The sequence below is a fragment of the Mytilus californianus genome, unplaced genomic scaffold (genome assembly GCF_021869535.1).
Source record: "Mytilus californianus isolate M0D057914Y unplaced genomic scaffold, xbMytCali1.0.p SCAF_1, whole genome shotgun sequence".
Taxonomy (NCBI): domain Eukaryota; kingdom Metazoa; phylum Mollusca; class Bivalvia; order Mytilida; family Mytilidae; genus Mytilus; species Mytilus californianus.
In genome coordinates this window covers 46058867-46130955 of record NW_026262581.1, presented here as the reverse complement: position 1 = coordinate 46130955, position 72089 = coordinate 46058867, and the positions used below count along the sequence as shown (strand labels likewise).

The window sequence follows — 72089 nt, the reverse complement described above, 5'->3', positions numbered from 1 at the left end:
AGAAGTATGGTAAGCATTAATAGTAGTTGTATGAGAATCAAACATAATGTGGAAAAAAAAATCAACAAAATTAGTGTTGCGTTTTTAAAGTCAGTCAGTATAGTTGTGTGTCTTCCCATATAATATAAAAATAAGAAGATGTGGTATAATTGCCAGTGACACAACTCTCCATCAGAGACCAAATGACACAGAATTAAAGGTAACAACTTTAGGTAACCGAACGGCCTTCAACAATGAGCAAAACCTATACCGCATAGTCAGCTATAAAAGGCCCCGAAATGACAAATGTAAAACAATTCAAACGAGAAAACTAACGGCCTGATTTATTTCAAATACAATATACGAAATAAAGATATGATATACAACAGCAAACGACAACTAATGAATTACAGGCTTCTGACTTGGGACAGGCACATACAGAATATGGCGGGTTTAATCATTTTAGCGCCCCCTCCCCCCAGCCCAGGCCAGGCCAGCCCAGCCCAACCCAACCCAACCCACCTATTCCTTGGACAGTGATGCAACAGAACAACGCAAAACAATAAACTAGCAAAAAACATATTCAACAGCAACAAACAACAACTACTCAATTACTCAAAAGTATATATAAAATAGGAAAATTATGTTGACTCGTACATGTAGCTGAAATATATACTGTTTATCATATGTTTTGGAGGTTTGATCGTTATAGTTACATTTCTGAATTGGGTGCAAAATATATCTGGGATAGTTTCAGTTATGATCTACCATAATAATAATCTTCTCTTAATGTGCAAAAATCTTGTCAACACTGATGTTGTCAGTTCGAACCCCACTTCGTCAATGTGCGATTGACTCCGATCTTAATTTACTATAGCTAGAATGCCAAATTTCCTGCCGAAATTCGGTGTTTTATTTTTTTTGGAGAACTCTGGCTTCCTCCACCATCATGAACTGGCCATGGCAGCCATAAAAAAAACAAGTCTGCTGAAGTGGCATAAAACTCCACCAATTAATCAAAACGGTTTCATTGGCAGACTGTTAATCTGGACTAACTTGCCCAAAGTTTATGTTTCCTTTTTTATTATAGCTGAAGAAACTACAAAACTCCTATATACAATCCAGACCAGCATACGGCTACTTGATGAAAATAGTAGTATTAAGATAGAAATAGCTAACACTTCAAATGCACTGGATATTGATTATCACGAAACAAAAGGCTTTGTGTACTGGACGGAATTGGAATCAGCAAAAATTTCAAGGTAAGTATTCAAGAGCAATTAACAAAAAAAACCAAATGAATCACTTTTGCCATGACTTTGCGTTCGTCCTTCTTCAACTTTTTCATAGATCATCTCCTCTGAAACTGCTGAACCAATTTCAACCGAACTTTAAGTGACTAATTCTAAGGGTACTTATTTTAACGTTTGTGTTTTTGTTTGAAGTCATGTTGTTCAATAGACATGTCCTTCATGGCTACAAAAGCAAAATTAAGGTAAAATGCATTAGGTGTTTAATGGAGTTATTGCCATCAAAGGCGACTTTCAGGTCATTTTCAAATTTTTGCTCCAAAAACAATTATAATAGAAAATTAAGTAGAAACTTAAATTGACAAAAAATATCAGCTATACAAGATCTACAAAATGCTATAAGATCGAAACCATTGGATGACTCAGTAAGGTATTATTTCCCGTGAATTAAGGAATTTTGTGGGTCTTGTTTTTAAATTTTTGTGAATTTTTTATTACATGTCTTCTTGCAAAAATTTTAATATCTACAGAAAGTTTACTAAAAGTGTTTATGACGAATGAAATAAAAGTAGTCAAGCATAAACCTTGATAAAACTAAATATAAGAGTTTGCTTGTGACAGTTTGCACATAAGCTTTAAATGTTTTTCCGTTATTCTTTTGAGTGGAACAACATCAGTCTTCATATGATAGCGCAATTTATTGATTGGTATTCATAATAAATATTCTTGTAACAAAATTATTTCATATACATTTTCAGAACTCGTTATCCGCCAACCAGCAGTGAAAGGATTGTAGAAGTTATTGTTTCAGACAGTAAAGGCATTCCTGATAGTATTGCAGTTGATTCTGATAATGATCACATCTATTGGACAGACAGAGGACTTGACAGAATAATGAGATCAAATTTAGATGGTTCAAATAAAATTCTAATTTTAGATACTGGTCTCAAAATGCCCAGAGCAATAGAACTAGATACAACCGATCGGTAAGTTCCTGACTGTAATGACTGTAAAAAAGGCTATAAGAAATTTAAAGGGACACTAGCTACGAGATATAAATTTAAAATAAGATTTTTTATTTTTAATCTTGAATGAAAGTGAAATAATGAAATAATAATTCGCTTTTAGTAGGCAGAATGGTTCAATTTTGTCAAAATAAGCTAAGAAACATCGATGATGAATTATTCATTTGCAAGTGAATAATTCAACCTCATTGAATCCGTATTCATGTGACCTTTAATTTAACCCCTTAGCTAGAGATGGAGCACGCATGAATCAACATTGAAAGTGAGACAAAAGTAAATCATTGATTGATCGATTCGATCTACAAAATCTCATTCTTATACAGGTAAAATAGATGATTACCATATATTTTAACCTATAATATGAAATTAAACAGACCTAAAAAAAAAATCCAATTGCACGAGTTCGCTATCTATTCATATCTATATTTATGTTTATATCGCTTATATGGCCGTCGGCAGTCTTCGGATGTCAACTCGATATTTAATTAAATGGCGTCTAGACTAAAATACACTCGAAACGATGACATATATTATCGAGCCCGTGCCTTGTGTATTGTTTATTTAATACTTTTTATAATTTGGATATACATTTTAGTATGTTGATAATCAAAAATTAGAATTTGAGTCAAATTGGTGATCATGAATTTGACAGCTAATGCCCCTTTAACGGAGAATATCCAATTAACATCGGTTAGATTCACTTAATAAAGCACATGTCAAATAAACACACATTTATAAAAACAAATTATGTTTCTTTAAAGCAAAAAAAAAATGGACATGCTCACTTTTTAAAATAAGAAAATATGGTATGAAACAAAGTGCAATGAAGAAACTATAGCTATAGACCAAAGCACAAAAATGTGAACAATTACACGTCACCATAAGTATGGCCTTCAACAATTGTCTGTAGCTAACTGTATAGAAAGCTATAAAGGCCCCAGCACGACAAAATTTATAACATTACAAACACTTGGTCCCCATGTTCTCATGGAAGTGTATTCGTCTTGATCGCAGGTGGTCATTGGTTAAATCATCTACTGGGTAAAACCAGACTTTTGTTATTCTTCGCAAAAGGACATAGGATTAAGAGACTAATCGGCTGGTAGTAAGAATAGTGTATACGGGTAGAGTGGCATGTCTTCCAATTTTGCGACTTGTTTCTTTTTGAACTAGGAAGTTATAATATTCGACTCAGCATTTCGGTCTAGTACAAAACAAGGTTCAAATCATCTCGCATCAACATGTTGTCGTCCTGATATTCATGTGATATTTGGCCCTGGAGGTAAAATATAAATACAGAAATTCTAACGTAGTGAACTGTCATATTTATTCAAACTTAGAAGTATATAATAGTTTAATCAAAGGCAAAACTGCTTATATGAATATCATAGAGATGTACAACTTTTTCAAAAATTTCATGACATTTAAATTTAAAAGAAATACTAAGTCATTACTATTTCATTGGTAAAGTAATTTGAGACTGTGTTTAAGAATGCATTAACTTGCCTGTTCATTCGAAACATTTGCGCACTAGACACCATCCGTAAACTGTTTTAAAAATCACTCAAAACAACATGTGTTCTGTACAAAAATGTACCACAGGGAAAAGAAACCAACCTAAGCTAAATTTGAAAAAAAACTTTTAGAACTTTTGGTTGTCAATACTCCTACTAATTCGTCATTGATTTAGGCTGATAACTTCCAAATTTTTATCTGCGCTTAAATTATTTACACGAACAGCTCTATATTTTTACAGATGGATATATTTTAGTGACTGGGGCTCTACACCGAAAATTGAAAAGTGTATGTTTGATGGAAGTAGTAGGCAGACAATCATCACGACTGATGTTAAATGGCCGAATGGCATTGCATTAGGTAAGCATTTAAAGTAAAATTATCCATTAATATTTTACCGCAAAAAGTCAAAGATTCTATGCCCATTTAAATATGTATAACGACATACGCTGATGGAGACTAAGAATGTATACATGACACATATACAAGATTCAGAAAGAAAGGTCGTGAGGTGAATTTGAAGTGGTCTCATATGTAAAGTTCACACTTGCAAAAACTCTTGGTGGGGTTAGTAGATGAACCTTTGCAATGCAACCTTTCTTTTCCTTTTTTTTTCAAATGGAAGTTCAAATTTCTCATCTTTCAATTCTCTCAATTCTACCTTTCTTTAAACCTCGTAATCCCATTCATATGTATAGCGCATGAATATATCACAGTGAAATTGACAAAGTGTTTACATAAGTCACGAAAGTAGTTTCAGCAACATGATCAGTCGAAGTGTATACCAAAGGTTCTAACGGTCCAATCGCATTCAAGTTTTTGTAGATATGCAAGTCATATAAAAATTAACATTTTAACGATATTTTATTTAACATGAATGTGGTTACTGCAGTTGGCATGATATTTGTCTGTTTCCTTCTTTTTAAGATTTCTTTCAAAAACGGCTATACTGGTGTGACGCAGGACTGAACCAGATCAAATCTGCCAAATTCGATGGTTCTGATGTACAAGTCATATTAAAAAGTTCTCTTTTAGTGCCAAAACCCTTTAATATTGACATTGATGACGATAACATATACTTTACAGACTTCGATAATCAAGCAATTTTTAAATTGTCAAAATCATCATTAACACTAGAAACCGTACAAAAAGGAAATGGCCATCCATTGGGTTTGAAAGTTTATAGAGTAAGTCTTGGTAAGGTAAGGTTTTATATTCCATGGAATAGACACAAAATCAAATTGAAAGGTGTATATCATTAATTAAAAAAAAATGATGTGTAATGGAAATTCCGCTTTTATATATTTTGGTTTTAGATTGTAAGCAAAAAATCTATTTTCAATCTGGAGAAGGCGTTCCCTAAAAAAGCGAATATTCCCGAAATAATATGAATGTGAAATAATCGAAATGTTTGATAGATACAACGATATGTCTTATCAGAACTCAATGTATAGCAACAAAAGTAACAAAATAAAAAGAATAAAAACTCTTTATAACACTTTACGATCATGTTCAAATCAAAATCGTTTTAGATAAATATCATTTGAAAGTTGATGGGAACTTTTACTGCTTATTAATTTATACAGTGATAATCATTTTTACGGGATAACAATAATCGCATTCATGGATTAATTGCCAGTGCTCTGGATGTGGCATGACTTCTGTGACATTTTGTAATTGTAAATTATTCAAATGTTCTTAAAAGGTTACAATAACCCTAAGTAAAGTTGACTGAGATGAAATAGAAAGCAAAAAAATATTTTATGCACTTGTCCAAAATGTGTAATCTGGGACGTATCTGATGTATATTGTTTCAGAACCATGTGTCGCACACTAAATTTGATATCGAAACTATCTACTGCTACTACTGAATCGGCACTGCTACTGGTGGGCTGTCTGTCTCCTAGAGTATCAGTGATTTACAACAGGCATAACTGTACATTTTGTAGTGTACATTTTTTAGTATATAAATTTTGCATTTGTACTTAAAAGAGAGGCGAAAGATACCAAAGGACATTCAAACTGATATGTCGAAAATAAACTGACAACGCCATGGCTAAAAAAGGAAAATGACAAACAGACAAACAACGGTATGCAAAACATAACATAGAAAACTAAAGACTAAGAAACACGAACCACAGCAAAAATTGCTCCGAAAGGGTAAGCAGATCCTGTTTCACATGTCGCACCCGGGGATTGCGCATGTGAGTAAAAAACCGATGGTAAGTCTAATTGGATACGTCACATTCGGGGAAAAGGGGACGGGACATAAGTTAAGACAATCAAAACATATCCGTCGCATCTGTGAAACATATATTCTATAACGGTCAACCAACTCGTGATGGCGTGCGTAAAATTTACGAAGGGATGATTTCAACTTCGCCACTTTGAACTCTTGGTTTAATAGCTTCCTTGTGAGCAGTAACCCTGTATCAAGGAAATCATGATAGGAAATGCAAGCCCTGCAATATCGTATCAGCTGGGAGATATATACTCCGTATGCAGGCGCTGCTGGAATGTTGCTTCATAGAAAGTGATAGTTCACAATTGGGAAGCTGAAATAATCTCAATGAGGTTTTCAAGCGACCCTAATCGTCACTTTCTAGATATAAATCAAGATATGAGGCAGAATCATATGTATCTATTGTATCCTTTATCTCAAGTTCGATGGGATAGATGTGTTCAATATAGTCACCAAATTTATATAGCGGAAAGTGAAGTTAAAGGATACTGCTTACTTCTTTTCTTTCTTCCTAAGAAGTTCGTGTATGAAGTCAGCCTCATATGAATAAAGAAACAAGTCGGCAAGAAGTGGAACACAGTTGGTTCACATGGAAATGCCGAGTGTTTGCTGAAAAACACGTCCTCCCCTCCAAACGTAACAAATATGTTGTCAATCAAGAAATCAAACATCTAGATAATTTCAGTTTCAGAGAATTTTTTATTTGAATCAGAGTGATTTTTACAAAGTACGATTTATTCCTCCATATATATATTATTGACTTGCCAGTTAATAATCCAACCTCATGTGACCTTTAATTTAACTCCTTGGCTGGAAATGGGCTACGCTTGTACTAGGCGTGTTTAGCTATGAAAAGGAAACGAATGTCAACATTGAAAGTGAAACAATGGGTGAACCATTTCGTTGACTGATTCGATTCACACATAATAATTCTTATACAGGTAAAAACGATGATCAACATATCTTTTAAATTTTTTTATGAAATCCAATTGCACGAGCTCGCTATCTACATTGTATTTATATTTATATTCATTCTTATGTTTATATCGGATTATATGACCGTCGGCAGTCTTCGGATATCATCGCGATGGTTAATTAGTTAACGTCTAGACTAACATACACACGAAATGCTGCAATCTAACTTTGAGTTCATGCATTGTTAATTTTTATTTTATACTTTTTGTTATTTGGATATACGTTTTAGTATGTTATAAATCAAATATGAGAGTTTGTGTCAAATCGGTCAACATAAATTTGACAACTAATGCCCCTTAAAAGTATGTTTACATTTCTCTCAGACAAAGCTGACCTTATCAATTGTTGGCATTTCTTTTTAGTTCTTTTGGTTAAGATACTCCCAAGTATTTTATATATTTAACATCCAATTGATGTGATTTCGTGTCTTAATTCTATGTTACAGGATAAGATACATCAACATCAACTGCAGAACAAGAAACAACATTAGGAACTACCTCAAAAGATTCAATAACGATAAAAACAGAACTTCAAACAACAGCAGTAACTAGCGAGCAAGAAACAACATGAATTTTTTATACATGAGGGAATGTATCCACCTTAGTTTGCATTTCCTCATAAAGCTAACTTGGTTTACATTCCTAGATAAATTCATCTTAGTTTACATTTCTGCATAAATCTACCTTAGTTTATCTTTCTACATAAATCGACCTCAGTTTACATTTCTACATAAATCTACCTTAGTTTACATTTCTGCATAAATCTACCTTATAGTTGACATTTCTGCTTTTAATCAGTTTCTGCATAAATTTACTTTAGTTTATGTACTGCATAAATCTACCTCAGTTTACATTTCTGCATAAATCTTCCTTAGTTTACATTTGTACATAAATCTACCTTAAGTTAGTTTACATTTGTACATAAATCTACCTTAGTTTACATTTGTACATAAATCTACCTTAGTTTACATTTGTACATAAACCTTCCTTAGTTTACATTTGTACATAAATCTACCTTAGTTTACATTTGTACATAAATCTACCTTAGTTTACATTTGTACATAAATCTATCTTAGTTTACATTTGTACATAAATCTTCCTTGGTTTACATTTGTACATAAATCTACCTTAGTTTACATTTGTACATAAATCTTCCTTAGTTTACATTTGTACATAAATCTACCTTAGTTTACATTTGTACATAAATCTACCTTAGTTAACATTTCTACATAAATCTACCTTAGTTTACATTTCTGCATAAATCTACCTTAAAGTTGACATTTCTGCTTTTAATCAGTTTCTGCATAAATTTACTTTAGTTTATGTACTGCATAAATCTACCTCAGTTTACATATCTGCATAAATCTTCCTTAGTTTACATTTGTACATAAAACTACCTTAGTTTACATTTGTACATAAATCTTCCTTAGTTTACATTTGTACATAAATCTACCTTAGTTTACATTTGTACATAAATCTTCCTTAGTTTACATTTGTACATAAATCTACCTTAGTTTACATTTGTACATAAATCTACCTTAGTTTACATTTGTACATAAATCTACCTTAGTTTACATCTCTACATAAATCACCTTAGTTTACATTTGTACATAAATCTACCTTAGTTTACATTTGTACATAAATCACCTTAGTTTACATTTCTACATTTGAATAAACGTATAATAACAATACGTGCTGCTTTTTATTTTAAAAGTATCTGATAGTTTGTCTGTTCTTTTTTATTTAAACGGTGGAAACGATGGCAATACCATTATATATAAACGTTTAACAAAATTCAACATGTCTGTTGTATTTTAAACTGTAAAATCAATTTCCCTATGATTCCCAGTTCTAATTTGTTGTCCGAGTGTTTATTATACTGAGTATCAATAGAAACACAACACCTACGTGTTTTTTTTCTATTCATTCAAATCACACCAACATATCTTTAATTAAACTCGACCATACATTTCAACTTTTGAATTCTCCCTCGCCTGCCCGAATTTAAAGTATTTCTTTACAAAATTCCTTCGTATACAAAAGACAAAACTCTATAGGTTTAGTTGTTCGCAGTAACTTGTTCTTTTCTCGTGCAAACAATGTTTAATTACATAAGAATTTAATACATAATTTAATAACAATATTCAAATTGATATTTGCATACAACAAATTTGTCAAACACATCATTATATGTAAATGAACTTAAACTCTATATGATTCATATTCATAAATATGAGAATAAATGGTAAACTGTACGTTGTATTTACTGTGAGCACCTTCGATAAAATGACAGCTCAATAATGTATTTATATAATATAACAGAACCCCACCCTTTAAAAGGATTTCACGTGCATATATAACCAATATATCTAAATCCAAAATAACGATAACCCGTTTTACAACTTCTCTAACCAGTTTTAAATATTATTTAACTTTATTTAACGCACTGAAATCACTATAGTCAAACGAAATGAAATATATTTAAATTGTCCTTTCATAAATTTATAAATTATTAAGAAACTAAAGTTTTAAGCCGTCGGGCAAAGCTGACTTTAGATGGATTTGGCTAGTACTTTTAAGGTCCTTTTCGGTCATAAAGCTCTTCAAAAGTTTCGGTTCTCATACATCTTTGGCTTTCAAATAATCGGCTTTGAGCGTTTCTGATGACGGTAAATCCAGAAAAGCGCTTCGGATACATGCTATTTGTTAATTGTTGTTTTCATTTTTTTGTTTAATGAATCCCTGTAGCAAAGGAGGTTATCAAAAATGATGCAGTTAAACAAATATCCTTTGCATTTAGTTCAATGTGAGTTCGTCTGGATGAAAACCAATGAGTTTTGCTTTTGACCCTATGAGACTTATCGACATTTTAAAAACTGAAAAATATCGATGCGAGACCAAAGTATCAAGTATCGATGCGAGACCAAACTATCAAGTATCGTGTGGCTATATCTGAAGGAATTCCAAAAAAGAACTGTTTCGTATAGTCATTTTAAAAGAGGCAAAGGGCGTCAGATAATGATGTGCTGCATTTGAATTGCCTAAATATATTTTGCTTAATCTTATGTGAAAAAATCCCTTTCAACACATAATATTGATGGCTAATACATATTTTTTGTGTAATACAGAAAAAATCAATAGGAATGCAGAAAGTGCATCATTGATACATCGAACACTCTCGCAATATATTATAGGATTTCCTTCAAATTTTTATCTTGCATCCGATTTCTGTTTCAATTCATGTTGCGTAACATACACTTCAAAAGTCAAAACGTCTGAAAAGACCAGTTTTTGTCTGAATTTGCATGAATTTTTACTCGACATTCTTAATTTGTCTGAATAATTTTTAAAAATTCTTGACATAGTATGAATTTGTCTAATAAGGTTCTTGATTTTTCTTGACAAGTGTCTTGACAGAATGAACATTGTCTTAAAATTTCTCGACACTTCCTGTATCATCTGATAAGAGTCTGGATTAGTCTCGACCAATTCTTGACTGTCTTAAATTTGTCTTGACATATTCTTGACATTCTTAATAATGTCTGAATATGTCTCGACATATTCTTGACATTCTAAATAATGTCTGAATATGTCTCGACACATTCTTGACAGTCTTAAATATGTCTTGACACTATCTCAACAGTATAAAATTCGCCTGAAATGTGAACAGACTTATTCTGCACTGTTTATGAAATTCTATTGCTGTTGTATATTCCTTTTTATTATGGCTAAACTAAACTTTGAAGAATCAAGGATTAATTTGGTATAGTAAGATACCCTTTTGGTGCAACTAAGTTGGAATACCCTGAATAATCCCCCATGTAGTTTAATTTTGATTTATTTTTATTAAACATTTAAGTAATTGTTTTCACTTGGAATATAAGTCGAAGGTATTGACAAACAGCATTTAGATTTTTGCCGTTCGCAAAACTGTCAGTCAAATTTGCTTTACTAAAATAGGTGTCTTGTATCTCTTTTGGACCCCACAATTCATCTTTTGGGTGTGTGTGGCTAAAAAAAGAGGGGGGCTTTCGTTTAGGTCAAAGAATTTGTTCCGATCTTGATTCAAAAACCTTATTCATTTTTTAGAACAACCCAAAAACATTTTTTATTCAAATTTGAGTGTTGAATTTTATAATTTTTTATCAAAAATAAATATTTGTGATAACTCCTTCCTGAAAAAAAAATGTTTAGATCTATATTATGCATGTCTGTTTGAGAACCATTTCATAAGACCGATGATTTCTATAGAAATCATTGATGGGACCCATTATAAATACATTTTTTTTATTATTCCTGGAGTAGATAATAATTTTCTTTTAATCTTTGGGAATTATTCAATTTGTTTTTATGTTAAGATAATTAACTTCATAATTTTGATGAAGAAAATCCATTTCAATTCAATTTTTTTTCATCAAAATGATGATTGTCATTTTCATCGATCAACAAACTTTTTAAATTGTAGTGGCATGGTCGGTCAACTGATAAGTTGTATGGCTGATTACAGCTAAAGCAATAACTTCTATTTGACAGTTGCGTGTACTCTGGGGTGTGGAATACCTTAATTTTATGGGGAACATCCTGTCCATGTGTAATACTTAATATATTCCAACAGATGACATTACACAAATTTTTCTTCTGTTAAATGAATGATTTGTATATCATCATAATTTGCTATTTATATAAACCACATTTTGGTATAATAATTATTTACCATATCAACATTGAATATTATGAATGTAGAATGAAATATGTCTACAGTATGATTGGTTTGAATCATTTAATTTATAAGATTTAGGAATCAAAATTTGTAATTATTTAAAAACCGACATTGAAATTGTTTTATATCAACACACCCACATTTGAATTATTTTATACTTTAGATTTCATAGCCATATTTGCATTTGTAAAAATATTTATATACCCAAATTTTCAATTATTTTACATGCCCAACTTTAATTTTTGTTGTAAAGAAGTGTAACTTGAAACAACATTACATCATATAAAGAGAAATAAAGATTAAAGTTATGTCATGAATATTGGTCATGATTTGTAAAACTCAGAACTGTCAAGTAAATTTCAGACACGATTCAAAATGTTCAGAATATGTCAAGCCATATACTGAGAAAAAATAAGAATGTCGAGAATATGTCGAGAAATTTCAAGACAGTATTCAAATGTCAAGAATTTGTCAAGAAATTTTAAGACCATATTCAGAATGTCGAGAATATGTCGAGTAAATTTCATACAAATTTAATATAAATGAGAATTTGTCAAGAAAAATTAAGACACAAGTCATACTTTTGGAGAATGTCGAGTAAAAGTTCATGCAAATTAAGACAAAAACTGGTCTTTTCAGACTTTTAGACTTTTGTAGTGATAGGCTGTCCTACTGTCCACTATATACATTTATTCGGTAAACGGACAGAAAGTCACAAATTTGATAGGACAAAAAGTCACAGGACAAAAAGTCACAAATAATTTGTTGACAATTGTTTGAATATATAAGAGAAAGATCTTCGAATAATTTCTTTTTTTACATTTATTCATTTTTAAGTTTAGGAAATTGTTCATAAGCCTTGATAAATGAAAAATTATTAAATTTTAATCATGCAAATGATATATTTATTGGCACCATGAAGCCATTTAAGTGCAAAACCACTTTGACATTTTGTTATCATAACAACTATTTGATCATCATTGATATTTATTGAATAAATTTTAATTATAAAGTTGCTTGATATATTATAGTTCAAGAAAAAATCAAAAAATTATTTTTAAACTTAGTGTTTTCTTGTTCACAGAAAAATAATCTCAAAACTGAATTGTGACTTTTAGTCCTGTGACTTTTCGTCCGTGACTTTTTGTCCGTGACTTTTTGTCCTGTGACTTTCTGTCCTACATTCATTTATTCATAGTCCCATTACTATCGATGTTAAATTTGGCAATTTCGGGCATTCATAACTGCTTTGTCTTAAGGTTAGAAGAAGAGTTATAACTATACCTTATCCTAGCTTGTGTTGGAAAAAAAATTAAGCTTGCCTCTAATTTATATAAAATCGCACTGGTTCCTAGGATTTTGGTACCTCAAAAACAGATACTTCTGATCTGTGCAACAGGGAAAACAAACCCTCCTATTTCAATTTCATATTTTTTTAAATAGTATTCAACAAAAACTTTCAACAAGGGTTCTACAATGATAACCAAAAAAAATGTTCCAAAGTGATTTATAATTATAGTCTTATTACATTTTTAATTACGCAGGTTACTGAAGAGGCATTAATTCGAAATGCGCATCTGGTGTAGTACAATTGGTACTGTTTATGTTATTAATTCTTCAACTTCGATTATGTAATGAGGGGCCTGATGGGTTATTTTCGTTCTTCGTGATCGGCGCATTTTCGCTATCGTGATCCGTTTTTCTACAGATTTTTTTTTTTTTTTATATTTTCGTGATCCGTGATCATGGAAATTTATTTTCTGTGAATCGTGATTGACAAAAAAAATCAACTCGTGAATCGTGGTGAGACCCCCCCCCCCCACATCAGGCCCCTCTGTAATGTTAATTCCGATCTCAGAAACGGAGCCTATCAATACTTCTTTTTTCAATTATCGGATACTAGACAACAAATGCAACTGCTGAAATACGAATTAAAAATATTATGGCACATGAACACGATACGATTTTCTCTATCTTCCAGAACCATTTTGTTACTACATAAACTACAAAAGGACTTACATCGGGTGCGTCGACATGGTAACCGTCTCCTGTTGTGTACATGTATGCATAATGCTATTCCTGGAGATAAAAATCGAATTACTGTGAAAAGTAGCCAAAATCAAGTGGGATGTCATTATTTTGGTGGTCACTACGTCAATGGTATACGCTCTATGCATTTACTATTATCCTAAATACATGCATACATTAGGTAGTTCATGAATACATTGAGGTATTATTCGGCTTGACATTAATAATTCCCGAGCAAGAAAATGGGGTCAAACTTATTCCAAGCAGCATAGGTGGGTTGCTGGAACTACAATGTAATAATTGAATGACAAATTGTCAACTGTATATGCTTCAACGGCTACAGATGTTTGCTCGGTCATACGTATTGCGAATTCAGCTTTGGAATAACTGCAAGGGTGTCTGATGGTGCATGATTTAAAGCATAAACGGTGATACATTATTTTGTATTCATCACTCCGAATGGGATTAAGGTCAGAAACTTTATGCTAGACCCTATCATAGATATGATCTAGCCGGGATTTCATTTAAATGAGCACATTTATAAGATTTTAACTGATAATAACCATTTTTGTCAATTTAAATAGTGTGAGCAACAAAACAATTAAAGGCACAAAAAATTCCGTGTTGAATAAAATGAATGCAAAAATGTTGACTTAATTTGTGTTATAAAACGCTAATTTCTTCACATCGATTTATATAATAGAAAAACATAGGATATTTTGGTTAACTATCTATCCATGACACAAAATCAGTACATGTGCAGCAAAAAAAAACCACTTGTATAATTTATTACACACTTGAAAGCTGGCACATACATGACTATGTCTTCATGCTTAAATCAGAATAAAACTCTCTAGAAAGTAACAAGTACTAATTTTACTCTCGATGAAAATGTGGAAAATTTCGGGTAAAATTTTAGTCTTACTGATTAGCTGAAATCGTTTTACTAAAATTACTTAAATATTTTTTCGCTTTCCTTATATGATATATCTAGTATATAAACTATATTCTAAGTACTATTTCAACCTCCAACTAGGAGAGCAATATCTCTATTTTCATGTTCAATATTCCTCGGTCAATATGGTATCCGGGTGTACCATTTAAAAACACCAAATTTATAAATCGTAACCACGAGAGCTTACGACGATAATTATGATTTTAAAATTTAAAGATTTTCGTACAATTTGCAAATAAATTTAGCCGTATGTTATTCCATTTACTTAAACTCGATAACATTGTGCCTTATTTTACACTTGGCACCGTACTTCAACTGAATTATTTAGATGGTTTTACAAAATTTATTTACCAAGTATTGATAACTTTTGATCAGGTTCAAATTATAATTTGTTGCACCACCGCTAAGGACGCGACATTCAGGAATAAGACTGAAGAGCAAAGACTTGATGGACTACATGTATGAGTTAGAATAATTTGTTCGGAATCGTGACATGTATTCCTGTGCATTGTAACCTTAATAATTGGCACGTGATAAATATGGTTCAGTGTGTTGGTCTAGTTCAAATCAGGGTTCGTATTAATAATTTAATGGCATGTTCTCGTCCTGATATATATTGTAATATTTTCCTCTGGATGCTGAACACCAATACATCTTCATCCGTACATGACATACTTTGACGATAATTTACAAATATCAATGAATGTGTAAGAGACGTCTGGACCATCATTTGCCTTCCTGAAGGCGTTGACTTTTTATTCATCGTTGAAAATGAAAAAAGCATTTCATAAATTTCGTGCGTCCCCTTTATTTGTTTGGTTTTTTTTTTGTGTTTTTTTTTTTGTTGTTTTTGTTTTTTGTTTTTTATCAGAACCGCTCATATCTGATAAAATGATAGTCAAGGGTGTACAAATATGTATAATACTTATATGATCATAGGAAACCTAAAGAGAAAGCCAAATTCATCTGAGGTCAAATTTGCATTAGGGAGTTGGTTATTGTATGAAAGGAGAATTTAAAAAAAGAATGTAATAAATCATATCAGTACCGAAATACTGACTACTGAGCTGATGATATCACTGGGGCCTAACTGTCCACCAGCAGTGGTATCAATTAGACTTAGTGCTAGTAAGTGAATTAAAATAAAACACTTTTGAATATTCCTAACCAATACATTTGTTAATTTAAAAAAAAAAGAAAGATTTCACCAAAATTAGTTTTCTTGTTTTCACAAAATTATAATATTCACATGATTTTGGCTATGGAAAAAAATGGAATAGTGCGCTATACATGTACCTATATACTATATATCAGCTTTCTTCAAATCAAATTAATTTAACAGTACAAAAAGACGTTTCTTAAAATTTTACTTCAAACGTAATTTTGTTTTTGAATTATAACCCCCCAAAAATGCATAAACCAATGAAGCACAATAACTGTACAAAAAGATTTTCCAATCCACATATTCCAATACCTTTGGAGATTTTTGCGTTTTTTCAAAATTTTGATTTAATTTTTATCGAGTAAAACCTATTTATCCAAATTGAAAGAAATAGAATAACACATCTACATAGTCTTATTCTGTATCTTATCTATACTTTTGGAGTTTTTATGTTCTGAACAAAAAGTTGACGGATAGAAAGAAGGACAGACGTTAATTCTATAGGACTTTTGCATCCTCGATACGTGCTCTATAAACAAAATCTTCCGATATATATATCCACCCTTCAGACCACTGAGAAAACTCATTCAGAGTCCAAAAATAAGTAGTGCGTAAGCACACCATGTAAATTATTCATAAATAAAGAATACTATAGATGTAGATTTAATGTATTGTTACATGTAGATCTCGTATTGTTAAATTGTTTGCAATATGAGTGAAATTCTTTACATAGTTGAATATGACATAAACACCTTGAATATAAAATAAAATGTATGCATACTTCGGTGAACCTTACCAATTAACTATAAAAGCGAATGTAAAATTTTATGATGTAAAATTTATTTATAACTTTTGTGTTTTTTTTTTTTGAAAAGTACGTAAAGGACAATGTGTGGTATAACGTCAATGAGACAACATCTCAACGACAGAATTTAAACAAAAAGACATCTATTGGTCAATTTAAAGTTCTCAACAATAGACAGATCTAAATAATATGTAAAGGTTCCGAGTCCATAAAAAAATGAGAACAAATTTATCAGAAGCCATCATATTAACGCAAATTCTCCATATAAAAAATAAAACATGTACAAGTAAAGAGCATGTACATTGTATATGTCTCTGGTTACATGTATACCATATTTAGGTTTGAAAAAATATAGGTATAAAACATATCGGTATAACAATAAGCCCTAATATAGAATATTTTTGGATTCCTTGACGTTTCTATCTCAAATATATGAAGCAAAAAAAAAACAACCCTGTAAATCCAGAGTTACAGGACGTAAAAACGCCACTAATACTATAAATATATCACTGGATACGCGAGATGTAAGACTTGCTTGCTTGTATTAAAGATGCAAATTAATGTTTTGGGTGAAAATGTTAATGCATTATAAAAATTTGTATATGGCTATCATATAACACGGTAATTTTCTTTTTCACCACTATGACAGGACTTTTAAGTTTATTTATGTAATAGATGTAATAACGGGTGACTTCCTAGTTCGTTATAACAATGTCCGGATTAACATGTAGATTGATTTTAGTGGCATACATGTATATGATCCAAGTTCATTATATATATGGTAAGTATTTTAAACTTTTTTTTGTTTCATCGGATAATTTGACATTTATTAAGTTATAATTATTTATCATTTTTAATGTTGTTGAGTATTATGATTTCAGCTTACATGTATCTGATCAATAAAGAACCTTGTAGGATTTTTTGTTACTGCGCCAATCATTTTGTGTCAATCTTCTGGCGCAACTTATATGAATTGTAACACTTTTGAACATTATGTAAACACATTGTGGTTAGAAATAGTTTCATTGTTTGGATTTATGTCATGACGATATTGTATTCTTGGCAAGCATAATATTTTCGCAAGTTTAATTAAAAGAATTCCACCAGAGGTTCATAGTCTATCGTTAATACAAATTTTAAAAGGCACAAAAATAGTCCTTTATGAAGACTGCAATCTTTTCTGCACGAAAACTTTTACACAAAACAAAATGTGATTCGGTCAATGCTTTTACACCCCAATAAAATCATAAAAAGAAGCATTCAATACTTAATTGAAAATGAAAAGTTCTTTGTGTTATCCGATGCAGCTCTAAGTATATAATCCTCAAAGAATGTAGAAACAAGTAATATGATCTGTATATGCATGTAATCATGCGATTGTTGTGTGACACTTTTAATAGTTTTACATTAATTACTTATTCGAGGCAGGTTTAGCCACAGAATGAAAATCAAGGGTGATAGAGAAAAGTCGTCAAATCAGAGATGGTGTGTTGCGTTGCTGAATCGTTCCTTGCGCACAAATTGTTTCTTAATTGTTGCTAATTTTATGCTTTACATGTTGTTGTCATATAAAGATAATTTGGAAAGGGGGTCTCACCAGGGAGCATAGTTGGAATAGTAATTGTTCTCTTTTTTTTTTTTATTATCACAAGTAACTAAATGTCTTGCCATTTACTGATGAAAACTTTCCCTCTCATGCAAAATATATTTAATTTTGTAGAACATCCTCTAGACTAAACTGTCGAGTTTTCATTCTCGTCTTTAAAAAGGCGTGTAGCCCAACCAAAACGGGCACCTGTCCTTCAAATAGCGGTTAACATAGTGGTGTTTGTGATAGTCAAGCTGCAGAAATCATTATTTTAGTTGATCAGTTATGGAATATCTATTTCACGGATAACCAAATATATCCAAATTTTTATGTAGCCACAACCCTGTTGCCCTTTCCTTTCGTTCATTGTAACACCAAACTAGACTTGTCACTGATTGTTTTCTAATTCTGGGATTGGGACACATGGAGCTCGGGAGGGGGGGGGGCAAAAAACCTGGATACTCCATTCACAAAATGATGAATTTTATAAAAATGCTGAATTCTGATTGTTGTTATACAGGAAAGATTGATATCGTAGACTACCTACCTGTAAATAAACAAAGACGTTAGTCCTATGACTTCAATCACTATCAATATAACATCCATATCAACCCTCAACCAATATATTCCCTTGAGCAGTTGATGCGGTGTGTGATATTGAATAAGCCATATCATAAACACTTTATTGTATACTTCGAGTACATGTTTTTTAACGTTACATGTTGTAATTAAAATTAGGGGTTTGATAAACCTCATGCAACCTTTAACCATATCGATGACGTGATGTCATACAGATTAGGGGTTTGTTAAAGACTTTGCATTCGTGACTTATATCAATATTATAACGGATAACTGATACAGCAAGATTGCCATTGATTGTATTACATATTCAATTACTTATTTTTGTTATTTTAACTTTTCAATTGAGAAAACTAACGGCCTATTATATATTTCATTACAAAACAATTTACGAAAAACAAATATAACAGAAATGAACTAACAACAACAACTGATCTACAGACTCCTGACTTGGGACAGCAACATAAAGAATGTGGCGGGGTTGAACATGTTTGTGCGCGCTCAACTCTAACCTAACCTAACCTGGGACAATGGTGTTACAGCACAATATAAGAACCAACCATAAAAATCAGTTGAAATTGGCTTAACTCATCAGATCGATACAAAGCAGAAAAAACATGTAACAAAAACACAGACCGGACGTTGTAGGGTATTTATACACCCCTAACAACAAGACACAACGTGCAGATCCAAGAGTACTCGCAGTTACTGGCAGCTAGTTGAAAGCCAATAACAACAAATAAAATAATCATGTATTTAAGACTAAACTATCAATATGTACACATCCAACATCCAATGGATTTAGTATAAGGACGTCATCAACAGAGTGAAAAAAACACAACCTTATGCAAACCAAAAATATAGGTATCGTCAAATTATAGTACCTTTAATGTGTATATGTGTATAACAAAGTTATTTATTATGGTTTTAATTTTCTGATAACAAAATCAATATGTATACCAATAAAAACAATATTCATAGATCTAATTACAGTGTTGAATTGGTAACCTTTTAGAATTAATTTATTTAAAGGATTGATAAGTTTACCAGGATTGTATCTAAATTTCCGGGCTCGGTAAACAACATCACCGTAAAAATTGGGATGTGCTATTCCGCTTGAGATAAGTTTTTTTTTGGCAGATACAGCCAAACTTAGAAACAAGATCTTTGTATCTATGGAAGAATGTAGTTAAGGTTTTTAAATGCATTTTGTGCTAACGAAATCCCTGACTTGATAATTTACAAGTAATACATACGCTAATTGAAAGCCAAAACTGCATTTTGATTTATGGCATAACAAATTTTAGTGGGGTAGAAAACCGAAAAATCGAAACATAACGGAAGTTCGCGACCTGGTGACATTTTTCAAAAATGCAAGTTAATTACCTTGTGTTATATTAAGGTATATAGGATTTTTTTCAGAGACATGTGCCCGTGTGTAAAAATAAAGTATCTAATTCTAGGAAAAGACAGTTATTGCTGTTAATATTTGATTTATTCCTTTGGGAAAATTTTGGCAGTATATTTAGAAAATTCTTGATTATTTAACGAAAAAATATCATCAACATAATGGTAAGCGTTGTTGTTTTTTCAATTAAATGGAATTTAGACGGGTCTTTACTGAGTTTGGCCATAAACTGTAAATCATAACAGTTTAAAAGTAACTGTGTTAAAGGGCGCAATTGGTGCCTAAAAGAATGACTACAACCTGTCGATAAAATTTATTGCCGAAATGTACATAAATATTATCGAGGAGAAAATTTACGGCTTTAATCATCTCATCACACCTCGAACGACCATTTAATTAGATAGTAAAAATATCAATTCACCTTTAATTTGAAAGAAGCGAATACACTTATAATCGGGCGGAATGTTGTTCTGAACTAACTTCTCCGAAAATTTAACTTTCCTTCTTTTATTAATTATAGCTGAAGAAACTACAAAACTCCTTTATTCAAGCAGAACCAGCATTTGGCTACTTGATGTAAAAAGCGGAAATAAAATAGAAATAGCTAGAACCTCTAATGCAGTTGCTATTGATTATCACAAAAGAAAAGGCTATGTGTACTGGACGGACGTAGGCACAGCCAAGATTTCAAGGCAAGTATTCAAACAGAATTGACAAAAACAATTCATCTTTTCTTGTATCAAACCTTGCAAAACTTTAGATTATTAAGGAGCCCCTTTAGTGGCAAGATGAAATGTATAATATTTTTGCGTGCGACTTTAAATCTTGTGCACACAACTTTAAAACTTGTGCTCAAAACCTTTAAACGTGTGTGCACACGATTAAAAGTTACGAGCAAAAAATTTATACATTTCATCTTTTGCACTAAAGGGCCCCCGTAGATTATCATGTCGCCCACCTATCAACTTTAACTATCTGCAGCCGGTTGTACGAACGTGGCATTAGCCTAATGGGTCATTAAGTCTTCGTTAAGCCTTTATGATGCATTAGGCTAATGAAGACTTAATGACTCATTAGACTAATGACACATTCGTACACCCGGCTGCTGCTAAATATCTACACAAATTGTACTTACGGAATTTATGACAAATGTAACAAATTCAGCCACATACAATAGAACTTACGTATAAAAGTTAACGACACATAATTAAACAGCATAAAAATAAATTTTTAACACAGAGATTTAACAAAATTTATTTCTAATCTTTAATTTGGAGCAACTTAAATATATTTATAGAGTTGTGTACTTTGTTTAAATTTTTCTATAATTATCAGCGATTCCGGGCTGCCCCAACCCGATATTTTCCTGTAAGATGTTGATTTATATATATATATAACGTCTTAATAATAGTCAACGATCTTTACCACGAGTGCGCTGGATCGTTACGAGTAACGATACATGTAAACAATAAATTATATAAACGCCTGAAAAGTGTACAAAACAACACCAATAACAAAAAAAAAAAACTATAAATGTACATATTTATAAATATTTCGGAAAACAGATACCCTTCATCAGTATGATTATGATCATGGATGTCAAATGAATCATATCAATCTACTTTGATTAAACCATAACAATCTTGAAATTTATACAATAAAACAGTTAAACCGAACATCATAGTTTAGACGCTTGTACAATTCTAAAAATTTTAAAACATGACATAGGTTATATAGTTATTTACAACAGAGACTGCAAAGATATGCTTCAAATAAAAATAATAATGTGCGATATGAACTGGCACAATTCTTAAATTTAAAAGGTGACGACAGTTACGATAACGATTGCGTGAATAAACATTCCAAATATACAGCACCGACCGATCTAAGTTTGTAAATAATTCAAATTTGACAACGGTAGAGTAATTACAACAGAGGCTGCGTATTTAAACATCCCAAATAAATAGCAATTAAAAAATATAATAATAAATTTCGACTAAGGTTAAATAGTTGAACGTGACTGGGTACTTTTACATCCCTCCAAAATGAATAGAACCAAGCAATTGAAGGTAAAGAAATAGAAGCAGAGACTGTAGTAATATGTAATATAACCCAATTGTAAAGCACTGCGCGAATTCGAACTACATCTTTTCATTTATCCCATTTGGTGCCAAAGTTCTTAATTTTCTTATCCAAAATCTTTCCCGAGTGAGTCTATTCTCCTTAGACCAAGCAGTGTTGTGGTCAATGATTGTAATGGTCAGTCGATTGAGATCTGCCTGAGTGTGGCCAGGGGATCTCAAATGTCGACTTAGGGGAGGTCTGGCTTGCATTGGTAGTCGCTACGATGGCCATTGCACCAAGAGCATTCCCTACAGCCAGGCCATACGAATAAAACGGATTTGCTCCACCAACGATACTGCAAAAAGACGACTGCAAGAACTTCGCGGTCACCTAAAACATCGGGGCTACAAAAGAAAAGACATTGATAAAGGCTTCTCTCGTGCTAACAACATCAGCCGAGATGAACTTTTACAATATAAAGACAAAAAGGCCAACAAGAGGGTGCCTTTTGTGTTGACTTACCATCCCAAATTTGACAACTTATCACACCTAATCCGCGAAAATTGAAAAGAAATCGAAAAACATCCTAAACTATCCAAGATCTTTCCCGAGCCACCTGTACTAGCTTTCCGTACGCCCAAAAGCCTTAAAGACTTGCTGGTGAGAGCTGATTTATCCTCTAAAGCAGGCTCTTCTTCTGTGGGCACCTTGCAATGGTTGCGGAAACAAACGATGTCTGACTTGCAAACAAATACTGTATACCCAGACTTTTAACAGTCACTCCACCGATACAGAAAACACCATATTTTGCAATGTTAATTGCAAGACAACAGATGCTGTGTATTTTCAACAGTGTAAACGTAGTAAACAGTATGTTGTCGAGTCAGAACAGCCATTTCACAAACGAATGAACGGCCATCGTAGCGACTACCAATGCAAGCCAGACCTCCCCTAAGTCGACATTTGAGATCCCCTGGCCACGCTTAGGCAGATCTCAATCGACTGACCATTACAATCATCGACCACAACACTGCTTGGTCTAGGGAGGATAGACTCACTCGGGAAAGATTTTGGATAAGAAAATTAAAAACTTTGGCACCAAATGGGATAAATGAAAAGATGTAGTTCGAATTCGCACAGTGCTTTACATTTGGATTATTGATTTTTACTACAATCTCTGCTTCTATTTCTTTACCTTACTCAACTCTAAAATATTTTGTAATTATATCAGTTTAAATTGCTTGGTTCTATTCATTTTGGAGGGATGTAAAAGTACCCAGTCACGTTCAACTATTTAACCTTAGTCGAAATTTATTATGATATTTTTTAACTGTTATCGTAACATCGTAACTGTCGTCACCTTTTAAATTTTACAATTGTGTCAGTTCATATCGCACATAACTATTTTTATTTGAAGCATATCTTTGCAGTCTCTATTGTAAATAGCTATATAACAAATGATGTCCGGAAAATGAGTCACTCATTCTATGTTTTTTTCATTTATGCCCTCTGGGGAAACTGTCCTTAGCTTTCTTATCCAAAACCTTTCCCGAGCAAGTCGAAAAAAACATAGAACGAGTCACTCATTTTCCTGACATCATTTGTTTCCAGTTACTCCGGCTTCCTAACTCGACTCTTACAGTTTTAAGGATTCTTTTGGATTTTTTTGAATTTTACTAGTTTAAATACCAGGGTTCTTTTCATTTGGTAGGGATGTACAAGTACGCATCCACGTCCAATTATTTAACCTTAGCCCAAATTTACTATTATTTTTTCTTTTCATTATAACACTGCTATTTATTTGGAATGATAAATACGCAGCCTCTGTTTGACATATTTTACCAGCTTATATCGATCAGTGCTATTTTTTTTTTGGGGAATGTATTTACACGCAGTTGTTGTAACATCTTGACTGACGTCATTTTGGAATTTTAGAGTAGTGCCAGTTCATATCTCTAATTACTATTATCATTTTAGGCATGTCTTTGAGCCGTTTTTTGGAAATTTTAAAAAATTATTAGCGTCTCTACATATGATGTTCGGGTGAAACTGTTTCACTTTTTTTATTGTATAGAATTCAAGATTGCTATAGTTTAATAATCAGAATAGATTGATCTGATTCATTTTACATCGTGCTCATACTGATGAAGGATATCTGTTATCCGAAATATTTATAGTTACATTTGTTTGTTTATTGTCATTTTTTGTTGATGTTGTACCCTTTTAAACTGGTTATATATATATAATTATATATATCTTTTAAATTCACTTATTATACGTTAATGAAAGTATTAATTGAATTGCATAAGGAAATGATAAAAATTGTCAACTTTCATTGAAAGACCGTACCTCCTAAATAACAAAAAAGTGAAAATTATTAAAAGGTAACTTAACTCAAATTTTGCTACAAGAAACAGTGTATTCTTATACTATTGTTTCAGAAAAGGGAGAATGTTTGGTACCATTAAAACGTTTATCCCGCTGCAAATGTTTGCACCTGTCCTAAGTCAGGAATCTGATTACAGTAGATGTCGTCTGTTTATGTAGTTTATACGTGTTTCTCGTTTCTCGTTTTTATATAGATTAGACCGTTGGTTTTTCCGTTTGAATGGTTTTACACTAGTAATTTTTTTGGGGCCCTTTATAGCTTGCTGTTCGGTGTGAGCCAATGCTCCTTGTTGAAGGCCGTACCTTGACCTATAATGGTTTACTTTTATAAATTGTAACTTGGATGGAGAGTTGTCTCATTGGCACTCATACCACATCTTCCTATATCTATTCAAATTCTTAACATACTTGTTAAATGTTTTTTAAGACATAACAGGAGTTTTGATTAGATTCTGGTCTTAATTTCATAAACGTCAAAGAGTGAAAATCATCAACATTGAACGTGATGTCCATTTTGTCGATAAAATAAGATATTTAAATATGAAAATGATCAACAAATCCTTTCTGTCTTATATCTCCATTTTAATAACCGGAATCCTCCCTTGGAACACTGGGTTGTATATTAGATTAATTGATTGTTGTTTGCTTTACGTCCGGTGGCAAATATTTCACTTATATTCGAGACGAGAACAAATTAACAATTAGTGCAATAGGACAATCCTTTAATAGCGGGTCGACCGAGATGAAAGGTAGAAAATTCGGAATGCCACTGAAAAATGACGGTATATTGGATAGAGACAGATATTTAGCCTTGCAACAGGCCACCTATGAACCCCTTTAAAAGAAATGAAAAAAAAAGATGATCCTTTATTCTTATGTAGCAGATTACATACATGATTTTCTCAGGAGAAAAAAGATAATCACTGGAATTGTCCTTTTAACTTCACTTTTGAATATCTATATATATATATATATTAGGTGATGTCCTTTTCCTGAATAATTCAACTTTCGTCGACAAGGTTATAACTACGTCTATTGTCAATGAACGTGTAACAACGATAACACCGGTGCAGTTAATTCTGACTTTATCTGGAAATTAAAAATGAGGATCGGTTGACATCTAAAACTTTACAACAAAGCGACGATTTCAATTTTACCATTGTGAACTTTTCAGTGAAGCGACATTCCAACAGCCTTTGCATATCGATTATGTATACGAAACGATATTCCAGGGCTTGCGTTGTCTATTGCATTTTCCTCTTAAGGGATTCTGTCTACAGGGAAGCTGCTGTATCAAGATGTTTCGAAGTGTCAAGTTGAAGTCACCCCTTTTACGGACCCATCACCTTGTTTAAAAGGGGTTCTTGTTCTAAATAAAACTTATATTATAGAAAATCTTTTGGGCAGGTATAGTTTCAAAGAGTACTCTTCATCGGCTTTCGTCAGCGCGGGGAAACATATACTATATATATATGTCATATTGTAGGATTTCTGAATTTTGAATTTTGAATTTCGAATTCTGAAATATAAATTATCCTTCTTGACTTTCGTATTCTATAGTGTTAGATTGATTTGTGTAGTCTAAAAAAAACAGGTCTTTAGATCATTTAGCAAAACTTGTTTTTTGTCTTGAATTTTGTTTTGATTTTTGTTACAATTAAAATGTGCGTAATTAAAGTAATTCATGTACATTTCAGAATTCGCTATCCCTCGACCAGCAATGTTACAATTATAGAAAATGTTGTGTCAGACGATATTGGCCATCCCGATGGTATTGCAGTTGATTCCGTTAATGATCACATCTATTGGACAGACACAGGACTTGACAGAATAATGAGATCAAATTTAGATGGTTCAAATAAAACTGTCATTGTAGATACTGGCCTTGAAGAGCCGAGAGCAATTGAATTAGATACAACTGACCGGTAACTCTCTTTCTGTAATGTATAAAGGCTACTCAAAACATGAGATATAAACAATCTATTTATTCTTTAAAAAAGCTAGAGATGTATAAATACCCTGCATCGTCCGGTCTGTGTTCTGTGTTCTGCTTTGTAACGATCTGTTGAGTGAAGCCCTTTTCAATTGATTTTTTATAATTTTTTTCTTATGTTGTGCTGTAACACCATTGTCCAAGGTTAGGGGAGGGTTGAGCGCTCACAAACATGTTTAGTCCACATTCTTTATGTGTCTGTCTCAAGTCAGGAGCCTGTAGTTCAGAGGTTGTCGTTGGTTCGTGTCTGCCATATTTGTTTTTCGTAATATTTTGTTACAAATTAGACCGTTAGTTTTCATAATTGAATTGTTTCATATTTTTTATGTCGTGGCCTTTCATAGCCGACTATACGGTATGGGTTTTCTTGTTGTTGAAGGCCGTACGGTTGCCTATAATTCAATGAACTTTGTGGATAGTTGCCTCATTTGTAATCATACAACATCTCCTTATTTTTATAAAATTTTGTTTACTATTAAACGACTATAAGCATATTTAAAAAAATATATTGATTCATTGCTATAATTTCCATTGTTATTACTACAAAAAAAAGTAATTTAAGACTGTCTTCAAGAATTTGTCTTCATGCTTGTTTGTATTGCATAGTGTATACAGGATGAAAAAAATATTGAATCAAGATTAATTAGCCATTATTAGAAGGAATTATTGTTCAAGTAAAATTATCTATTACATTTGAAAGACAAATATGCGCACCGTCAATTACTGAGGTTTTTCTACCGCAGGAAAAGATAGCCTTTATAACATAGTTATCCAGCTGATTTGGCACAACTTTTGGAACTTAGTTTTCAATACTACTGGTATAACCTTTTTACTGTTTTGATTCAAGCGCCATTAGTGGGTGCATGTTTTGTAGAAGAATCGCGATCTAGCATTAGATAACTTAATTTAAAAAGAGCTTGGTATTAAAAAAAGTAAAATAACAAAAATACCGAACTACAAGGAAAAATCAAAACGGAAAGTCTCTCATCAAATGTCAAAATCAAAAGCTCAAACTCATCAAACGAATGGAAAACAACTGTCATATCCCTGATTTGGTACATGGCATATAAACACCCTATATACAAAGCACATAAGCAAAAATGAAAGACAAGAATACAAAACATGACTATAGCATAATGACACAATGGTCTGTATGAATACCAAGCCACGCCAAAAGGATATAACCAAAAATTGACTAAACAGTAAAGGTTGAATTATACAAAGCCAATAAGAGGAACACTATAAAACGTAATTAAGATATAAACAACTTCAGTTCCTAGAATCTATACTTCAAGACCATCATGTATTATTTGTGAAGTTGATACGGAATATTTATCAATAATGTCTTGGTATCCTCTAATGAAGTTTTTTAAAAAGAGACGAAACGAATCTTTGATGATTTTTTTAACTTGCATATAAGGTAATTTGATTACAAAATCAGATATTTGACGAGTTTAGCATAACGCTATCAATATTTGTAATATGACTATATGAAACAATACTAGATATCTGTGTATGAAGTATTTACATAAGACACTCTTTATTTTCGCAGATGGATATACTTTAGTGACTGGGGCTCTGAACCTAAAATTGAAAAGTGTATGTTTGATGGAAGTAGTAGGCAGACAATCATAACAGATGATATTCAATGGCCGAATGGTATCGCATTAGGTAATAATTCTGAGTAAAATAAAAAAATGGATTTTTCGCATAACAAATTATCTGTAATTATATGCTTAAAATTATTAATAGTGGTATAAGCTGCTTGAGAGAGACTGCCCATAATATATATATACATGACCTAGAAAGAAAGTTTTTACAGTAGAGTTATAGAAGTTGAAAATGTAAATGACTTGAACATGCATGCATAGTTGCCACTGTGTCTTACCTAAACAACAATCAATCATTTTGCATTTTGAATATAACATTTCGCAGTTTAAATGCTGTGCTTTGTTAAGCATGTTAAGTTATGTATTACTTATAGAATAAATACATTGCAGTGAGAGGTTTAGCTAGCTTTAAAACCAGGTTTAATCCACTATTTTCTACATTAGGAAATGCCTGTACCAAGTCAGAAATATGTCTTTTTCCATTCGTTTGATGCGTTTGAGCTTTTGATTTTGCCATTATATAAAGGACTTTTTGTTTTGAATTTCCCTTGGGGTTCAGTATTTTTGTTATTTTACTTTTCGCATAGATACTTCAGGAAATCGAGCACTCTACAAAAGTTAATAAAACAGTTATACATGTAGCACGTTCTGTCTAAAAATATAGACCTTGTCTGTATTATTGAAAATCATAAGGTCGATGTCCACTTCAGGTGGTACTGGACATTTTTGATGTTTAATTCTCAATCGATTATTAACTACCTTGTCTACCCATGAGGGTCCCACACGGTCGGTATGTAACAATAATAAATGACTCTTCTTGAAATGACTTTGGTTGAAGACTTCAATATGCGAATGAGTTCGTCAAGAAGTACAACACTGGGATTCTCATATAGAAATGGTGACCGTCTTTACAAATATACTTCCATAATTATTTTTAAAATGATCTAGCATTCTATTGAAACAAAGCAGAACTAGTTCCATTAATAACTTTATATATATATGTATATATGTTAGCATGGTATTATTTGTTTTCCTTCAACGTCTTCGTATTTTTCACCCTTAGTGCATGCATTTGAATCATGAAGTAATATAATGTCAGCTTTCCGCTCTGTATAAGTTTTTTAATCAAAGGTATTCAAATAAACAGTGCTTTTGTAACATCTTCCTGATATTAACTTGATACTAGTCTTTCAGATATTGGAATTACAATTTTAAATTACATATAGTAAAACCTGTGTAAACCGAATCTTGCATTAAGTGAAAACCTGGCTAAACCAAACATGTTCTTAAGCCAAGTCATATCAAATTGTATTCGTTGTGAAGCTGATGAAACCGAAAATCTACAAAAACCGAACAGAAGTCCCAAAGAGGTTCGGCTTAGACATGTTTCACTGTATTAAGTGTTAGACCTTCAAGATTCTGTATTTCATACAAGACTGATCAATTAGCTATGTTGGTAAATATCTAATATATGGGTAGCGCCTTGATTCATATCTATATTAACGGAAACTTAAGGAAAATAAGTCTTTTGTAGACAAATATAGGTTTGCTAGTCAGCGGCTTATTTTACCCACCAATAGCCCTTAAAGTTGTATTTAGCCTGTCAATTGATGATATCCTGTAAAGCACAAGCTTGTGTTTCATTTTTTAGATGATATCAATTGATTGTTTTCTTGTGATTTTGATGGATCTGATAAGTGAGCCTTTTTCAACTGATTTTATTGTTCGTTCTCATGTTGTGCTGTTACACCTCTGCCCAAAGTTAGGGAAAGTTTGAGCGCTCGATAGCATTTTTAACCCCCGCCACATTGTGTAAGTGTCTGTCTTAGGCCATGATCCTGTCATTCAGAGGTTGTCATTAGTTACTGTCTATCATGTTTGTTTTTCATTAATTTGTTTTGTACATAAAGCAGGCCGTTGTTTTTGTTTGTTTTTTGTATGTTATTTGAATTGTTTTATATTTTGCCATTTTGGGGCCATTTTAAATCTGACTCTATTGGGTTTTCTAATATTTAAAGGCCGGACGGCGACCTATGATAGTTGCGTCATATATTAGTACATATGTGTCTGGTTGATATTTATCTCTTTGACAATCGTACCACATCTTATTTTTTATATCATTTCTTATAATTCTGATTTTTTTTTTTTTTTTTTTTAATTTCAACTTTTCTAACGTAGGATTCCATTTATATGTTTGGCGCAGGAATATATCACAGTGAAATTTGTATAATGTTTATACTATCAGGTAACTAAGGTACGAAAGCAATATTTTCTATCAAGATGTAAATCTAGTGAAGATAAAATTTATAACGGACAATTCATATAAAAATTATCATTTTAACTATATGTCATTTGTATAATTTCACTTGTCTTTATGTTTTTAAAGATTTCATTCAAAAACGGCTTTACTGGTGTGACGCAGGAAAGAACCAGATCAAGTCATCCAACTTCGATGGTTCTGATGTACAAGTCATATTAAAAAGTTCCCTTCGAGTGCCACATCCCTTTGATATTGACATTGATGAAGATAACATATACTTTACAGACTGGGATTATCGGGAAGTTTTTAAATTGTCAAAATCATCATCAACACCAGGATCCTTACAAGTAGAAACTAACCGACCCATGGGCTTGAAAATTTATAGAACAAATCTTGGTAAGGTTTTTCACTGGGATATATTTTTAAAAATCCAATTTAGATGTAGTTTCAAGTTTTTGTATTATTGATATGTGAATGATATAAAATATATTTTACGTTTTCATACATTATTATTCTTATTGTAAGCTACTTTCAATAAAACCGGAAAAAACAGGAATGCTAAATAATGGAGATGTAAACTGTTTATATCAATTGATATTTGTAATTAATAATATAGTAATTGAATTCACAATGAAGTTGAAATGAACTGATCTAAAAAGACTAGTCAAATTAACTAGACAAGTCACTTGTTATCTCTTTAAGAATTTCTACTCAGTCAGTATTGCTATGACGTCTTGCTTGCAGTCAATTAAGTTTTGTTTGAGAAAAAAATATTCCAATTCATGTTCTATGCTCAGTTTAACATGGTTAGGCATTTTATTTGTCAACAAATTTACACCGAGCATTAGAAAATTGGATACATATAAGCTCATTCACGAATCAAATACCAGTGCTTTTAATTTGTTAAAACTGCTTTGCATTTCATTTACTATTTATTATAGTTTCATTATCTGTATTGTGATATTTGATAAACCAATGGATTATTCGATTGTGCTAAAAAGGTTCCAATTACATAAATGGCTTAGAATGAATACATGTAAGAACTCTGTTGTTGATGCTCAATTAATATTTCCCCTTAGTTTGTCTTTCAAAAATTTTATAGCCTCAGTCATAAAGTAATTTCAGACGAAAAATATTGTTGATGTTGATATATTTCTCTCTATTTTTAATTTGAACTTTTGAATTTAAAAGTGACGTAGATACCCAACTTTCATATCCCAGGACTCATAACGTCGCTGACGTTCCATATAATTCTGTAACAGTTATACACTGTGTATATGCTAATCATTTAATGGCTTTCATGTGCCGTTTATCTATTATATATATTTTATGTTAAAGTCTGATTTATATCAATTACTATTTAAGATCAGTGTTACAATTATTCGACAATACAAAAAGAAGAGAAAAGATCAATTGGATATACACTTGATTTGTCACTGGATGTCCCCATCAGTGATGACGACTTGCAGGATAACTGGTACCGTGTGGTAAGCGACAATGGTGACAGAATTCCAACGTTCCCACCTGGTTCATTAAGATGCGGAACATATATGCCCATTTGGCTAAATGGTGAGTTATAAAAGGATTTCATGATAGCAAAATTAGAAGCATATCTATATCTTTATTTCTCAATAAACCATTTACATTGGAATGGTACAGAGAACAGCAAGGCAAGTGTATCAACTTTTGTGTACTTTGTGTAAATTGTATTAAACTGGAGATCTATATGATTTTGCCAATGTTGCAATAAGTGGCTATTTGGACTCTTTTTTTTTACAATATTTTATTTTTATTACAATTGCTGTCAACTACATAAATATTTTTGTAAATCGCTTAAACATATTTTGATCATCGACAATTTTTCCCACAGAAAGTATTCATTGAACAGATTCTGCATTGATATGTTAGCTATTAACCAATACCCAAATTTTCGTGAGTAAAAAGCGTGTTTTAGAGTCCTTCTCATCAGGTTCTACAAAGTTTTGAATGTCTAATACATTCAAAGTTTTTAATCATTAATCATTTAAACAATTTTACCAAATAAATCAGTCAATTATGTTTTGTGAATCCCATGATTAAGTTAATAGCGAGAGATTCGTTTTAGTTATAGATGTTAAAATTTCAATTTATAGGATCTCTACCATCAGCAGAAGATGACATTTTTACGAGACAAGTATGCAAGCAAACGTCTACCGACACATGCGGAGAAAAATTTGATATACAAATCAAACAATGCCCGGGGTATTATATTTTCTATTTAAGGAATACTTCTGTGAATGCTGCTTACTGCTTCGGTAATTATGAATACTTAATTTTACACTAGATACTAGCATCACTTGAAAATTAACACTAGCATCACTTGAAAATTAACAAAATAGCTATTTTGCTATCATTCACGTTCGGGTTAAACATTTAGTGCAGTTACCAAGTTAAAAAAAAAGTGTTCATCGGTTCCGAATACATGTCTAAAATTTTCTCCATCAAAAGCCTTATTGCGATTTTTTGTTGATGTCTTTGTTTCTTGCTTTACATTAAGATTTGAAAGTAAAACAGCTTATTTTGGTGTCGATTCTATAAATCAATTGAAAACTTATGGTAGGTTAAGTAGTCCAATTAATCATATAAAAGGTAACTTTAAAGGGATAATAGGAATACACAAATATTTTATAGTTCGATAGACAAAAACGAAAACCGACATCCAACTTCTAAAACAAAACAATGACAAACAATGACAAACAATAACGCCAAAAATGTTTCGATAGCCTGCCTCGGAATAGGAACAAACTTGTTACGGATGAACCAGTTATACGTTAGCACAACAATCCTTAACCCTTTCTAAACTAAGTCCTACACAATGCAGCCACTAACAGGGCGACCACTCACTTGATGAAGGAAATGACAGACGACACATAGAGAGGTGAAAATACCAAAAGGGACATTCAAAACTCATAAGTCGAAGAGAAAAATAAAAACGCCATATCAAAAAACGCAAAACGACTAAGAGAAAAATAACAGTGTACAAAACACTACATTTGCGTGAACATTAATATTAAAAACTGAGCAACACGAACCGCCCAAAAATCCTAGATGATCACAAGTGCCCCAGAAAGGTAAGAAGATCCTTCTCCATTTGTGAAAACAGGTACAAAAATGTACACGTTACTTCTATAATGTACAATTGTTTATTAAATGTGTAACTTTTGAAGAAAATAAAACCAAACTTTTGATTTATAAAAGCATGTAAGTTACACAGCATGGCATCCTCGATATAAGGTTGCTGCTTACAAGGAAGCTTTCGAGCAAATGGTTCATAATGGCAAGATAAATATCTTCTCTTTTGTTGTACTGACGTAATTATGATTTGAATGATCGTTATAGAATATCTGTTTCACAGATGACCCAGACACCTTCAGAGATTGATAGAGAGGGTAATGACTTCATAATTAATAGATTTAATTAATCTAAATATAAACAACAACTTCCTTATTAGAATTGTATAACTCTTTACCTTACTTGCATCATTTGGAGGGTTGGTGCCCGCTAGAATGTTTAACCCCGACCACATTCTGTATGTATTTATCGGAAACCAGGAGCCTGTAATTCAGTGGTTACCGTTTGTTTCTGTTAATCGTATTTGTTGATCGTTTATTGTTTTGTTCATAAGAATCAGCCGTAAGTTTTCTAGTTTGAATTGTTTTACATTTGTCATGTCGGGGCCTTTTATAGCTTGATATAATGTATGGGTTTTGCTCATTGTTGTGCTGTACGGTGACCTATAATAGTTGCTTTCTTCTACGTCATTTGATATCCGATGGAAAATCATCTCATTGTCAGTCGTACCACATCTTCTTATTTTTATATTGTGTTGCAAAATATTTTGTGTTCAGCTGTGTTCGATTCCAAAGGGTCGACAAGTGGCTTTGGCATTCCGTCTTCGTTTAAAACCAGTTGCAATCCACATTTTCTTTGCAAAAAGCCTGTATCAAGGCAGGAATATGGCAGCTGTTTTCCATTCGTTCATGTGGTTGATATAGTCGAACGTTTGATTTTGTCCGGTCTTTTGAACTCCCACTTTTAGAATTTGCCTTGGAGTTCGGTAATTTTGTTAATACTCTTTTTAGACGAATACTCAAATTATTACCACTAGGCTCAAAGTCTACAAAAATGGAACTTAATTTCATATATGCTATGCCGTTTCTGTAAACATTAAAGGAACGACAAGTGGCTTTAGCATTCCGTCTTCGTTTAAAACCAGTTGCGATCCACATTTTCTTCGCAAAAAGCCTGTATCAAGGCAGGAATATGGCAGCTGTTTTCCATTCGTTCATGTGGTTGATATAGTCGAACGTTTGATTTTGTCCGGTCTTTTGAACTCCCACTTTTAGAATTTGCCTTGGAGTTCGGTAATTTTGTTAATACTCTTTTTAGACGAATACTCAAATTATTACCACTAGGCTCAAAGTCTACAAAAATGGAACTTAATTTCATATATGCTATGCCGTTTCTGTAAACATTAAAGGAACGACAAGTGGCTTTAGCATTCCGTCTTCGTTTAAAACCAGTTGCGATCCACATTTTCTTCGCAAAAAGCCTGTATTAAGGCAGGAATATGGCAGCTGTTTTCATTCGTTCATGTGGTTGATATAGTCGAACGTTTGATTTTGTCAGGTTTTTTGAACTCCCACTTTTAGAATTTACCTTGGAGTTCGGTAATTTTGTTAATACTCTTTTTAGACGAATACTCAAATTATTATCACTGGTCTCAAAGTCTACAAAAAAAGAACTTAATTTCATATATGCTATGCCGTTTCTGTAAACATTGACCATAAACCTGCCAACAATATTTTTAAGTGTATAAAGATGAAGATTTGACTTTTAAAAAAAATACTCAAGTTACAGAAAATGTTCCCTGTCCTAGTATCAATTGTTTTACATCGTTTTTCCTTTTGTTGAATAACATCTTCATCTTACCTTTTGTTGATACAAAATGTATATGACTCTTATTGTAGTTACACTCCTTTTCTATTGTCTTCTATTGTGACTTCACAGAAATACAAAATTTCAACAAATTTTTAAAACATGACGGATGACACTAGTGAAGTAGGAACTTCCTGAATTCTTCAACAGTTTTGTTTTGGTTCGTATTTATAAAATTTTCTTAAAATGATTTGTAGACTGTTGTTTGTTGTTACTATTTTTGGCCATATTTTTTTATTGCCCCTTTGGTATATTCTTCCTTTTCCTCTTAAGATGAAAGAATGCACAGGTATATCTTTTCGCCAAACAATGTTCAGTTTGTACAGTGTTCAGGATTTCTAACGATTACATAGCCTCTGTTTTACATTATTGTACTTCACGTTAAAATGTCAGATTTTGATTGGCTAATACAAGGGAGATAGTTAACTCTCTCATGGCCCAACAGGGGATAATTGTTTGAATGTCACCCTCTTGTGCAGACCTATACAAAATTCATAATTCCAAGGACAATGAATTGAATTTACATCAATAATTCTAAAGACAATGCTCAAGATCTATGTTTTGGCCTCATAGACTGTAAAAATAAAAAAAATACAACTTGAATTACAGTTGTTTTTCAAATAACTCTTACGTTGTTATGTACATAACGTCATAGGTAATTACTATGAATTTAAAATTCAAAAGACAGAAATGAAAGAACATTCAGCATAATGAATTAAATGAAACAGAGCTGAGAGGGTGATAGAGCAGAGTGCTACCCCTCGGAAAAACATTGTCAACCTTGACTTCACCTCGGTTGACAATGCTTTTTCGGTGTGTTATTTTAAATTATATGTTATACAACTGATGCAGGCTAAATAATATTTGTATCATCCGAAATATTTATCGATTTTATCTATTTAATATTTTGTATTGTTGTGGGGATGTATAAATACCCTGCCACGTCCGGTCTGTGTTTTTGACACTTGTTCTTCTGCTTTGTATCGATCTGACGTGTTAATCCCTTTTCAAATAATTTTTATAGTTTGTTCATATGTTGTGCTGTTACACCTCTGTATCAAGTTAGGCGAGGTTTATGCGCCCACAAAGATGTTTAACCCCGCCACATTCTGTATATGCCTGTCTCAAGTCAGGAGTCTGTAATTCATTGGTTGTCGTTTGTTACTGTATATCATTTTTGTTTTTAGTTCATTGTTTTTTCACATAAATCAGGATGTTACTTTTCTGGTTCGAATTGTTTTATATTTGTCATTTCGGGGCCTTTTACAGCTGACTATGCGGTATGGGTTTTGTTCATTGTTGAAGGCCATATTGTGACCTATAGATGTTAACTTCGATGTCATTTGGTCTCTGGTGAAGAGTTGTCTCATTGGCAATTATGCCACATCTACTGATTGCCTTATAAGCATGAACAAAACTTTTAACGTTTCTCTAGGTGAAGGCTACGTGAAATGTGAAGATGGGTTATCATCTGAGAGTGGAAATTATCCAGGATGTAGTTGTAAGTTATTTCGATAGATAAAATAAGATATTTAAGAAATGATTCTTCCAGGTCATGCTCCTTTTAACAAATATATCGACAAATGTAATACATACCCATTTAGAATAAACATAGAGCAAGACATACTATATTTATTGCGATTCTAATAGGACAATTACTAGCTTTTTCGTTGGAAGCATTCGAAAGGCAGCAATCTTGATTGATAAACCAAACACGTTTTAAAAAAACCAACCGACTCTCGATTAAAAAATGTCCTTACTTTTAAAAGATTTTATTCAGTTATTTAACGAGCAAAACCCACAGAAATGTGAATTATGATCTCCGGGGTCGTACAAAATACAACTGACGTTGTAGGTGTATTTTTTTAGGTCTCTTACGTGTATTTGGTGTATTGTGGGAAGACGAAAATGGCTTTGTTTATGTATCTTAAGTACAATATATTCTCCAGACGAGTCAAACAAAAGCTCAATGTTTGTTTTTCAGGACCAAAATTTCTAACAAAAACAAAAAATGTGCAGCAACAGTTTAAAACATCAAAACAATAAACTATAAAGGAATCTGAGCGAACGACAAATATCGTTCAAGGTCAACCTTTCCTGTTACATGTATACATAACATGTATAAAGATACCAGGCTTATAACTCAGTGCTCCAGACGCAAGTTTCGTCTATATGACTCACCAGGTTCACTCGAATCAAAATGGTTGTATCTGGGTAAGGACATATCTGCCCTTGGGTTTAACAACTGTTGTGTTTCGAATGTGTAAAACAGTCGTTAAATTACTTTCAGTCTGGTTTAAAAAAATTATCAAAATGTATTTTTTTTCGTGAATTTACCTTCGGCAAGGGACAAAAGTACTCAGAAGCATGGTTAGCATAAGTATAGCAAATCATCTTAATCCTGAATAATATTTAAAAATACCCACTATGTATTATGTATTATATATATGTGTGTGTGTGTGTGTGTTTGTGTTTTCATTATTGCTTTTTAATGATCGGCTATTTACTTCTAAATTGATATATAAAAAAAACATTTATATTGAAACACATTTCTTTGGAAAATATATTTCAGCAACCTTTCCAAATAATACAATTTCTCCTGAGGTTAACGCGTTGTTAGTCGAAGGAAAGATATATGGCGTGTTTCCAAATCCTACACCAAGTCTTACACCAGTGTTTAAATGCAATTTTGAAGATACCTCAAATGGTTCCTATGTTTATGATGTGTACTGGTACATAAATGGCGAAAACATCACTCATCATAAAAATGTATTAAGAAATGATATAAATTCGACTGACCTAAGAGACACTGATTGGATAGACAGATACAAAATGAACATGGATGTATGTATATTACTCATGTACCACTATCATAATTTTAACACCATTTCACGAATTTCACTCTGACATTATACTTTCGTATGACTATTGATGAGGAAAAATAAAAGTGGAACGGTACTTTCAAGAAACTAGGTTGCTCTTTTGTGTACCCTACTTTGGTCAAAGTATCTGAACAATGTGATTGGACAAAAAGTAAAGCATCTACATGAACTGAACATGTTTTTTCAGTTAAGCTGAGGGATGAATCAGGTGTAGGAAAATACAAAATAATTTTACATACAGGTGAAAATTATTTTTTGAGCATTTGGGAAAACTTTAAATTCATTGCATGATAAATGTCCGAAAAGCACTAGTGACCTTAGGTTATACAATAGCAGACCAAAAGACGAGCATCATGCATATCACATTTGTTTTTGAATATTATCATGAAATTACTTCAGTTTACTGTGTGTGTGTGTGTGTGTGTATGTTCTGGGTCGGTGTAAGAAATTAGTGAAAATTCTAAGAAGGCTATCATTATCCCTACTACCGTTCCACCTGCACAAAAAGACACAAAAATTTAAGTTAAAGGTCAACATACGGTTAGGAATTGACAGACCAAACCGAGAAATGTGTGATGTTTGCACTTTTCTAACAGGTTATTAAGAGACAATATCTGTATACCGATGTTTAGATTAAAAGGAACAGTAATTTACAAATGTTCAAAACTCGAAAATCAATTAAGAAGAGACACATCAAGGTAACAAACAAAGTCTGGTGGAATTGAAACTAGTAAATCCAACTTAATCCACAAACCAAAAGAAAAACATGAGGAAATTGCATGAATTCATAATGGAGGTAGATGCTTAAACAGATTTAGCTTCCCCTGCTATGCAATGAAAACACAAATTAACTGGTTGATTTATTTTCCTTTAAATGACACAACCAGTACCCTTATTGGTTCAAAGAGAATACCAATTTTAAATACAGATATAGAATTTGAAGAGGGAATACCAGATGGGATATTCATGATTTTTAAGATAAATATTTAAATTTACATGTGGAACGTTTCTATTTTGAACATTCTGAATTAGAATGAAGGTGGCTACTACACAAAAGGGAGAAAAGAAAACAAAAATAGACAAAATAAAAAAAAAACGTTGAAGGCTCCATATAAGAAAATTTAATTGGATGTTTTTATTATTTTTCATGAATTGTAATGTTTTTTTTAAGGACTAGATTTGATTTGTTAATACACTAGTGTATAAATATGACATATATACTCATTATTTATATACAAGTTATGATACTGGACTATGGCGTAATTCCTTAAGACTTAGACTTTATATTGTATTAGGATTAGAAACTCTGGAGAAAAAACGAAATAAACTTTGAGAAATTGTAAATAATACTTTTCAACCCCCCCCCCCCCCCCCCCCCCCTCCCACTTGCTAGAACTAGCTCCTACTTCAAAAGTTTTATTCATTCTACTGTAAGACTTTGGAGTAGTCTTCCTCTAAGTATACAACAATCCCCAAGTTTATGTATATTTAGAGCTAGACTAGACAAATTTTATAGGACTGATGAAATATTTAAACCTTTTAAATATGGAATAAAGAAACATAATATTAGTTAGTGTTAACTTAGAAATAATGCTATCAACCTAAAATCCCATTTGTTTAATCAATTTTTTTCAGAGAGCACTAACTGTAACCACCCTGTTGAGTATAACCAGCATTTCTTTTTTATTTGCCTTAAGTACAATGATGTAAGACAGATCTTACTTGATTCCATTTACTAAATTGTTGATGATAATATTAATGTTGACATAGACAGATTATTTTCTTGTGAAATAAATATTGCTTTTTTCAAATCTGTTCAGAAATGTATCAGTGACACTCACCGTTTTGTTTGAAATCTTTTGAATTTTTTGTTTAATTTAGTCTTTTTTTTTTCCTTCTTTCCTTTTTTTCAACATTATTTTCATTTATTCCATTAAGTAAGCTTAGTGTCTCTTCCAAACCTTATATCTATATTTCTAATGACTTATAAAGGATATTTACATGTCTCAAGGTACTTGAATAAATGGTGATTAATTGCCTACATACTGAATTATCTTATATTACAATTAAATAACTCGAGTTGATATCAAGCGATATCCAATTCTCACTCGTTATGAAACCTATTAATATATTTAGTAATTAACACTGTAAATATATATTTGTTTGTGTGTGCTCATAAGTAGCATGCATTGTCCACTTTATTATATTATTTAAAATACAGTTGTTAATATTTTATTTATACCTTGTATGCATGCAGTATGGAGAGAGCTTTTATAGGCTGTGCATGTTGCTCAATCCTTTTCATATCTCAATGAATAAAATATTAAAATAAATGTTAGGATTTCAATAAATTTTAAAGTGACGAAACTAAAAATTTGAAATTTTATAACTTTTACAATGATTATTGATGTTTTGTATTTATGCCGAACAATATGGATCAGATCATGTCAAGTAGATATACATGTAATTGCACCAAATTCTACAGAAAGAGTATTTCAACCATTGCCTGAATGAAGTAGTTATTTTGCACCTCGGAAGTTCAGTCTATTTTTACTACTGAATTATAAAAATCTTTTATAAAAGAAGTGTTGCATTATTCTTTACCATTCTACATACAAATTAGTTAAGAAAATTGAGCTTGTACGGATATTTTTCTTTATGGCTGTAGACCGAGAGCTATTATTAAATTGGATCATGATGACTTACAGGTCAAGTTTGCGGGGGTTTTTTTGTTTTTTTTGTTTTTATTTTTTGTTTGTTGTTTTTTGGCAGACATTTTTTATAAGGTTGCAAGCGGAAACAATCGTATAGAAGCGACACATCTATTTCTATAATATGAATTCTAAAACATTTTTTCTTCTAGGTAAAATGTTCCGTCAGGTCAAGATATTCCTTTGATTCAATACCAGGACCTTTTTATTTCAGTGAAAATTTCAAAGCTGGATTTTTTGTAAGTGGAATATATTTGTATATGCTTTTCATTGAATATAATTAAATTGATACTTTATAATTTTGTGCATCCAAGCGCTTTTCTGGAGTAACGCTCCGAACAAAAAAGTGAAAGCCAAGGATGTGCAACTACTTAAATATTAGAGCAGATACTGTACATAACCAAAAGGGACCTTAAACGAATAGCGAAATCCATCTCTTATAAGGACAATCTTTTCTGAGGAGATGATTGCACCTTATTATGCGTAGTTTCTTTTGTATCATATCTAGATTTATAAACGGAGACTTTAAGGAAGGTACATGAATGTTATAAATCATAGTATGTTCTTTACATCTTTGGCATTTAACTGATTATAAATTATGAATTTCAATGATGAACCAGTTGTTATTGGCTGCCATTAACTGCTAGTACTCTCAGATCTGTACTTGGTGTCTTTTTTGTTGTCGGGATGTATAAATACCTACCACGTCCAGTCTGTGTTTTGTTGGATGTTTTTCTGCTTTGTATCGATCTGATAAGTTAAGTCCTTTTCAACTGATTTTTATAGTTTGTGTTTATGTTGTACTGTTACACCACTGTCCCAGATAAGGGGAGGGTTTGGCGCCAACAAACTAGCTTAACCCGCCATATTCTGTATGTATCTGTTCCAAATCAAGAACATGTAAGTCAGTGGTTGTCGTTTGTAGCTGTATATCATATTTGGTTTTCGTTTATTGTTAATCAGGCCGTTAGTTTTATCGTTTGAAATGATTTACATTTGTCATTTCGGGACCTTTTATAGCTGACTATGCGCGGTATGGGTTTTGAAGGCCGTATGGTGACCTATACATGCTATAGTTGTTAACTTCAATTTTATTTGGTTTCTGGTGGAGAATTGTCTTATTTGCAATATTACCACGTCTTCTTATATCTATATATAATGTTAGAAACTTACAACGACGGTGATGGTCAAAACAAGTCGTATCATCGATTAAATGTTGGTTTTTGTTGATTATCAATGTCAACTGAAAAAAAATATTCAAGAGCAATCTAATTTTGAATTTTCAGTATGCTCTAAGAAATTACAAAATATATAGGTACAACAAAAATAGTCGTATTCAAAATGATAATGAAGGGGTAACGAAATTTCTTTGCACGAACATTTCCATTTTATTTCTAACCAAAAACATATAAATCTATACCTTTTTACATTTAATTTTCCATCTTTTCTTACACAATTTCATTTTGATTTGGAGTGTTTCCCTAAAAGATCTTATTTGAGAATCTTTTAATTTCTACAAGACTATTTTAATATTGCAGCCTGAAGCTTATGAATTCACTGTCACTGAAGGAGAAACTATCAATATATCATTTACTGCAACAGTACCAGTCGGATGCTTCCTTTCAGATTCAAGACGAGCTCAATGTGATATGAAATTTTATATTTCCCAGCCTGACAACAATGAACCGTCCTGCTCTAACAATATTGTATCTAGAGATATCGTTTTTGATCTGAATAATTGCGGACTTGAATTACCTAGTTTAGCATGGAATGAATCTGTACGGTTAGTTGTTCGAGGATACAGTGATGGTATTTACAACCATCGAGACCGGACGACGTTTATACGATTGTCAACTCGTTCAAATTCTCCAGTACCAGAAAATAATCTGTGGAGAAGTGTTAACATTCCAGAAATAACGGTAATCGGTATACTTCCATTAATTGGGCTTAAATCAGCTCCTGTCAGAAATTCATATTTTTCTTAATTGATCTTATCAAATAGTTCATTTGGAACTTTAAATCTGAATATATCAGAAATATGTGTAATTTCAAATAAAAACTTTGTACTGTGCAGTAGAGAAATTAAGCTTACACTTTGATTTTAGTTTTTATCTATTTATATTCACTTGAACGAGAATTGTGTTCTTAAGAAAGCTGTTATATTGCTTTCTCAAAAATGATCGGTTTAATTTAAAACATTAAAAAGCGTTACCGTACTTGTATCTTCTACGACATCTTCAACTTTTTCCTACATAAGATGAGGGCATCTTGTTCTTGTATGGTAAGGATCAATCAATAATCTTAGTGATTTACAGTACTATATTAAACTGTAATATCGCGAAGAACTCAAATACTGTGAATTTTTTAAACGGTTTATTATTTCACTAAGTGCAGATCATATTTGCATAGAATCTATTTCTAATTTTAATTTTGAAATTTAAAAAAAAAAATAAGTTACAAATTCATTTTCAACACATATGATCTTTTCCAGGTGACAGTGCTTGACAAAGATTCAGTGTTAAATTCTAGATTATGCCAGTCCTATAACGATCCTCACATTACAACCTTTGATGGAATATTGTATCACTACATGAACGTTGGGGAATTCGTGATGTACAGAAACGATATCGGACCATATTGGGTAATTTCATCATTTCAAATATGCTATCTAAACTAATATCGTCTTAAAATGATATTGTTGTATTTGCATTGACATCGACCAGTATTCTGCAATTTGCTGTATGATAAGTATTGGTATTTGTGATTCGTGATGGTGTGCTTACCCAAAGTGTAAATATATTTTCTTCGATCCTTGTCAAAAAATCAAGAAAATCATTCCAACAACTTCGTAGATGACTTTGACAAACAGTACTCCCCGAGAATTAATACCTTATCAGCTCGTCAATTTTTGTATTAGGTTTTGGATTTTAAAAGCCTCAATTATCACTAGAGATACTTTACATTTCGAAATGCGAATCGGGTGCAGTAAAATTGGTACCGTTAATGTTATTCAACTGGTATCTTGACAGTGAAATATTTAGCTTTACCATTTTGATATATTTAGGTGCATGCTTTATTTACCAATTGTGGGTTTGGATGGGAAGGTTCCTCTTGCAATGGTGGTATAGCCATTAGGAGCAGAACATCATTATTTGTTTTCCGTACAGTACAAGAGATTTCTAGAACAGAAAAATTTATGTTAGACCAACCCTTTACAGAACACATAAACTGTGATGACAGTGATATGTCTGTTGATCACGCAAATAACGTTTATACTGTAAGTACTGTAGCTAACTCAATATTTTAATTAAGTTCCCGCGATGAGCGAGGCAGCCCAACGACGTTTTGCGATCCGAACGAGGTAGTCTTAAACAAATAAACTGGTATATTAACAAACAAAAGTATAGATGATAAGATTAAGATGTTTTCCAATTGTCATAATCACAAATGTCCTCTTTTCCTTGAATGAGTCCTTACGGATTAGACTGATCGCCGGGTTGGTACTTACATGAACAACACGAGACGGGTGCCACATAAGGAGCAGGATCTGTTTCTCCTTCCGGAACACCTGAGATCACCCCGTTTGAAAGTGCCTTATGTATTCTTTGACAATTTTTAACAAAACGAACTGTACTGTTTATGACGTCGTTTCTTTATGAGATATTCAATGAGTGATACAGTAACTGAAATGAAAGTGTTTGACTTTTTATCAACAGATTGAACACTTTGATATTGCTTTAAATGAAAGCAAGCATTCATTTATATGTTTTGGAGTTTAGTGTGTCGTCCATTTTCATTGAACTAGTACACATTTTTGTTTAGCCGCCAGCTGAAGCCCGCCTCTGGGTGCGGGATTTTCTCGCTGTGTTGAAGACCGATTTGTGGCCTTCGGCTGTTTTCTGCTCTTTGGTCGGGTTGTTGTTTCTTTGACACATTCCTCATTTCCATTCTCAATTTTATTTAAAAAAAAACACACCAAAAAAACCCGAAAAGACAAACAAGTCTTCAAAACACAACAAAACAACACTGCTATCAAATAATTAGCCCTTGCTTCTCTACTCGCATAAATATAATGATACATTATAACTGTAAATTTTCTGTTTGCAAATATGTAAAATTACAATGTTCTCATAAGATCAAATTGACCTTGTAATCATTTACTTTTCAATTAAGGCTCTTTCTGTTGTTGATCTTTCAAAAACTTTATATATTGCTTGCCAATCATTTGTTTTAACTTTACTCTACCGGATGCCAGTCTGGTATTTACAGATGATTCCATCCGTGTGCAGTAGATAGTGCTTCGAAACTTAAACGATAACATGGATATATTGGTATTTCAATCAGTATATAAACTTTGTAAAATAACTTAAAGAAAATTACAACTTCTGTGGGAAAAGTTGACCTTTTGGCGATTTTTTTAATTATGTACTTCTTGCAATTAGTATTTGTTCCCATATTATGTATTTGGCTCATTTTACCTAATCAATGTTAAAATCTTGTAGTATGTTGTTAGCACTATAATATGAATCATACAGGGTTTTTTTATGTAGATAACATTACCGACTGGTGCTGAAATCAGGTTTACTGTGTCAACCTGGTCACGATTTATATCGGGTATTACAATCAAGCCATCCATATACGATATTGATGTTGCAAGAGGTCTATGTGGTGTTCCAAGCGAAACAAAAGATTCCAGTGATGACTATATGCATCGATATTTAGGTCCTGTAGGCGATGACCAAGCTTTTGCAGATTCGTGGAGGTACATTTACTTTTGTTTCTGTGTATGTTTTGTGCGCTGTTTTCTTTGAAAGGAGTATGATATCGGCCCTGAAAACTAAAAGTGGAATTAGATTTCTACCAGAAGATTCTTTGATATTTGAGACTGACACAACATTAAATTGCTGCATCGGTCATGACGTCAGGACTATGTACTGTCATTCAGAAAACGTTTTTTTTTTTTTTTCTGTATTTCTTAATAGTATTTGATTTTTTTAAATTTTCCCGCATGTAACAAGTACCTGAGCTTTATAAAGTTTAGAAAACATAATGCGACCAATTTTTTCCCTAAAAATTAAAATCATGTCATCCCAAATTGTCAAAACTAAGTTTTTGATTTAAAAAAAGGATTGCTCCCTATATTTTTTTCTTCCTCATATCCACTTGAACCTTAATCATGTTAATTATGATTGCTACGTAAATCTAAATAGATTTTGTATAGTGTGTATGAAAAATAGAAATGAAACCGAAAACATGGTCATGTGGTATTGTCCTAAATGAAATAAGGGGAATAGAAACTCTAGCGGCAAATTTATCGAATATTTATTTAGATTTTAAAACTGTTCATAATGATTTAATTAAATCAATGCTATTACCTAACAGTGGATATTTTCAAATTCTGAAATAAGTTTTCCTTATATCTTTTAATCGTTAGAAGATAGGAATGATGTGTTACAGGAATAATTATAATACATGCGCTTTTCTTGTATGAAGTCTTGTAATACCATATTTTTCACATATTTACGTACTTTACCTATTGTAATGATTGGGGTTGTGTGAAATGTCGTCTTTTGTCTATTGTCTATTTAACTAGAAAGAGGAAAATCTGTTGATTTCATTTTCAATTTCTATTTTATTTCATACTTTTTTTAGACTTTTTGTTATTATTGGTATTTCTTTTTAACCTTTGAATTTGTAATACTTTAATATATCTAATAAAAATACTATGTAGGTATGGTAAGTGTTAGACGACATAATTTCATATTATCAGGTTACGTACTTTGATCTTTGTTACGATGCAACTTGTTAATTAAATTTAGTTTTTTCCTGTTTTTAATGTGTGTTCTTTTCTGTACTTCTTTTTTGTCGAACGATTGAGAATGAACAGTTGGAGGGTTGATTCTTCAAACAAAAATGTAGTTTAAACTGGGTACATATTCATGTGCCTGTCCCGAAGCAGGAGTTTCGTGAGTGGATATCATATTTTTATGGGTATTGTCATTTGAAAATGTTGATGATGATGGCAAATTTTTTATTGTTCCTGTTTAATCTATTTACAACTTGTATCGCCTTGGTGCAATTTAAAATGTGACATACTGTATACACACCTGTCTATTATTGAAGAATGTATGTTGCTTTGTAGACGCATGCTGTTTTTGTTGCTGGGTTGCTATATTATCGATGTATACCATAAATCTCCTTATATGCATATGCATTCAGCATATTTCACATAGTTATGTAATTGTAGAGTCACAATCAAATCGTATTTACATCTTATTGAAAATATAATGCATAATACACATATATTACTGTTTTTTTTTTTATTTGTAGTATAAACTTATATCACCTGTTTGGTTTTTATAGAGTCAATTCAACTGCAGAATAACTTTTCGTAGAAGAACCAGAATGTCTGTCTGAAAGTATAAACAAAGGATTGGAAAACTTAAATCCCGTCAAGCGTTATTGCTCTTGCGACCAAGAAGCTGGTCAAACGGACGACTTTGAGGAATATTTTAGCATTAAGTGTAATCTAACTTCTGATTTTTGCCCTTCAAATCAGGAAACAAGTAACGAAGTAGGTCAATTTCATACATATTGTTCAACAGGTAATCGACGGCGTCGATCAACAGAGTATATTCATAGACGTGAACGTCGTAGCACAGTCGATTCCGATGACATCATTGACTTTCAGCCATTAGTCTATAACGATGACGTTCTTAGAACTGATGTGCCGGTGAGCTATTAAATAAGTTAAGGTTAATCATTTCAACATTTACCACTAAAACTAACCGTTTTGAGAACAACTATATTGTAAAGGTTAAAGGGGCATTAGCGACGGTTCAGACAAAACATTGAAAAGTGATTTTTGTTGTTTCAAATATTCAAAGCCTAATATTGAAATTATAATTTTCTATTTGCGATCAGTTTGGTACAACTTTTTCATTAAAAACATCGTTAATGTATCACATGCATGATTTAAAAAAAGAATATCAACATTATAATTGAAACAAGGGAGCCCCAAGGAGATCATGTTAATGACCGATTCCGCCCACAAAAAAAATCATTATTTTAAAGGTAGAACGATGATTTACTGTAACTTTTTTTTATAACTTTGACATAAAATCTGTAGTTAACATAATTAGAATAATCGTTGTTGTATGATTGCACATGGTTGACTTTCATTGATTTTAATTTATATTTAAGTTCAAAACGTGTCATATGACCATCGTTAATATTTACAGACCGTCTCGATAGTTAATCAAATTTCTTTAAGTTTCAAACAAGCACCAAAAGCTGATACATTATAACGAGTCCATGCATTGTTAATTATTTCTTTTTTAATTTTTGTTATTTGGATAAACGTACTAGGATTTTATAAATCAAATATGAGAAGGAAGTCAAATTGGTGAACATGAATTTGACAGCTAATGCCCTTTTAACTAAATCAAAAACAACTCAAATAAAACTCTATTGCACTGAAAATGATTTGAACAATTTCATAGTCATACAGCTTATACCAAGTATACCTTTTGGCAATTACTAAAATTGCAAGGGAATACTATTTAGTAAAGTAACCTGATAAATAATATGCTAGGAACACATTTTCTAAACAATAAGAACAATGAGTGTCTAACATCTTTTTTGATAATTTCGAGATATTAAATTATAAATTTGTTTCACGTATAGGTATGTTATAATGTTTATTGGGATTGCACATGAAATCTTATTAACAGAAGAGAGAAGAGATCCAATCATTTCATTTCCTTTTATTTCATTAAATAGAAATGAGGAAATTCAAACTAAATCGTTTACTTGATATATATTTTAGAATAATTTTGAAAACTGTTTTCTGATTGGCTGATATGTCTCCATCCTGGATTCAGAACAAAGCTGAATTTACCTGAAACTCTGCACAGAATAGTTATCTAAATAATTTGACATAATTAAACAAGCTTAAAAAATGACGTGTGTTCTGTGCTCCATTCTGGTCTTTAGAGTGCCACCTTTATTGTTAGAGGTAACGGGAAATTGACAAATTTGCATTCAAAATAAAAGGTTTATGCAGTATTAGTCAGCATCACAACTTTTATTTGTCTGTGCAATCCTCTATTTTTTAATTAATGAAATAATGATGTCCTTGATTTCGATGATGGAATTACTGTAGTTGCCAGATTCTTTTAATATCAGAAAACTTTCCAAGTTCGAATTAAACTTTACAGTGCGTATAGAATGGAATTGGAGATGGTTTGCTTTTTTTAAATACCATTAATAATGCTTGGAAAATATGAATATCTTTTGATATCTGTACAAAAATACTTACTAGCAATAATGTAACCGAAAAGGGGTTTTTATTTAATGAAAAAAAGATTGCTTCATGATTAATCGAAATACTGTATTAGACAAAAAAATTATAAGATAAATATTGATTGGAATATGAATATAAATTACAGAAACCCTCTAAAAATTGTCTTTAATCGATCCAATCTCCATAATACGTGTTTATGTTTGTATGTATTTCATGATGTTACAAATTTTTTGTTTTCTTCTTAAAAGGTTTTAAGTTTTAGAAGTGGATGGACACAGGAGAAAGCAAATAAAACCTGTTATGAACGTCTTCACGATACAGTACCATCTAATTTTATGGGCATTTCTGATGAATTCTTTATCGAATCCTGTATTATGGACGTTATGGTAAAATTTACAATTATTTCATTCCTTTTCTTTTGTTTTTCTATTGTCAGATATATTTAATAAACCACAATCACCACAGCGAGTTACAAGTCTATAATGTATATAAGCATAAAATAAAATGCAAATTCAAATTCAAATTTTAGAGAGTGAAAAATTCGGCCTTTAAAGATTTATGGTTCCCAATGAGGTAAATCCCAAAAAGTGCTTCGGACGCATAAAATTTATAAAGTGTTGTTTTCATTTTTGTATGGCGTACGATATACATTTTTACACAATGTCAATTTTGATATGCTGTCTCAAAATATGCAAAGAATATATATATACTTTCACGATTAACTTTTTTGAGATATTAAAGTTTAATTTTCGAATGTTTGGGATACATGTAACAAAGCAACATCGCCTTTCCAAAAAAAAATGTTTTCGTTTGAATTTTGAAGTAACATTTTTGAAGCAGAAGATCCTTTTGTATTCCTACTGCTATTCAAGTATTCAAGTATTTATACATTCCTGAATTTCAAATTTTTCGAGTTTGTGTGCTCTTGATCAAGGTTAACCCCGAAAGTTATAAAGCGTTATTTTCATTTAACATTCATACTATGTGTTCACTAGTTCTTGATTATTAGCCGAGTTGCGAATATGCAAAAAAAAATGAATGCACAACGAAACTTGTCAAACATGAAAATACCCAATTGTAACACAACTTCATTATGCCAAAAATGATGTTATATTCGTTTTTTTCTTAAATCATTCGATTTTATGGGTTCGAAGAAATACCAATGTATTTAGATTTCTCTTAACTGACATACATTATAAGAGATAACACATGTTAAGAATAATATATATTTATTGGCGAAGTAAGATCACGGCTTCTGTCGGTTACCAACCCATGAACAAAGGGTCTTTGGGTAACCGTAAATTAAAATTGCAAATCAAATCTTTAAAATAGAATAGATAATTAAAACTGAAATAAAACTAAAATGTAATGAAATTATGAATTAATAGTGTGCTGAATTGAACCCTGGCAACAGATGTCCAAATCAACATGAGAAACTACGTTTGAAGTGTAAATGAAGATTAAATGGATTAATGTTCTAAATTAAATAATAATAAATCAAATTTATCGGTACTGGTGCAGCCTATAAAGTCCGCCCTCCATGACCTCTGGCAACAGACGGTCATAACATCATCTTTGATCAGTGCATTATTATTGTCAATACATTATCACTTCACCATATGGAGGTCATAGTTCGGTTATTAGTGTTTACATAAACAAAAACAGATCCAGAAGCCGTGACGGGTTTTCTTTAAAGTTGAAGTATATGTACAGACAACACACATAAATCTGTAAAATAAAAACAAAAACAGCAGTATAGAAAATAAAGGGAGAGGCTGGGTGGGTATCAAGTAATCATGTGTATACTAAATTAACTCAATAATCTGACCTTAAATCAATATAAATCCTTGAAGATAGCGTTTGCAAAATTTGTGATGAGGAGTGCAAGAACAGTTAATTTATATGTAGTGTAATAAATTTAGACATGCGCGTCTGCTTTGACCCGCTAATGAACTATTGCTGGTCTTCCTCTGATAACGCGATTTAATGGTCGAGCCCTTTAAATCGAATTAAATCAAGTCCGAAATACTTTTTACTGTTACATTGACAGGCGGCTGATAATACATCATTTAATGGAAGCATGACTAACTGCAACTAATATCCAATCAATTGTTCTATCGAACAAATGATATATATATATTATAAAGTTGATGTCATTCATTCGAAAGTTTTACTGATGCCATCTCGTGTTAGTCGACGCTACGGAATATCAGTGTCAGAGATTGCCACGGAACACGACGGGTACCACGTGTTGCATTGGAACTGCTTACCCTTCCAGAAACTTTGGCTTTCTATATAGTGAACTTGTTCGTCTTTTCGTCGTTTTTAGTTTTTTGCCATGGCATTGCCAGTTTTCTTAGTCGAGTTATGAGTTTTGAATTTCCCTTTGGTATCTCCCGCCACTGTGTTTATTGTCGTTTTTATCTTCCCAGTTGTGACATTTTGAATGAGTTTGAATTCGCAAGGCGGGTGTTCAATGATTCTATAGCTGGAGACGCTAACCCTGTCATGCGAGTCCCTCAGTTTTTGTTTGTTACCTTTATTTGTCTCTTCTTAATCGATTTTCAAGATTTGAACATCAGTAAACTACTGTCGATTTAAGTTATATACTGATCTAAAATAATGTTATTTATCATTCTTAAATTATATTTATCTAAAAGAAATAAAAAACAACACTCACGCAAAGAAGCACAATTTTACACCAAATGATAAATGTCTGATGCATTTCTTATTTAACTTAGGTTACTGCAGACACTATATTCGTTCAAGATACCGTAGAAGCAATGCAGACGTATACACTTGTTGAAGTATACAGAAATGAAACACTTTCCTTTCTGAAAACAGACGATGGTAATCAAACCGTTTTAGAATATGTAACAAGTCTTTTATGTCCTGACAACTGTACTGGAAATGGTAATTGCACATCAGGTAATTAGTTTGTTTTATAAGAAAGTAATGTTATAGGAATTTTGAAAGGGAAAAATCAAATTTTAATTTTTTAATTTTGGCTTTTAAAAATTTTGGTAAAAAAAATGGAAAAGCTGATTTTTATGTCCTGAAATTATTCATTTTTATTTCTTTGTTGATCAGCATTGAAACCCTTTTACAAGACTTAAAGAGACTGTAAGGCTTTGTATTTACCATAACGAGAACCACATGGTAAGCACATTATTTGCTTATTCTTTCAAAGTCATCAGAGATCATTCACGGTTTTAGGTAGAGTTCATGTTGCTTAATCTTAGTTTTTTATGTAGTGTTTTGTAGACTGATGTTTGTCTTTACGTTATTTTTGTCATTTTGTGCCATGATTGTATTGGTCTCTCTTTGACTTATAATTTCAATTCTCCATTTGGTATCTTCCTCTTTTTTAAACAACAAATTGTTCCGAAAAATGCATGACATATGAAACAGTATTTTTACAACTTATTGGTATACTTGTATTGAAGTCGTCACTTGTCTTTGGCTTGACGTCAACAATCACAAATGTGTTCAAATTATAAAGTAGTTGACACAAAGTGTCAAATGAAAAAAGCAAGTTTTATAAGCATTTTGAAAGCGCAAAATCGACGCATTAAACATTGAATTGGCTGTTCATTCAAATGATATTAAACAAAAATACAATGAGAAAAAAATTAATACACCATTTATTTTATAATTAGTATCTTTTATTTGTTCTGATGAAGATACTCAATAAAACAGTTTCTTATTTTTTTTCGTTTATCAGATTTATTTTTAAATGGAGTCAAAATTTCATATGGCTATGCTTTTCTATCGGCTAAAACAAATTTAGTTTTATCTCAAACTTTCATAAATTGTGAAAAGTGTTAACATTAATTTTTGAAACACATGCCATCATCGGTACATGGTTAGCCTTACATAAAACTTTTGAAATTCAGTCAATAGTATTGGTTTTTATCATACAATGTAATTATTTGAATTTGCTTTTTACATTAATTTGTACTCATCAAATGAATTGAAAAAATATTGAATAAATTTTATGCAATAAGTAAGCAATTGACGGAGATCGTATTTGAGAAGTAAGGACTTCTGCGTTCTATACTAAAATGTTGTACGTTACATACTCTCATATTGCTTAAGTTGATGACATCTTTCAATTCGAAATGGATATGTTGATAGGTCTCATTTTTGTCAGCGGTAAATTCAATATAAAATGAAATAACTTCCTTTTAAAATAACATTAAATAGGAATGTGTTCTTGCTATGATGGATTTGCTGGTCATGATTGTTCGAAAGAAATATCAGTACCGCCTGCAAATATAAGCTTACCAACAAGTGGATTATGTGGAACTAGAACTCGTGCATGTAGAAGAACAAATATCTATGGAACATTCCCTTCAAGAAACGTGTGGTGTAAACGGAAACACTTCAAAGTGAGTCATAGTGTATTTAGATAGTCATTAGAATTATATATCGAGACAATACTGTATTTAATTAGATGTTTCGTATCTTCATAACAACACAAAGCAACAGAGTGTATGCAACTACGGACAAACTATAATTCGATTTAAAGGGCTTGACCGTTTAATCGTTTTATCAGAGAAGGCAAGACTTGCAACAGTGCATGCATTAGTCAATGTAACGCGCATGTCTCAATTCGACTACACGGCATATAAACGTTAACAGCTATAACACTCCTCACAATATTCTGAATGCACGATCTGCAAGGAAGTAACTGAATATATCTAAGGTCAGATTGTTCGAGTATATTGTACGCATAATTAATGTTAAACGAAAAGTGTATTTAAATCATCAAACAATCTTAAACGTTAAAGAGAGGCGAAATATACCAAAGGGACATTTAAACTATCAGTCGAAAATTAACTGATAACGCCATGGCTTAAAAGGGAAAAGATCAACAGACAAACACCAGTACACAAAACACAACATAGAAAACTAAAGATTCAGCAACACGAACCCCACCAAAAACTGGGGGTAATATCAGGTGCTCCGAAAGGGTAAATAAATCCTGCTCCACATGTGACACCCGTCGTGTTGCTCATATTAGTACAAATCCGATGAGAAATCTAATTCTGTAGGTCATATTCGAAGAAAAGGGGACGGAATTGTTCTAAGAGAGAAGTTCTACAGCTGCTTGGGCATTTAAATTTTGCCTCAAGAGTTATATTACCGGGCAGGTCATTTGTGTCTTATCTAATCAATTTATCAACCAAAGCAAAAGAATTACATCATTATGTGCGTTTAAATAAAGAATGTCGGATAGATCTTGAATTTTGGTTTCGATTTCTAAAGAATTGGAATGGAATTAATATGTTTTATAATTCTTCATATATATCTAATTACGATATGGAATTATTCACAGATGCATCGTCAACTATAGGTTTTGGTGGATATTTTGGTGGAAAGTGGTTTTATTCTTCATGGCTGACCGAAATAAAAAACATCACAAACAGTAAACATTCAATGGCATTTCTTGAATTGTACCCAATCGTTGTGGCAGCTGTTTTATGGGGCGCCTCATGGAAAACAAAAAAAGTGTTATTTTGGTCTGATAATATGTCTACAGTCGAGATTATAAGGAAAGGCAGATCAAAATGTTTGTATATTATGAAGTTAATGAGAAAATTAACATGGTGCGCGTGTACAAACAACTTCTTTTTTAGTGCAAAACACGTGCCAGGTTTACAAAACGATATAAGTGATGCCTTATCTCGATTTCAGATACAACGATTCAGAGCCCTGGCACCAGATGCAGACCCCTTTCCGGAACCGTGTCCCAAAATCTCAGATGTAATATGGTGTTAAAACAAACTGTCGAACAACTATGGACGACATCTATATCTAAAAGGACTAAGGACGTGTATGATATTGGTTTCATGCATTTTAAGAGATATTTACTGTTAAATAATGTGACATTTACAAATAATTTGGCCCCAGTTTCGGAAGAAATCCTCATATATTTTGTTGCCCATTGTCAAACAGTTCTGAAACTTCATTATTCTACCATTAAACTTTATCTCTGTGGAATCAGGTACAACTACTTGAAGGAAAATTGTAGTGATCCCTTAGAACTATATAACGGCAAACCATTTCCTAGGCTTACATTGATCTTAAATTCTGTCAAACGATCTCAAAATCAAAACAAGAGAGTAAGGCTACCTATCACTTTTGATATTCTTGAACAAATTATAAAGAGATTACGAAAGGGAGTTTTTTCAAAGTTCATTGACCTCATGATAGAAACAGCTAGCGTGATTTCTTTCTTTGGCTTTCTCCGATGCGGAGAAATAACTGTTATCAAATCCGAACAATTTGAACCTGCAATTAATTTATGTATATCAGACATTTCATTCACAGACAATGTTGCTAACTTTCACTTGAAACAGTCAAAAACTGATCCATTCCGTAAGGGTATAGATATTCAGCTACACAAAATTAATAGTCATATTTGTCCTTATCGTGTTTTAAAAAGATATTTAGAGATCAGGAAAACGTTTATGTTGTCTTATCAAAACACTGACCCTCTTTTTGTATCAATTGGCAATTTAGCCATGGAAAGAGAATTCTTTATAACAAAAGTCAGACATGTTCTTGAGTTATGCGGTTATGATCCTAAAAACTTTTCAGGTCATTCATTTAGAATAGGTGCTGGAACCGCAGCTGGTCAGGCTAACATAGAGGATCACATGATCAAAACATTAGGTCGTTGGTCTTCAGATTGCTATGTGCGTTATATTCGCACTCAACCAACCTCTATAAAACATGCACAACAGCAGCTTGCTGAATCTATTTATCATTGATTATATTATAGTCAACTTCGATTTTATTGACAGGAGAACTGCATGGTTGCTTTATATGTATATTTTGTTTCTTTTGTTTACCTTATTATTGTGTTATTCGTTGACTTATTGAAGGTGATCCCGGGGGATTCCTCATTCTAAATACTTGGGGTCACTCAGACTCATCTGATTTCTCATCACTATTTCGTCAGAGTTTCTTGGCACCTTTTCAAATATTTCACTTATCATTCATAATTTTCATTCATTTTCCAAGCATTTTTCATTTAACATCTCCAACCTCAACTCAACACCTTAAAACATTGTAGCCCACCGTCACGCGGGGGCTGGTCCACTGCCACGCATGGGCCGTCAGATGAAGCTTCGCTTTGTCATTCTTTTGTCAGTTGTGTTGTTCAAGTTGAGTGTAGTGGCTTGTCAGCTGGTGTACTTTCCACGAAAGAATCGCTTCCTGACAAAGTCCTGGAGCAAAATTATTCGTCAGATAGTTGAGTGATTTCCCAAGGCCAAACAATTTAATATGTTTTATATATTTAGTACAGAAAATACGTTTTCATTTTATTTAGTGTAATATTCATAATAAATATATTACATTTACACCGTATTGTTAGTATCAATGGTTCCGTGACAAAGTTATTATTGAATCTACAGTCTGCTAACACTACACTAAGATATCATTCACCAGACAGGAACCTTTAACAAATTTGACCTTAAGATTTGTAACAGATGTTAAAGTTTTAAAACAGTGACGCTAATAAGCATATCGACACAGAATAATTTCGCAGATTGATGTCCTGCGAAGATTCTCATACTAACTGATTGATTGATAATGGGAATAAAATAATTATTACAGAGACTGCAATGTCAAATTCCTCACAAATCATATTGTGCTATTACACGTGTATAGCAAACTGCATAACATGAGACTTATGGTTTAATCGCCATTGAAACCAGCATCACAGTTTGAATACAACCTTTAATATTAAATTTTACATGATTTCACTTCGACTATTGAACTATATTTAGATAAACAAGATTATCATGTGGAAAACTGGCGTCATTTTCAGATATAAATTTATCGATTGATTAATTGGATTGGATGCTTACATGGTTGATTGGTTGTTGGTGTAGTTTCAGTGGCAAATATTTCATGCATATACACGACGGGAAAAACATAAAATATATTTTGAAAAAGAATTTCGACTATCAGTTTTACACAAACACACACTGGAAAAACGAATATATAAATGGTAGATTATAGAATTGTATAATCATGGTTTATAGACGAGTTGATTATTCCCAGCTGTTAAATGGTGCTGATGACTTTTCTTAACCCGTTTCTGCATAACCCGTTACTCGACATTAAATATCGGTTAAGAGGTCACAAAACATATAGGTTAGATAAAGTTGCGTGCTTGCAGTTTAATAAGAAATGTGTCACGTGAAATACAAGTTGAATCACAGTCTTAGTAATTGCTCCTCGTGGCAACAGCTTTTAAAACTTATTCTCAAAACAACCTCCATCCTACCCCACCGCATGATTCACCTTCAATATGTCAATGACAAGGGAAAGAACTCAACAAGTGAACCTTTTCAAATATTTCACTTATCATTCATAATTTTCATTCATTTTCCAAGCATTTTTCATTAAACATCTCCAACCTCAACTCAACACCTTAAAACATTGTAGCCCACCGTCACGCGGGGGCTGGTCCACTGCCACGCATGGGCCGTCAGATGAAGCTTCGCTTTGTCATTCTTTTGTCAGTTGTGTTGTTCAAGTTGAGTGTAGTGGCTTGTCAGCTGGTGTACTTTCCACGAAAGAATCGCTTCCTGACAAAGTCCTGGAGCAAAATTATTCGTCAGATAGTTGAGTGATTTCCCAAGGCCAAACAATTTAATATGTTTTATATATTTAGTACAGAAAATACGTTTTCATTTTATTTAGTGTAATATTCATAATAAATATATTACATTTACACCGTATTGTTAGTATCAATGGTTCCGTGACAAAGTTATTATTGAATCTACAGTCTGCTAACACTACACTAAGATATCATTCACCAGACAGGAACCTTTAACAAATTTGACCTTAAGATTTGTAACAGATGTTAAAGTTTTAAAACAGTGACGCTAATAAGCATATCGACACAGAATAATTTCGCAGATTGATGTCCTGCGAAGATTCTCATACTAACTGATTGATTGATAATGGGAATAAAATAATTATTACAGAGACTGCAATGTCAAATTCCTCACAAATCATATTGTGCTATTACACGTGTATAGCAAACTGCATAACATGAGACTTATGGTTTAATCGCCATTGAAACCAGCATCACAGTTTGAATACAACCTTTAATATTAAATTTTACATGATTTCACTTCGACTATTGAACTATATTTAGATAAACAAGATTATCATGTGGAAAACTGGCGTCATTTTCAGATATAAATTTATCGATTGATTAATTGGATTGGATGCTTACATGGTTGATTGGTTGTTGGTGTAGTTTCAGTGGCAAATATTTCATGCATATACACGACGGGAAAAACATAAAATATATTTTGAAACAGAATTTCGACTATCAGTTTTACACAAACACACACTGGAAAAACGAATATATAAATAGAAGAACAAATATCTATGGAACATTCCCTTCAAGAAACGTGTGGTGTAAACGGAAACACTTCAAAGTGAGTCATAGTGTATTTAGATAGTCATTAGAATTATATATCGAGACAATACTGTATTTAATTAGATGTTTCGTATCTTCATAACAACACAAAGCAACAGAGTGTATGCAACTACGGACAAACTATAATTCGATTTAAAGGGCTTGACCGTTTAATCGTTTTATCAGAGAAGGCAAGACTTGCAACAGTGCATGCATTAGTCAATGTAACGCGCATGTCTCAATTCGACTACACGGCATATAAACGTTAACAGCTATAACACTCCTCACAATATTCTGAATGCACGATCTGCAAGGAAGTAACTGAATATATCTAAGGTCAGATTGTTCGAGTATATTGTACGCATAATTAATGTTAAACGAAAAGTGTATTTAAATCATCAAACAATCTTAAACGTTAAAGAGAGGCGAAATATACCAAAGGGACATTTAAACTATCAGTCGAAAATTAACTGATAACGCCATGGCTTAAAAGGGAAAAGATCAACAGACAAACACCAGTACACAAAACACAACATAGAAAACTAAAGATTCAGCAACACGAACCCCACCAAAAACTGGGGGTAATATCAGGTGCTCCGAAAGGGTAAATAAATCCTGCTCCACATGTGACACCCGTCGTGTTGCTCATATTAGTACAAATCCGATGAGAAATCTAATTCTGTAGGTCATATTCGAAGAAAAGGGGACGGAATTGTTCTTTCGACAATTGGAACATATGCGTCGTAATCTGTGAAACGGATATTCCATAACAGTCAACCAACTCGTGATGGCGTCCGTAAAATTTAGGAAGGAATTATTTAAACTTCACCACTTGGAACTCTTGGTTTAATAGCTTCCTTGTGAGCAGCAATATCAAGGAATGCGGATTCATTAATCAACACATATTTTTGTATGAAATGTAAATTCAGAAAAAAAGATTCCAATTGATATGTACTTATATTGTATTTAAGCAATAATTTATAAAAACTATCTTTATTTTAGTAAGTTATTTTATAACTGTATTAAAGCAATAAATGAGACGATGCTTTGCCAGTATTTGTTGATATACTTTCACGAAATAAATATACATACTTATCTAGATTTTTATCAGTTAAAGTGTTATATTTTCGATATGTTCTCCAAAACTTGATGTTGTCTTTCATTTACTAATTTTGAACATAAGCTCAAAATTCAATATGTTTAGCAAAACGTCTACATGGCGAATTTACTTTAGACAATTTGATAAACGGGAGAAGATACGAAGGGTCAATTCAATACATAAGTATAAGAAAAGCAGAAGTCAACAACCACCAAACAAAAAAAGATAAACAATAGTTAACAAACCTCAACACGACAAAAACAGACTACATACATCAAAAGTCAACATAGAAACCTAAAGACTGAGCAACACGAACCCTAGCAAAAATCGGGATAATTTCAAGTGCCGTGTCCCAGAAGGTTTAGTATATCATGTACTCCTAGCGTATCCTTTGTTTTGACTACTTCTTTGTTGGTAGCGTTGTCAGTGCACAGTTAATAGCCTTCGGTATGTGCGTTGATTTAAATGGTTTATTTTGATTGTAAAAAGTCGAATTCATAATATTATGTTGAAATCCAAAACAAAAACATTGAAATACTCTCATGCAAAGTTTACCTTCAACAGTTGTAGCTGTTCGATTCTATTATTTTTGGCTTTCTGATTTTTTTATCATTCTCTTACTTCATAGAGAGTATTCCAGGAAAGAGTTTTGTGCGTAAGAAAATCATATCAGTTATTGTGTTTTTCGGTGGCCTTGGGTAGTAGGAATGGGGCCGAACAAGAAACAAAACAACTTGTTAACTGAATTTAAGGTTTAAAATTAATGAAAACAACACTTTATAAATTTCATTTGTCCGTAGCGCTTTTCTGTATTTACCGTAATCAAAAACGCTCAAAAGCGAATATTTGAAAGGCAAGTGTGTATAAGAACCAGTGATGTTTAATTACCATTGAAATGCTGTTAATTCACCTGCTTACAAAGCGAGTAATCATATGCTTTCATAGACACAAAATAGAAAAATTTGAAAGAGAACAGGGTGATACTAATCAAATATGGAAACAGTTGTTTTACCGTTAAAACATATAATAAACTATAAGTACATTTTAAAATAACTTTACTATGGCAATACAAAAAATATTTTAATTTTAGATTTTGGAAAATAAAAAAGAATATACATCAAATGAAACTATAGTTAAAGCTGAATTTAGAAATGCATTTATGGTATCGTGTGATCTCGAAGCAACTCGACGAAAAAGATCAACTCCGGATACGATTATTGCAGAAGGATACGACATAAGTTTATCTAATGATGGTTCAAATTTTGGCGATTCTATCAGCATTGTAATATATGATGAAGAATGCTACGATTGTAATTCAACATCTATTCAATGCGTGGTTTTGGTGAGTGTTTGTATTATATATGTAAAATCATTTCCCTTTTCGTCATAAAGCTCTTCTTGTATTTTTGGTCTTAAATATCCTTGGCTTTCTAATTTCTGCATGTTCTGTGTTTGAGCGGTCCTAATGAAAGTGAATTTAGAAACAAGAGGCTCTCAAGAGCCTGAATCGCTCATCTGTATTTCAGAGGAGAAGATTTTTAAATGTTAGCAAACTTGATGAACAAATTGTGTAAAATTGTCTTTAAAGGGCAATAACTCCTTAAGGGGTCAATTGACAATTTTGGTCATATTAACTTTATTGTAGATCTTACTTTGCTGAATATTATTGCTGCTTACAGTTTATATATACCTATAATAATATTCAAAATAATAACAAAAAACTGCAAAATGTTGTTAAAACTACCAATTCGGTGGCAGCAACCCAACAATGGGTTCTTCGATTCGTCTGAAAATTTCATAGATCTTCACCAATTGAACAATTTTACCCCATGTCAGATTTGCTCTAAAAGCTTTAGTTTTTGAGATATAAGCCAAAAACTGCATTTGACCCCTGTGTTCTATTTTTAGCCATGGCGGCCTTGTTTGTCGATGGATCAAAACTTTGGATAAAATTTATAAACTAGATACCCTAAGGAACATTTAGTTAAAGTTTGAAGGTATTTGGCCCAGTAGTTTCAGAGGAGAAGATTTATGAAATAGTTTACGACGACAGACGACGAGGGACGACGACGGACGCCAAGTGATGGCATAAGATCACATGGGGCCCTTCGGGTCCCGGTGAGCTAAAAAGTGTTTCGGACGCACGAAATTAATCAGAGTTATTTACATATTCAACTGGTAAAATTATGCAAGCAACAATCATACAATCTATTGGTAAAAGTCTTTTATCACATTTGATTTATTAATTATTAAAAATAAACTTTAACAACTTGTTCAAAATTATTAAATTTTTGTTTCTTGAACATTTAATTCTTGCCGTTTGTTTTTTCGAAAATTTTATTAATTCAAAACTTTCTTTGTTTTTTTATTTTCTCCTATACTCAACCTACAGTATGTGGACAAAAGTCATTCATTCGTTTTCCCTTTTTATTTTATATAACATGAATAAATCAATAAAAGTTGGAGAAAAATATATTCATCTCATTTCTTTTCGAATTTTTTAACTTTTTTCACAAATAATCTTAGTGATATTATATTTGTAGTCTTTCAGACTACTGTTAATTTTGATTTTTTAAAGAGTTTCATGATTTCATTGTCAAATTAAGCTTTGATGTCTCAATATTAAGATACGCATATAGCAACGTGTAGCGTCAAAAAACGTTGAACTTCATGTTTAGAACTCTTAGAATTTCATGCGTCTGAATTGCCTTCAACGCGCTAACCTAAACATTTGAAAGTAAGGGATGCACTAATACGTAAATACGTAACTATATGATCAAAAACGGACATTAAAGAATCGCCAGGAATTTCTTTTTTGGGAAACTAGTTTAAAATACTTTCTTTCAAATATATAGAAATGTGCATTAAGAAAATATTGAAAAAAAAAAGAAATATCTCTTTTGTCCACATTAGTGTTGTATGATTTCTCTTGCTATCAACATGAATACTTACGTTCTATGATTCTAATATTTTACACTGTATTTCGAAATAGTTTTTAAAAAAAACTCATAAAAGATACCAGGCTCATAATTTTGTACGCCAGACGCACGTTTCGTCGTCATAAGACTTACCAGTGACGCTTGAATTAAAAAAGTTAAAAAGTAAAATAAGTATGAATGGTTTACTTTTATAAATTTTGACTTGGATGGAGAGTTGTCTCATTGACACTCATACCACATCTTCTTATATCTATGAAGTTGAAAATCATTCAAAAACACACAATCAAAACACGTTGTAATTTACGACGCAATATATAATTGAAGAATAATAAATATAGAACTAAAAAAATAAATCACTTAGAAGTAATTTATACCTTTTAACTCATTTAGCTTAGGGGGGCATTAATTATATCTGTAGTATTCAATTTTCGCACCTCGAGATATTCATGTGTATGAAATATATAATTAATTTTAACATATCAATAAAAATTTTAAAAAGTAATCTGTGTGTGTTTGTGTACGTATAATTTGCATTTAAAAAGGTCGCAAGTCACTAACAGCCTATGGTTTACAAAGCTAGCGGAATCAGCTTAGCGCATCATGCATATATTTATACTTTTGCATATCAAATGCGCATTGTCTGTTTTATGTAGGTGCTAGATTTGTGTAAAAAATGGTAAAATCTTAAATAGAAAACATTTGCCCTGTTGACAGGGAACATACACCGTTTCAAATGAATGGCTACGCGCCTAATTATCAGACACGCGATACTCTCTGAATTGCTCATCAGTGCATTTTTCTATGACAAAAGACTAGAAATGAGTATTAAAAGTCATCTCTTCTTTTCTGAATGTCCCCTTCATGTGTTACATTGCATTTGTGAAAATAAAAAAAGTCCGAAATATAATATGCAGTTCCTTAGAATCTCTAAAATAGCATGAAAAGAGAGGCAAAAGATACCAAAGGGACACTCAAACTCATAAATCATAAATAAACTGACAACGCCATGGCTAAAAAAGAAAAGACAAACAGACAAACAACAGTACACAAAACACAACATAGAAAACTAAAGATTGAGCAACACGAACCCCACCAAAAACTAGGGGTAATCTCAGATGATCCGGAAGGGATAGCAGATCCTGCTCCACAAGTGGCACCCGTCGTGTTGCTCGTGTTAACACAAACCCGGTAATAAGTCTGATTCGGATATCACATACATTAACTGAAAAACGTTTGTTGAAGGTAAGTCAACTTAAATGAAGTAAGAGAAGAAATTGTTGATTCTTAATACATTAGAAACTCATCACATATTTAGGCAACTTTACTTACGTGTCAAGTTGACTACTACAAATGCATATCTTGTTCTCATCTTTTATATATCTAGGTATGTTTGTGAACATTTTTATCATGAGTATAATAATTTATGTTGCATATCTTTTATAGAATTTTTTTTATTTGCATGCATCTGGTAATAATAGCACACAAGTTTCATCTTTTTAATTTTGACCTCTTTCCGGAGCACCTGAGATCACCCCCAGTTTTTGGTGGGGTTCGTAATGCTTAGTCTTTAGTTTTTTATGTTGTGTCATCTTTACTATTATTTGTCTGTTTGTCTTTTTATTTTTGGCCATGGCGTTGTCAGTTTGTTTTCGATCTATGAGTTTGACTGTCCCTCTGGTATCTTTCGTCCCTATTTTTGAAAATAAACACACACACATAACTTTTGTACAGTAGCATACACTTATCTTAAACTTAATGTTCATACAGTCAGCAGACGAATTCAGATGATATGCTCTAATTGTGACTTTTTCTTGTAACCTAATAGCTCACATTCCTTGATATTAATCATTATACCGTGTCAATAAGGCAGGACGCGTCATTAAGTTTTTCTCCCTACAAACACAAATTTGTTTTTGTACAGTTTATAGGATCTGAGCATAACTTTTCATCGATATATAATTTGTTGAATTAGGATGGTTGTCCTCTTTTCACAACTACTAGAGCTTCAACCTCTGAAGAAGAAACCTCCTCAATAACAAGTACACACAAGTTGTCGACTCTAACAACAGGACACGGAACAACAACATTAACTGCAGAAAAAGAAACAACACCAGTTACTACCCAACAAGATTCAACATCAGTAACAACAGAGCTTAAAACAACACCAGTTACTACACACCAAGATTCTACATCGATAACAACAGAACTTAAAACAACACCAGTTACTACACAACAAGATTCTACATCGGTAACAACAGCAGTTAGTACTGAACAGGAAACAACATTCATGACAACAGCAGTTAGCACTGAACAGGAAACAACATTAATGACATCAGCAGTTAGTACTGAACAGGAAACAACATTAATGACACCAGCAGTTAGTACTGAGCAGGAAACAGTATTAATAACAGCAGCAGTTAGTACTGAACTGACAACAACAGTTAGTGCTGAACAGAAAACAACATTAAAAACAACAGAACATGAAGCAAATGTAGTAACTACCGAACAGGATACAACAACGACAGCAGAGGATTCAACAACAAGAATTACAGAACAGACAATGACAACACTAGATAAAGATACACCAGTAGTGACAACCAAACAAGACACAACTATAAGAACTACTGAACAAGAAACAACACTAGAATCAACAGAACATGAAACATCACTAGTATCAACAGAACATGAAACAACATTAAGATCAACAGAACATGAAACAACATTAGTAACTACTGATCAGGACACAACAACGACAACACAAGATTCAACCACACGAATTACAGAACAGACAACGACAACACTAGATAAAGATACACCAGTAGTGACAACCAATCAAGACACACCTATAAGAACTACTGAACAAAAAACAACACTAGAATCAACAGAACATGAAACATCACTAGTATCAACAGAACATGAAACAACATTAAGATCAACAGAACATGAAACAACATTAGTAACTACTGAACAGGACACAACAACGACAACACAAGATTCAACCACACGAATTACAGGACAGATAAGGACATCACTAGTTAAAGATACACCAGTAGTAACCACTAAACAAGGCACAAGTTTAGGAACTACCGAACAAGAAACAACACTAGTAACAAACGAACAAAAAACATCAGTAGTACCAACAGAACATGAAACAACATTAGTATCTACCGGACAGGATACAACAACAACAAAACAAGATTCAACTACAAGATTTACAGAACTAGAAACGTCAACAACACTCAATACAACAACTTCATCTTTAGTCTCGACAACAGAAGACGTTCAAACCGCATCTACATCAATAAAATCCACAGATCATCTTATATCAACAATAGATACGCCAGCAACGACAGGAGATGAAATTTTGACATCCTCATCATCTTGGCAAGACACGGACAAATCTTCAGACCAATTAGGTACATGAGTAATAAATAACCAAAATTAATTCAAAATATGAATGAAAGGTAAGAGGTAGGGTATCATTAAGTCAAAACGGACGATGCAGAAGGCAATTATTACAATCCGGAACCAAGTCATCAATAATCATAATAATATATGAATTTAGATATTTAGGTCTTTCCACTTTTCTGTGGAAAGACCTATTGGTTTTGTTTTGATTATTATTATTATTTTTTTCTTCTTCCGCCACATTTTTTCACGCGGTGTTAAGTGGTTTCGCAAGATGTCGCTCAGATTTTTTGCATATGATATCGAACAGTGATTGCCCATTTGAGACTGACCCTGTTTAACCAAACACTTTTTTTTGTAAGAATTATCTCCCCAAACATTGTTTTTCTTGTGTGCGCATATCCTTCGCAACCGTAAATGGTTACGACAAAATTATTTAACCAATTTGCTCGTTATATCTGGAAATTTTTTGTCAAAATGGTACGCGTCATTCTATTGCAGGGTCAATTACCCTGAAAAGGTAAAATCAACAAATTACTAATTAAAACTTTAAACTTTACAGCTATCATGTTGTAAATGTATCTTATCTCAATTATCAACCACAATCTACCACTACACCCCCCTTTTTTCAACTGAATTATTAAATTTTTTAGTTATCCCATTTCTATGAAAAAGAAAATCGCTTTTAGTCCCGTACATTTTACTGTAAACATTCTTATCCTTCTTATCTTCTTATGTACAATCTCCTATCTGAAATAGAAATCCATTCCTGCAAAAATCTGTATTTTCTAAAATTAATCGATAAAAGTTTTGTTAAGTGTACTATAACAACAGCATCATTTTTGTGTGCATACAATGAATGAAGACTCGTGATCGGCGATTAGACAATAGTTTACCTGTATAAAATAATCAAAAAAAATCCCGTTAGCACAATAAATACACGTGCGGTCAGCCTGATTTATAAATTAAAATCAATGACGTAGAAATCGCTCCCACAATCGTAAATCTATACTACTAAGGGAAAAGACCGATTTCATTGAGCCGCAACTCCTCTGAAACCGTACAAAGTCGTAAATATTTGTAATATGACGTATACATGTAGTGTTTTGTACTTCCTAAATTTGTCTTTGAAACAATCTTTTTTCCACAGAAAACGCCAACTTTTGAGAAAATATCCAAATTCGGAGACCGTTATTGATCCGTGTCTCATACGCTTTTGTGCATGCTCAGTCGACGTACTGCCCGCAAAATTTAACTTTATATATGAAAAATATAGGACAATGTTGTAGATTAAAAATTACACCATTCCAGGCCCTTTTGTTTTCCACATAATTAATATTACCAATAATTAACAAGTTCCGGGTCGAATCCGATACCGATTTCAATAGATACCTGATCCTTGTTACCTAATCTGTATGTTCTGCCTCTGTCAGGCGCACAGCCAACGGTGTATTCAGGATTTGCTATAAACACGGGTAATAATCACACCTGAACGTCGTCATTATACAGGGAATAATTGTGCACCTTATAATCAGCGTGACTTTACCAAATGACAATACGAATTCTAAAAATCTAGGCTAAAAATAAGGCGTAGGTTCTTTAATTCAGTCACGGACCCGCGATATCGCGGGTATGGTCTAGTATTACTGAAATCTTTCAATCAAATTTCTAAACATGCATCAAAATACAAATCTGTGCTATCGTAAATATCTGTACGAAAAATGTATGCATGATCCGACATCAATGACCTTTTAAAAAATAAAATCAATAGTTATCGTGTTACTCTTATCAATACACATGAGCTCTGTTCAACGGTCTCCCTTGAACAGATTTTATTATTACATGTAACTCCAGAAATATATATTTGAGCGTCACGTGACTTCACAAAATTTATAAAAAGAAGATGTAAGGATTTTTATTCATTAGGAGATCCAGGCCGTCCGTTTGGCTGTCCGGGATGTATAAGTACGCAGCCACGTTCGGTCAGAATATGGACGTTAAGTCCGATGCCTCGCATAGAGAGAGTGTCATGCAAACTTTCTATCTATCAATCAATCAATCAATCAAGCAATCAACCAACCAACCAATCAATAAATCAATCAATCTGTTTAATACGGGGTCCAAGATCTCATTTGTTTCTTTTTCGCTTGTTCCAAGAGATCCTATCCCATGTGTTTAATTAGGATATCAGCCAACCAACCAGCCAACCAACCAACCAACCAACCAACGAATCAATCAATCAAGCAATCAATCAATCAATGTTTCGGAGGGGAAAGACCGTTAACAATTGTTTTTAAAACAATTGATTTATATTTGTAGTTGTGTTTCTAGATACAACACTAGAAATGAGGACATGTTTACCAATATTTGTCCTGATTCGGAAACCCTTCTTTTTTTTAATTTTGGAAAAGATTTTGATTTCTGGTTACCCATAGCAAAGCATAACATTTGCATTTTTTTTTACATACGGAGAATATTTTTGAAGCAAGATCAATCTTAGTTTACATTTTAATTGTACGCATGATATCGATAATAAATGCAACCGTGTACATTAACGCTTTGTACAGTTCAGATAATACTTTTTAGTTTAACGTGGGAATGTTTACATATCGGGTTTTGTTTTCATAAAATGTTTTAACAAAATTTAACATATCTGTTACACTTGTAACGACTGTTAAATTATAAAAGCACTTCTTAATCTAAATATTTTAAGATTTGGACGTAAAAAAGTAGACCACGCTGTTCTTTTTTGACTTCACTACCCTGACGAAAACCTACCTTTAGGTGACACCGTTCTCATGTTAATGCTTTCATTCAGATAATGTTGTACTGATCCCAAATCTGCACAGTTTTCTGGCGTTGCCACGTGACGTCTATGTATAAGATGAAATCGGACACGGTAAAACCGACTTTCGGAACTTAAGTATCGTCTCGTATTGTCATTTAAAACTGTTGCATTTTGGATGGCAAACTACAACCATAATAAACCCTTCTCATAAATGGATATCAAAAGTGATGCAATTTAAGGACTTTTCTAGGCATATGGTCAAATGTGATCCCTTGCGGTGAGTTTTGCCTTTGACCCCAATTTTAAGAATTTTGTTGGACTTCGTTTGGTCTGTTGCAATCCCATATGAGGAAAACTTCTGAACTATGACTTTGAACCCTGTGACATTGCTCGAAATTTTCAACAGAAAAATGGAGATGCAATAACAAATTTTCAAGTAATGTAGGGAAAATCTTAGAGAATTTCCAAAAAATAATTGTTTCGTATTATAATTGAATAGAAAAAAATAGTTGGAATAAGAGCTGTTTGTCTTATATATTTTGCCAGTTTTGCGAAAGATCAATTAGTGATACAAATAACAATAGTTTTTATGTTAAAACTGTAAAAATTTTCATCAAATCATATGATATAAAAATAAGGAGATGTGGTATGATTGACAATGGGACAACTATCTTTAAAAGTTCAAATGAAGTGGATTTAAGCAATTATAGGCAACAGTACGGCCTGAATGTTGTTAAACAATTTTTATTACTTGAGATTTTTTTAATTTTTGACTAAGGAAAACAGGACTGACTTATATTTTAGAAGGTTTCTCACACATAATGTTGATTTTATTTTCAGTGATAATAACCAGTTCTGTTTCTGTTGGAGGTCTTTTCATTATGGTAATAGTGGTTTTTGTCGTGGTTAATGCTTATTACAAGACAAAACCAAGAAACACAAGGTATTTATGTTTGGAGAGTTATTGATATTTTATCATAAATTGAAGGATGTTGTCTTTTTATATTTTTAACTTTTCAATTATAGTTTGTAACCTCTTAAACTTTTTGACCTATTGAGTTTTTAAAATATCATTCGGCCATGAAACTGTAACATTTGTCATTATTTTAAATAGTATACATCTTGAATACATTTCCATGGATATCTATTTCCGTTTGCATGCTGTTCATTCCATAGATTTCATATCAGAAAAGTCCAGATATCCTTTCGCGCATTTTATTTCAAATATATAGTTCGATTATATCTTATTCACATGCGTATGCAACCAATATTCAGTTTTCAATGATTTTGATGCATAATGTGTTCTCTAAAAATAATCTTGTTCACTTGACAGCAGGAACAACTCTTAAGTACAAGACATCTTATTCTATCGAAAAAAAACCGACTTCTTTTTAACACATTGCACAACACTTTTAAGTCCTTTCTCAGGCGGAAAATTAATCAGTACACTTATGTCAAAGTACATGTAGTTATGTATGCCTCACGCTACTCAGAAACCATTTCTTTGTTTGTTTGATATGATTACTATCTTAATGCTGTTTTTTTCATAAGAATTTCGTAAATAGGGCTGTCATATTTTTTATTGCTTCTATATACGACTCTTCTATGGCGCTAGAATCAAAACAGTTTGAAATCAAAACCAATATGTCGCCAAGTATAAGATAATTAATGATAAATAGAAGAAAGTGTTGAAAGACCCCTAGAAGATCATGTTTAGAAATACATGTCTGAATTAGAATTACCTTTTTAAAAAAAAACGATGATTTAAAAATTGAGAAAAAATAATCTATTCAAAGGAGAAAAAGATAGGTAGATTCATACACCAGATATACTGGAAAAAGTCCGAAAGAAAAACTGTAATTTTATCAAACAGCAAGCATGTACATTTATTCTATATGTTTAATATAACTTAAGATTTGTTTTTTATCTTCCAGTTATAACAAAGATAACATGGACGGGCGTTTAGAGACTGAAGACTGGAAAATATATAATGGAAAATCTCGGAAACTATCCGAAATTTCCATAGATAAATGGACATCTAGTCTAAATGATGAAAATTATCCATCATTTACTAATTTCAAAAATGCAAGGCGAATGGATACATCATTTTCATCATTGAATACTTTTAAAATGTAAATCTTTTTTGAGAAGAGAATCGCGATTTATTGACATTTTTTAACAATGCATAATTTAGGAATTTATATGAATTCGGTAACCATGTTAACTATACATTTCTGACATCATAAAAATTACATTTGCCTAGAAACAATAGTAAACCTTTACATACATTTACTGTCAATTTTATATCGTCATGTTATATATTTGATTTTATTGTTTGCCTATTGTAATATTTATATATATTCATATTAAATCTTTATTATAGACGGATATCTTCTTTCTTTATTTAGTTAGCTGATCAGTGTATCTTATTGATTAGATGACACCTCTTGTTAATATATCGACTCATACCCAAGTGACAGGCTTAAACCAATTACTACACTTTTTGATTTAAAACATGAAAAATCGGTCAGAAATCATTAGTCTAAAGTAATAAAGACAAATCCAGAAAATCGCTTTGGATGCACGATATTTGTAATGTATCATCTTCTATTCAAAGAAAGTAGACAACATCAAACGAAAAATAAAAGAATATACTCAGATGAACGAAACCAACATGCAAACTTGTTGAACACTTGTACTCCAAAGAAAACGGTCAGAAGTTCCTTTTTCATTACTTGATATTTGAAATTCTCGTCCGCACATTCTATGACATGCAATAAAGTCAATTTTGTTTTGACTCAGTTATACCTTTTCACTCGAATGACAATTTAAACTGTAAAAACGATCATTAAATAACACATTTTTTTGTTTGAAACGGATATTGTCAAGTTGTAGACAAAAGTTAGTAATTAGCGCTTAACATTGATGACATCCTGGTCTTCCGGCATTAGTGAGGTTACCATGGGAAGCAATTTTGTTTG

The 72089-nt window shown here is 32.2% G+C and overlaps 3 protein-coding genes and 1 long non-coding RNA gene across 10 annotated transcripts in view; 3 read left to right on the top strand and 1 right to left on the bottom strand.

The window, feature by feature from the left end:
• LOC127704144 (low-density lipoprotein receptor-related protein 5-like) overlaps positions 1–7553 on the top strand; it is a 16486-nt gene extending 8933 nt beyond the window's left edge. Inside the window, exons 3-7 of one of the 3 annotated variants that reach the window (XM_052208035.1) lie at positions 1070–1241; positions 1988–2215; positions 4011–4129; positions 4697–4971; positions 7432–7553. In XM_052208035.1, coding sequence (XP_052063995.1) covers positions 1070–1241; positions 1988–2215; positions 4011–4129; positions 4697–4971; positions 7432–7476 — 839 coding nt within the window. In that variant the 3' untranslated portion in view covers positions 7477–7553. The remainder of the gene's footprint in view (positions 1–1069; positions 1242–1987; positions 2216–4010; positions 4130–4696; positions 4972–7431) is intronic. The other 2 variants (XM_052208044.1, XM_052208053.1) reach the window with 2 other exon arrangements.
• A 237-nt stretch (positions 7554–7790) lies between these two features.
• Positions 7791–8665, bottom strand: LOC127704621 (uncharacterized). Of its 5 annotated transcripts, XR_007983424.1 has the most exons (5): positions 8606–8665; positions 8383–8550; positions 8169–8196; positions 7917–8084; positions 7841–7883 (listed from the first exon to the last, which is right to left on the bottom strand). It is a non-coding gene; the product is annotated as an uncharacterized LOC127704621 (long non-coding RNA). The 5 variants fall into 5 exon arrangements; XR_007983420.1 differs by having other exon boundaries at positions 8383–8665; XR_007983422.1 differs by having other exon boundaries at positions 7945–8084; positions 8383–8665.
• A 17679-nt stretch (positions 8666–26344) lies between these two features.
• Positions 26345–47621, top strand: LOC127721369 (von Willebrand factor D and EGF domain-containing protein-like). Its single transcript, XM_052228129.1, has 13 exons — positions 26345–26607; positions 28228–28346; positions 30672–30941; positions 31911–32114; positions 32678–32839; positions 36958–37023; positions 38095–38366; positions 41268–41354; positions 42654–43034; positions 43607–43756; positions 44180–44392; positions 45666–45877; positions 47479–47621. The coding sequence occupies exons 1-13, from the start codon at positions 26345–26347 to the stop codon at positions 47498–47500; spliced, it is 2421 nt and encodes an 806-aa protein (XP_052084089.1). The 3' UTR covers positions 47501–47621.
• On the top strand, positions 47552–71496 carry LOC127704050 (mucin-4-like). The gene is made up of 8 exons (XM_052208002.1): positions 47552–47848; positions 49669–49806; positions 52162–52348; positions 53627–53811; positions 61064–61315; positions 64885–66328; positions 69949–70051; positions 71043–71496. The coding sequence occupies exons 2-8, from the start codon at positions 49756–49758 to the stop codon at positions 71242–71244; spliced, it is 2424 nt and encodes an 807-aa protein (XP_052063962.1). The 5' UTR covers positions 47552–47848; positions 49669–49755; the 3' UTR covers positions 71245–71496.
• Positions 71497–72089: the final 593 nt, after the last annotated feature.

Bases quoted from the DNA above. Each gene is read 5' to 3' on its own strand.
- LOC127721369 (XM_052228129.1), top strand. From the start codon at position 26,345: ATGTGCGTAATTAAAGTAATTCATGTACATTTCAGAATTCGCTATCCC. The intron at 32,115-32,677 runs GTGAGTTATAAA...TTCAATTTATAG, and splicing joins TATGCCCATTTGGCTAAATG to GATCTCTACCATCAGCAGAA. The intron at 41,355-42,653 runs GTAAGTGGAATA...TTAATATTGCAG, and splicing joins ATTTCAAAGCTGGATTTTTT to CCTGAAGCTTATGAATTCAC.
- LOC127704050 (XM_052208002.1), top strand. From the start codon at position 49,756: ATGGGCATTTCTGATGAATTCTTTATCGAATCCTGTATTATGGACGTT. The intron at 53,812-61,063 runs GTGAGTCATAGT...TTTTAATTTTAG, and splicing joins GTAAACGGAAACACTTCAAA to ATTTTGGAAAATAAAAAAGA. The intron at 66,329-69,948 runs GTACATGAGTAA...TTTTATTTTCAG, and splicing joins CAAATCTTCAGACCAATTAG to TGATAATAACCAGTTCTGTT.